Genomic DNA, 72,089 nt, shown 5'->3' on the forward strand with positions numbered 1-72,089 from the left:
TGGCGCTCGCGCGAAGGCAGAATCACTGGGTCGTGCGGAGATGAGGGCGCGGGCGCGTGTGGGCGTGCTGGCGAGTTGGCGCATGGGCATGCTGGCGAGGGGGCGCGCAGGTGAGGGTGTGCGTGAATGCACAGGTGAGCGCGAGTGCCTGGGTGATCGCTGGCGATCAGGAGAATGATGGCGCATAGGCGAACGATGGAGCCTAGGCGAGAGTAAGCGCGTTGACGAGCGATGGCGCGTTGGCGAGTGATGGCGCATTGGCGAGTGATGGCGCATTGGCGAGCAATTGTGCGTTGGCAAGCGATGGTGCGTTGGTGATCGATGACACGTGGGACGCGTAGGCGACCGACTGCGCAGAGGTGAGTTGGCGCGTGGGCGAGTCGGAGACCTGTGGCGATCAGACGCGTGGGCGAGTCGGAGACCTATGGCGATCAGACGCGTGGGCGCGTTGGTGAGCGTTCGCGTGCAAGCGAGGGATCGCGTAGGCGCGTAGGAGAAAGCTGGCACTTAAAAGATCGCTGGCGCGTAGGAAGGCGCACCGTGGCGCAGGGCCAGGGGGACGCTGATGTGCTCGAAGGTGAAGTCTCGTGAGCGGGCTCAGGAGTTGACTTATGGGCGCGCATGCACTTTGGAAGTGTGCACAAGAGAATAGTGCGCAGGCGGCGGTCGACGCGCAGGGGAACGCTGGCGAGGCAACGGAACGATGTCCTTGCCTGCGCCCAGACCCGAAGATCGTGGGCGCGCTGGGCGCGCATCAGGAACTGGGCACCCAGTAGTGCACTGACGAGCAGGAGGTTGACGGCGCTCAGGAGACTGTTGACGCGCAGGGCGCGCTGCAGGGGCTGAAGGGCACGTGCCCACAGGCGAGCGCTGGAATTCAGGAGAGCGCTGGAGATCAGGAGAGCGCTGACGAGCAGGAGAGCGCTGGCGAACAGGGGAGCGTTGGCGATCTGGAGAGCGCTGGCGAGGAGAGTCTGATGACTCAACTGCCGTAGAGCGCTTGCGCCCAGGAGGGCGCTGGCGATCAGGAGAGCGCTGGCGATCAGGAGAGCGCTGGCGAGTAGAGTTAGGAGACTCTACAGCAGGAGAGCGCTGGCGAGCAGGAGAGCGCTGACGAGCAGGCGGGTGCTGGCGATCAGGAGAGCGGTGGCGCTTGCGCGCTACTGAAGGGCTCACAGGTGAAACCTGGCACAGAAGGGACTTACCCACATTGTGGGATAAGTCCTTCCTCCCCGAAGGGACCGGTGCTTGCGTAGGCAAGGAAGATCTGGCAGGTGCACGAGATCGCGAACAATCTGCGGAGAGGTCCAGTGGAGTTACTGCTACGGTCTGCTCCCGACGAGAAGAGTTCTTTGCAGGGGACGATGAGGATGACGACCCGAAGAGAAGGCGCCTCTTAACTCCCTTGTAAGGAGAAGGAAGGCCTCGGCGACGAAGAGGAGGGCAAGCCTTACGGTGAAGACGAGCTCGAGGCAGGGTATCACCGTCGTCGGTCCTCTGAAGACGAGTCTCTGTTAGTGCACTCCTCCGAGGGGGAGCAACACCCGCAGGAGAGACTGGTGGACCCAGCTTCCCCCCCGAAGGATGTTCGGAGGGGGAACCTGGGCCTTCAGCAACATCCGCAACAGTACCAGCTGGGGTTTGACCCGACCCTGTCGGACGCCTCTGCCACAACAACGTCGACAATAGCCAGAGGGTCTACCTCTGGTATTACCGGCGACTGTTGGACAGCTGCCCCCAACTGGATCAGATCAAATAGGGCTTCCTTGGAGGGCGAGCCCTTAAGCCCCAAGGAAGCCCAAAGCTGGAAAAGATCATGGTTAGAAGCAGTCTGGTCGTTATCAACAAAATCAATATCCTCCTCCCCCGGAGTAGGAGGGGGAGCTGCCTCGCTATGGGAGGCAACGCCCTCTCCCGCACCCCGAGTTTGGGAAACAAAAGAAGGGCCTACGCTACCACTCGGCGGCCTCTCACGAGAGACCGAACGAGTGGGAGCTTCGGAGGAGGTTCGGGCAATGGAAGAAGAGTCCTTGGAGCTTTCCTTCCCCAGGGCAGTCCCTGAGGGAGAACGGTCTCGCTTAGAACTCTTCTTACGTTGCCGGGCAAACCTCTCCCACTGGGAGGTAGGCCACTCCTGACATTCCATACAAACATTATCGGTTTCACACCGTTGACCTCGACTCTGCGGGCAAAGGGTGTGAGGGTCTGTCTCGACCGCCGACATGAATGTTCCACAGGGGCGATCGGGAAGTCCAGGGCATTTCCGCATGATGGGAAGAAAAGGTAGAGGCCAACTTAAAACACAAACACACACTGAAAGAAAAAGAAAAAAAGATTAAGGCTGTCAAATATGCGAGGACGGGACAGAAACTTCTGTACATCATCCGAGCCAAAAGTGAAGTGAGGCAGCTCACCGGTGTGTGGGGGGGAGGGATAGCTAGCTACCCCTCCCCTACCCCCATGCTAACTAGCGCGGGGGTAGTTTAACCCTCGTTAAAATCTAATGGCTCGTCATTTCAGCTACGCCGAAAGTAAACCCTATGTAAATAGCGTGGTTTGTATTTCAGTTACGGAACAAACTCTTCTTGAAGTATCCGACTACAAATTCCCAGAGAGAACAACTTTCTAGACAGACCTTTATATATAATCAATTATTAATCACAAAATAAACTTGATAGCTTAGATTAGCCAATTAACAGAAGATAACAATTATGATTTAACCAAATATGGATGGTATATCATGTGCAATTCTCCTGATTTTTCAGCATCATGAGCACTAAATTACTGCTGCTGAAACTTGGTTATTCACAAAAAGCAGCATCTAAACAGAGAACTAAAAAAAACATATCAAACAACACAGGTTTTATGTTATCAAGCAAGAGAACTCCATTCCAGGACAATGGAAGACCATGGAAAAGATGCTATATCAGTATCAAAGACCAGAGAACAATGGTTTGGTTTTTTAGTGCTCTTCTCTTATGAGAACTGCTTACCATAGCTAGAGTTTCTTCTACCCTTACCAGGTGGAAAGAGCCCACTGAACAATTACAGTACAATAGTCAACCCCTCGAGTTAAAAGGAATTTTTTCGGTTATCTTCAGTGTTGTCTGATGTATGAAGAAATAGAAAAACGTGTAAATAATAGGCCAAACTATTCAATGCATGTGAATACAAAGGAAAAATTAACCGAACCAGAGAGGGATCCAACATAGTACTATCTGGCCTGTCAACAGACCCATTGACTCTTTAGCGGTAATATCTCAAATGGTGACCGGTGATTTGACCAACCTACTACCTACCATATGATGTGTTCTAATTAAAGGCAAAGCTTAATGACCAACCAATATTTACAGACTAGGAAGGCCTAATGGAAAGTAAGGATGGAAACAAAACCTTATGATACAGTAAGCTAGAACACAGGGTAAAATACCTGAAATTGTTAAGTAGTTTTTCCTTCTATCAACGTTAGCCCAATATACATAGGTGCCAGCATAAGATCGGTACCATGAAAATACAATGAATAATAAAGATCACTGTCTAAAAAAATCTTCACCAGGTAGGACCTCACTTGATTGAGAAACTGATCATCAGTTGAACTTTAAGTCATAAAAATATATTAAGTAGTTAATATCAAATATCTAGACTTGTGGTATTATATCGTTTTAAAAACATACATTATACCATATAATTGGATTGAAGATTTTATGCGTCATTTTCGTAAAAAGAAAAATCAACCTAAAGATAACGCAGTGCTTGTTTGTAAAAAAAACTATCCATTTAATATTAGTAACAAAATTTACCTAAATACATTTCCCGATTTATAATAGCGCTAAGATCAAGGGTTTGTGTCACTTCTAATGGGACACAGAAATTATAGCTATCAAATATTTGGAAGCAAAAAAACCCTATCCGAAATGTGATTAGCATTAGTGAGGAGATTTAATATTGATGCTTATACTAAATTTAGAACGACACAAGATAGCAAACGACTGAAATGGTAATCGAAGATTTTGAAGTAACGATTCAGTGATAGTTCAAGTTGCAAATAAAATATAACTCATTTTACGCTTAGTTGTTTGTTGAGATTTTCAAATAAATAAATAACTGACATTACCATTTACGATATAGTTAAGACTTTAAAGGGTATAATGTAAAAAGAATTTACAGAAAATATTAGTTCAGCAACTGAATTCTAACAGTTAACCTTAACAGATTAATTAGACAATAACTAAGATACTCTGAGCCTCACTGTAAACAGAGCTACACAATAAGTTTATAACCATTCATTCTCTCCACATCCAAAACTATGGGATGCATTTGTTTCACCAAGTCATGGATCTTAAATTCCACTTGCAGAGAAGAACAGAAGTTTTCTTGGGATTAATGGAAATATCACCATCATATCTGGCGTCAGTCATTTGTTAGTTTCAAGCAAGCGACCAACTGCATCCTGAAAAATATTTAATGAATTACTCCTCTTACAATTTTGATCAAACTTTGATGCTTTGGACGAACTGACACACATAAAGTATCATATAAAAATTCATATAAGATGAGATTATAGGAAAAAAAAAATTCTTAGCTATTCTCTCAGAAAAACCAATAGGAACAAGCACATATGCATTCAATGGATTCAGTTTATAAAAATGTTTAAATATGTGATCTAAATGAATAATTTAGACTTTATGTAAACAAAACAGATTTGAATCTAGAGTTTGCTAAAAATACCATTCATAGATAGCTTTAACAAATGAAAATTAGGGTATCTCATTATTGATATACACAAAATACTCAAGAAATTATGAGGAATGTTTTTAAAAATTAAAGGAGTAACATTTAGAATATTAAAAAAACTCAAGACTTCTAAATATGGAAGTACAATACAGTAATTGACTTATAAATATCAACAGTAATTGATTTATTGATATCAATTACTTAACTATTATATTCTCATTCTTTTTCTTGAACTAACATGATTTAGTAAAATGTACAATTTACAAAAGATCTAAGTTACATACAGTAAATGTTAAATTACGATATTCTATTGATTTGTTAATGTAACCTTTATGTACATAATAAAAACTTTCAATCTTCAGAATTCCTTCATCACTTGCAAAATTTTCTTCAAGGTAGACCTCTTTGTAAGATAAGACACTGAATAAATTTGTGCATTACATAGAGCGTTTGTTCACTTCTACTACAAGAAAAAAAAAAAAAAAAAAACCTCATCTACAATTCCTATAGATTTGCCTTATTTTGTAGATACAACCAATAGCTAAATTACTGAAACTTGAAATATGGTAACTGTATCATATAATCTTTTCTAAGATTTTTTTCAACTATTACACACACACACACACATCTAAAGGATTTTGACGAAGGAAAAATCTAATTTTGGGTGAGATAGCCATGCAGTCCTGATGGAAGTTCCCTTCAACTGCTTCCTACTGTATAATATTTCTGCGAGTGAGATATATATATATATATATATATATATATATATATATATATATATATATATATATATATATATATATATATATATATATATATATATATATATATATATATATATATATATATAAAATGTGTGTGTATAATGTGTTTTCTAGTTTCTATAAAAATTTCCTCTTTAGACTAATATCAATTTACAAATATTCCTGAACATAATTTGTTATAGATCACTAGATGAGATATTTTCAGAGAATACCCAATATCCTATTGGTGATATTCTAATCATGCTTATGAACAGATCTTCAAAACATTCATCAAGGAAACCCGAAACATGCCTATAGAACACAGATTTGATAAAAATATATTATTTTTTACCATTAAGAATTATTGTATTCTGAGAAACCCCTATTTGTTGAGGATGTTTTGATTTACCTAACTTAGAATTACAAGCTTAGTACAGTCTTGTAATGAATTAGAATTCATACTTACAAATAGGTACCATGATTACTGTCTGTAGATGAACCCTGCAAAATTATTTTCCCACCTTAATTTAAAAAAAAAAAAAAAAAAAAAACATCTAATGCCATTATGTTATTGAACAGGATGAGCCAGTGTAAAATTTAATTTATAGTGTGTTATAACATTAACCTTACACAATTCCATATAACAAACATGTAATATGATATTTTAATTATAAAATAAATTTTTGAATATACTTACCCGGTGAATATATAATAGCTGACGTCTCCGGCGGCTCGACAGAAAAAACACAAAAACTCGCGAGCGATCGCTATGAAGGTTGCGGGTGTGCCCACCAGCGCCAACTATCGGCCAGATACCGCATATACATGTAAACAGCTCCAATTCTTCTCATCCCGCTGGGTCTCTATCGGGGAGGAAGGGGGGGGCCTTTAATTTATATATTCACCGGGTAAGTATATTCAAAAATTTATTTTATAATTAAAATATCATTTTTAAATATTTAACTTAGCCGGTGAATATATAATAGCTGATTCACACCCATGGTGGTGGGTAGAGACCAGAATTAATAAAGTTTACATGCTTAGAGTTTTTGACAGTTATATCATAACAAAACCCAAATATATATAGGTACCTGGTAAGGAAGTTGACTTAGACGATTACTCTGCCTTGTTAGTCTGTCTTCCTCACGAAGCCCAGCGATCCTCTTAGGATGCTGAAAGACTCCCAGGAGCTGAAGTATCAAGGGCTGCAACCCATACAACAGGACCTCATCAAACCCCTAATCTGGGCGCTCTCAAGAAATGACATTTGACCACCCGCCAAATCAAAAAGGATGCGAAAGGCTTCTTAGCCTTCCGTACAACCCAAAAACAAGATTAAAAACATTTCAAGAGACAGATTAAAAGGATATTGGAATTAAGGGAATGTAGTGGTAGAACCCTTACCCACTACTGCACTCGCTGTAACGAATGGACCCAGTGTGTAGCAGTCCTCATAAAGAGTCTGGACATCTTTTAAGTAAAATGACGCGAATACCGACTTGCTTCTCCAAAAGGTCGCGTCCATAATACTTCGCAGAGATCTGTTTTGCTTAAAGGCCACAGAAGTTTCTATAGCTCTTACTTCGTGTGTCTTAACCTCAAGCAAGCAACGCTTTTTTTTTTTTTTTTTTTTTTTACTCAAGTGAGAATGAGCCTCTCGGATTAAAAATCTAATAAAATATGACAAAGCATTCTTTGACATAGGCAATGAAGGCTTTTTAACTGAGCACCACAAAGCCTTAGATCCACCTCGTAAGGATTTAGTCCGACCTAAATAAAACTTCAGAGCTCTAACTGGACACAGCACTCTTTCAAGCTCGTTGCCTACGATCTCTGACAGGCAAGGTATATCAAATGACTTAGGCCAAGGACGAGAAGGCAGTTAATTTTTGGCCAAGAAAATCAAGCTGAAGTGAACATGTGGCTTTATCTGTAGAAAAGCCGATGTTCCTACTGAAGGCATGGATCTCACTGACCCTTTTAGCCGAAGCCAAGCACACTAAGAAAAGCGTCTTGAGGGTGAGATCCTTCAGGGAGGCTGAATGTAATGGCTCAAACCTGTCGGACATTAGGAACCTTAGGACCACGTTTAAGTTCCATCCAGGAGTTGCCATACGACGCTCCTTAGAGGTCTCGAAGGACTTAAGGAGATCTTGGAGATCTTGATTATTGGACAGATCTAAGCCTCTATGTCTGAACGCAGACGCCAACATGCTCCTGTAGCCCTTAATAGTGGGCGCTGAGAGGGAGCGAACATTTCTCAGATGAAGGAGAAAGTCTGCAATTTGGGCTACAGAGGTAATTGGAAGAGGAAATGGATGATGACTTGCACCAGTCTCTAAAGACTTCCCACTTCGACTGATAGACCTTGATGGTAGATGCTCTCCTAGCTCTCGCAATCGTTCTGGCTGCCTCCTTCGAAAATCCTCTAGCTCTTGAGAGTCTTTCGATAGTCTGAAGGCAGTCAGACAAAGCGCGGGGAGGCTTTGCTGAAGACTCCTTACGTGGCTGCCGTAAGAGATCCATCCTTAAAGGTAGACTCCTTGGAACGTCTACCAGCCATTGAAGTACCTCTGTTACTTACTCTCTCGCGGGCCAGAGTGGAGCAACCAACGTCAACCTGGTCCCTTCGTAAGAGGTGAACTTCTGCAGCACCTTGTCTAGGACCTTGAAAGGTGGCAAGGCATAAACGTCCAGGTGAGACCAGTCCAGCAGGAAAGCGTCTATGTGAGCTGCCTCTGGATCTGGAACTGGAAAGCAGTAAGTCGAGAGCCTCTTTGTCAGAGAGAGTAGCAAAAAGATCTATGGTGGGTAGACCCCATGTCATCCATAGCTTCTCGCATACAGTCTTATGCAACGTCCACTCCATGGAGAAGACTTGTCCTCTTCTGCTGAGGCCGTCAGCCAAGATATTCATTTCTGCACAAATCTCGCCAAATTAGAGATGTTACTGCCTTAAAAAGAGTTCCTTTTGATCCGTGGATCAAAGAAACGAGCCTTCCAGACTGTCCAGTGGAGCTCCCTAACACAAATCCGCTGCATCTAAAAACAACACATGGTTTGGGTTCTTGATCGCAAGAGAAAGAACTTCTCGAAGTCTGATGTTGCTGTCCCACCAAGTCAGACATGTCTAGACTGAGTTGGAGATTGGGAAAGAGATACTCACTAAGCCCTTCTCCTTGTTCCAATGTTTAGGTGAAATAGGAAAGGGCATAGGTTGAGTCTCCCCAGAGAGTGAACTACTCCAGCGATGAAAGAGTTCCCATGAGGCTAGTTCAAACTCTTACAGAGCAACTGTTTTTCTCTTGCAAGTGAAGGACTTTTAACAGAGCTTGTTCCATTCATGCGGGAGACGAAAAGGGTCGAAAAATCATACACAGTATCTCCATTCCCAAAAAAAGAATAGTCTGGGATGGGATACTGTAAGTTACGACTTTTCTACGTTCACTATGAGACCTAGCTCCTTGGTTAGGTCTAATGTCCATTAGAGGCTCTCCCGACAGCGATATAATGACGAACGCCCTGATTAGCCAGTCGTCAAAATAAAGGGAGGCTCTGAATCCTCAAAAAATGTAGAAAGCTTGCTACATTTTGCAAGGGCCTTGTAAAAACAAGAGGAGCAGGAATGAGGTCGGAGTACAGTGCTCGACAGTGGTACATTACTTTTCCGTCCACAAACCTCAGATGTAGTTGAAAGTTTGGATGAATCGAGATGTGGAAGTATGCATCCTGAAGGTCGAGAGAAACCATCCAGTCGCCTTCCATTAATCCTGTCAAGACAGCTTGGTAGACTTCATCGTGAAGTTTGTCTTTCACATTAGGCATGAATAAAAACTGATTTCTACCTGAAGCACGCAATTCTCCCCTACATCAAAAGGTTATAATTGCGAAATAAGTCGTATAATGTGAGCACATTAATACAAGCAAAAAAACAGTAAACATATATATCGAATAAAACGGAAATATATAAAGTTAAAAGGATCATTGACTGGGGAGGAGACTAAACACTAGTTCATTAAAAACTACGTTTTCAATCTCTCACCGTACAGTGCCTTGGGACGAGAATAAAAACTAAAAACGTTTTATCCTTTCTCCCCGTACAGAGACTTGGGACGAGAGTAAAAAACTGACTCGAGAACAACGTTACTCGCTTGGGACGAGAATAAAGATCGGAACGTTCTCTCTTCTTCTCTCCCTCTCCGTCTCTCTCTCTCTCTCTTGATTTCACACAGAAGAGAAAAGCCCACTTACCCTTCGTCAATAAACAGGTTATTTGACCAAAGGAAAAAACTGAAAGGACTAAGAAATTGAAAATTAACAAGTTCCTTTAAATTAGTATTTAAAACATTTCAGTTTGAAAGAAGAATGAACAAAACGTCAGAATCGATTTACTCTTTCTGCAAAGTGAAACCGTGATTCTCTTTTTCTATATCGTAACGATAGAGCGCAAACTGCGTAGCATAAATAAACCAAACGTTAGTTCATCTTTGAAACAGCACGAAGACTATTCAAAGAAAATCTTTCATAAAATATCTACTAAAAAATATTCATTTAATAACTCTTACAGAGCAAATGATTTAAACTTAACGAAAATAAAAGTTGAAAGGGCTCAACGTTGTTTAACTTCGGTTTCCAAGTTAGGACCGCCTACTCTCGGATTAGGGGAGGAATAGGTAAGGCCGCATATAAACAAATCATTAAAAATTATCTTGATGTTTATTATAAATGGAAAGCTAATCGAAGAGGCCTAATAAAGGCGGGTGAGATATAAAATATATAGAGGAAAATCTATAATTAACAACAATTTATAACGTGATAAGATAATTGCTAAAAGCCTAAAACACACTTCCGTATTAAGGGAAGGGTCGGCCATTTTGAAAAGTCAAAGAAAGTCCAAAAAAACAATCCAAAGTAATCAACAATTAAATCTATCCAAAAAAGAGTTCAATAGTTTAAGTTGAAGATAAAACACCTGCACTGCGAAAGCTCAAACCAAAAGGAAGTACTTCACCAAGACTGTTGAAAAACTCCAGGTTAACAGCGAGTAATGGTACGTCTTGTCGATCAGACCGACAGAGAAGAATTGGAGCTGTTTACATGTATATGCGGTATCTGGCCGATAGTTGGCGCTGGTGGGCACACCCGCAACCTTCATAGCGATCGCTCGCGAGTTTTTGTGTTTTTTCTGTCGAGCCGCCGGAGACGTCAGCTATTATATATTCACCGGCTAAGTTAAATATTTAAAAATACAGGGTTGTGGTGGCTGATGCGGTAACGTTCTTTACTGGTGAATGTCAGCCTGGGGTTCGAGTTCCGCTCAAACTCGTTAGTTCCTTTGGTCGCTGCAAGCTCAACATCCTTGTGAACTAAGGATGGGGGTTTGAGGGAGCCTATAGGTCTATCTGCTGAGTCATCAGCAGCCACTGCTTGGCCTTCCTTGGTCTAGTTTTGGTGGAGAGGCTTGGGTGCTGATCATATGTATATATGGTCAGTCTCTGGGGTATTGTCATGCTTGATAGGGCCATGCCACTGCCACTTGCCTCTGCTATTCATGAGCAAACTTTACACTATTAAACTACCTACTCAAAACAAAGAATAACAAAGCTCTAGTAATAAGACTTTATCTAAATATCTTCCCATCAATATAAGATATAGGGATCATTCAAATTGAGTATTTTTTTCTAAATACCTGCCATTGAGACTATTCTAGGAAAATATAGCAACCTAACTTAATTACTATCTTTGACATATCCTTCTCTTATGAAGACAATACATAAGTATAAAGATGACTGACTCCAGAATAAAATTCTTATACCCGACTGTAAGAAAAAATACTTTGCTGAAAGAAAGGCCTCGTGATGATTAAAAATTAGTTGTAACTACTAATCAGAAAAAGACATTACATATTTCTCAGCTAAAAGAAATACATCCTTCTTTTATGAAGACAATACATAAGTATGAAGATGACCGACTCCAGATTAAAATTCTTTCACCCAACTGTAAGAAAAATGAATTTGCTAAAAGAAACGTACCATGATAGTTAAAAATTAGTTATAACTTCTTATCAGAAAAGGAAGCAGTACACATTTCTCATTCAAGTTATCCTACAACCATATTTATTCAGCAAAATTAAATTCATGTATGATGGAGGCATAAAACACGGTTAATTTCCTTTACAATTAATGTGTTAAAAGATTAAATAAATTTGTACATTTAGAACCTTAACTAGACACTAAATTATTTCTCCCTAGCTGTTCTAAAATGATAACGTTTATATTAGAAATTATTTAAAAACAATTTGTAAAATTAATTGGTTTATGTTATTTTCCATGGTACCTGGAAGTCTAGATCTACAGTACTGACAAAAGTGAGTATACTTTAGTACTGGAAGGAAAATTGTAATATCAGTCAATTAAAACATGTTATAGTAATCAAGCAGCTGCACTCACCTCAATCGTCAAACAAGCGGTCCCAGGTCAAATAAGTTTATGAATAATTTTTGGGCATATGGGAGGAGAATTACTAGACTTTCAAATAATTAATATTATTTTCTTTTTTTTGTTAAAACGTTATAAATTTATAGGTGCATTATAATTACTGTATTAATTATTCAACAGATACCATACTACAGGACTAAAATTTTTTATGATATTCTATGGTTCTAAGGCAATCTTTAAAATCTATGACCCATGAAAGTGTACTGTACTATCTAATCTTTCATTAGCTACTGCATCAATGATAAGACTTCTTCAGAATTTACCTTTTGAGAAATATTTGTATACCTAGAATGACTCGATAGTATACAAAAATAAAATCAATAATGCATAGTAATGACAAAATCTATGACCATATCACCAAAAAATAATTCGAGAACAATACTGGACATTTTTTTTAGCATGAGCTAAACACTATATTGTACACTGTATATCAGCTACCTTCCATAGAAATTCATTATCTACTTAGTGATCTATGTAAAGTGTAAACTTCTTGAAAAAAAAAAAAAAACTTAAATTAAAATTTTAACTTATCCTTCAACTGATGTCAATTAAATATTACAGCCTTCATCCCTGTTATCAGCTTTGATTTAGATATGAACAATTTGGTCTTGAGTCATCAGCGTTCCTTAAGCATCCATCTTCTTTCATATTATTAGGGGAATCGGGTTGTCCACAAAGTTTTTTGTTTACTGGTTCGGCTTTTGGATTTGAAATGTGCCGGTAAATAAATGATTCTGAAAGAAAAATAAAATATCTTTACTCCAAATGTTTTTCCCCTACAAGGTAGATTCTGACTCTTGATAATTAACTCAATACATAAGTCACCTTTTAGGATTATCCATTGGAATAACTGTCATATTAAGCTTCATCTTTAGAGATAAAGATAACAGACACTTATGAACCTTAAATTTGATCATGCTGTGATGTTGACAAAACCCTCTGAAGGAAAAACAGCGCTAATAACAAAATTTTGTAAAATAAAACAAGAATAAGACAAAGTTCAGCTTTGATAACTATCCGAAACTATAGTAGCAGCCATATATAACATGAGATTGGGCCTGCATATCAACCTATTCTTGAATTAATGGTTTTATGAGTAATTTCCTTATTAAGGTTACCAGTATCGTCAGTGCATTGGTAATATTGCATTTGAAGATAAAGAAGTTGATAAGGTAAAACTCTCACAATTACATAGATGAATAAATAATTAGGTATAATTTTATTTATCTTGTATAAAATATGGAGGTCATTACAATCTTTTCAAATACTTCAACTGAAAAGAAATCAATGAACTTGCTGTATTGATACTGGAATTTAAAGCCAGCGACTTTTAATTTTGTGAAGGATAGTAGTGAGATAATTATGGATCAATTGGCCCTCTCAGCTACCCTCAGACCTTACCTAGTCCTTCCTATTGATGTGTTGTTAACTAAAGGTTTCCTAGCATAGTCCAAAATTTAAGTTGGTAGACAGGGGGTATAAATCTTTTGATGTCAACTTGGACAGAGTTTTTTTTATAAATATCTTCCAACAGGTACATAAAGTGAGCACAGTGTCAGTATGATTTATTGATTGTGGTCATATGGCACGTTGCTAGGGTAAAGGAGGGTATTCCGCCTGCAAACAAAATAGGAAAATCCCCTTAGATACACTAAGAAGTAAAAGTTAGTAGATAATAAACAGAAGGTTGTAAGAGATATTTGGAAGGAAGATAAGGTAGAAGGATAAAAAAAAGACGTAGGTAAGGGCCACAGGGACTGTGAAAACCCTTTATTCATACTTTTACTGCACCGCATGAGGTGTGCTGATGGCAGTGTCCTTCGAAGGACAGAGCCTGAATAATAGACGCAGCACAGCAGTGATGCAAAAAACTGTCGCAAAATCCATTCATTTTATGAATGAAGAGGAAGAGATTGAAATAAAGTGGAGGTAATTCAATCTTGCAAATATCCCTGCAGCATGATACTGCTTCCTGTTTTCCTCCAGGTACCAGAATGGCAAAGACTAAACATTTTTTCTATAGAGACAAGTATAGCATTCAAGGGGTAAAACTAGGCAGTTATAATACTACATCATATAGGAGTTTGCTATAGGCTACTGAGACCAAGTTCTTTGAAATACATAGCTTTGAAACAGTTTGTAATTTGAATTTAAGCATTAATAATGAACAGCTTTTTAAATACCACGCATCAATGGTTTGTTGGATAATTATTGTGATGATTGAATAAATCAAAATAAAACTTTTCTTTTAGACGCCTCTTGAAAGCATAAATGATATTTAAGCATGAATACACCAAAAAGTATATAAAAAATGTTCATTCCACAATGCATTCTGAGGCAAACATCTCATATACATAGTACTATGTTTCCTTGCCTACAAAAACTTGACTGTTCAATTATTATTGCATAGAAGTAACCATTGAGAAAATGCTGAATTCATATTTTAATGAACCTATCTTTACAGTAACAGAACTACGTCACAGAACTGCATATCAAATTATCTTATTTCCTACCGTTAATCCGTCGATGCAGACATAGTCATTAACAATTTCATTTTCCAGTTATCAAACCTAAATTTTCAATGTTCTCTTGATTCTTTGCAAAGAAAAAAGGAAGAAAATTAGGACAGCAATATCAAGATCCTTTTACAAAATTAAAAAAAGGAGTTAAGAAAATATACAAGATAAGTAACCTAATGAAAATCGTTCAAATATATTAATAACGCTTGGAAAGATGATTCATTATGGAGTTTAAAATTAATAGTTAACAGAATCTAAAAAGGCGCTTTGAGATGAGGAGATGATCAGGCAAAAATTACATCCAATTGATGAGTACGACGATTTGATGTCACCTTGGCACCCGTACTTCACAATAGGGAGCACATTATTACCTTTACTATACATATTTAGAAACTTTGCCATGACGTTGGAAATGGGGAACCAGAGTGGGAGATCACAATAATAGTGCTAAGTTAGGCTGGAAGGCTATTGTAGTTTATTTCTTTGGTGGATAACAGTTAAGAGTAATATAAAAAAGTTATGTATATATGTTATTTTTTAGAATTATGTTATTTTCATTAGTAAAATAAATTTTTGAATATACTTACCCGATAATCATGTAGCTGTCAACTCCGTTGCCCGACAGAATTCTACGGAAGGGATACGCCAGCGATCGCTATACAAGAGGGGGGTGTACTCACAAGCGCCACCTGTGGCCAGGTACTGCAGTACTTCTTGTTGACACCACTTCAATTTTTCCTCGGTCCACTGGTTCTATGGGGAGCAAGGGTGGGTCAATTAAATCATGATTATCGGGTAAGTATATTCAAAAATTTATTTTACTAATGAAAATAACATTTTTCAATATTAAACTTACCCGATAATCATGTAGCTGATTCACACCCAGGGAGGTGGGTGAAAACCAGTGTACATGTATATCAAGAAGCTAAGTATCCCGTATTTCATATTATCAGTTATTCAAAATAACAATGAAATTACAAGTACCTGGTAAGGAAGTCGACTTGAGCCATTACTCTGCCTTAAATAAGTTCGTCTTCCTTACTGAGCGCAGCGTTCCTCTTAGGAGGCTGAACAACTCTAAGGTGCTGAAGTATCAAGGGCTGCAACCCATACTAAAGGACCTCATCACAACCTTTAACCTCGGCGCTTCTCAAGAAAGAATTGACCACCCGCCAAATCAACAAGGATGTGGAAGGCTTCTTAGCCGACCGTACAACCCATAAAAAGTATTCAAGAGAAAGGTTAAAAGGTTATGGGATTATGGGATTGATTGATTGATTCAAAGTTTTCAGGCATCCTGACATCTGAGGTCATTGACGCCGGTAACATTTAATTTATGTATACAAAAATAAAAGATAAAATAAAATAAAAAATAAAAGTGTATTCAATTAAAATCATAAAAGTTGAATGTAATAAGTTAAATATTTTTCAGAAGACCTGCTTCTGAAATAAATCTAAAAATGCCGCTTGCATGGTAGGACACATCATTTCCAAGAATCTTGGCAAGGATGAACCTGCCACCCTCACCTCGAGCCTCAAACAAATATCTATTCCGCAAGTTGTTATAATTGGGGCATTCGGTCAACAAATGCCTTACTGTTAGAGGTACTACACAGTCGTCACAATATGGTTGGTGTTGGCCCTTCAGCAAAAACTCGTGTGTAAACCGAGTGTGACCAATACGGAGACGACAAAGAGACGTCTCCCATTTTCGGGGCATCATATTATACCTCCAAGGAGATATGTCATTTGTTATCTCTCGCATTTTATTGCCATCTTGACTATCCCATTGCTGTTGCCATTTATTGCAAACCAATTTCTTGATGTCAGGTAAGAAATCATCACAGGGAATGGGATACCTTCTTGGCAGCAACTCTGATGCAGCCTCCTTAGCCAGTGAATCTGCCTTCTCATTCCCAGACACACCTACATGTGCTGGAACCCAACAAAATTGAACTGTTATACCTCTCCGTCCAATTATGAAAAGCCATTCTAAAATCTTTAAAACTAAAGGGTTATTAGAATTAAAAACTTCCATAGCTTGAAGGACACTCCTTGCATCACTAAAAATTGTAAAATTACCCTCCTTCTCCAACGCTATTTTCTCAATAGCGGTTAATATGCCATACAGTTCGGCAGTAAATATGGAAGCGGTCAGAGGAAGTGCACCTCTACAATTAAAACCATTACTATGTACTCCAAATCCAACGCCAGCATCAGATTTGGAGCCATCAGTATAGATAAAAGTTGATCCTCTATGTTCTCTAACATGTTCATTAAAAAGAGACCTGGCTTCTAGGTCTGACATATTCTTCTTATCTCCAATAAAATATTTACAAAAAGATATCTCTGGTAACTTCCATGGAGGCGTTGGTGATACCTTGAATGGAAGTACCTTATTTCTAATTAAATCCAGACTATTTAATAATCGTTTCACCCGAAAGCCATAAGGTTGAGGAGATTTTGGGTGCAACTCAAAGTATGATGCGTGTCTTACAAGGCTTGCAGTCTGAAAGGCGAGAGAGTTAGGGAGTCTTTGCAATCTAAACCAATACCGAAGAATGGAAGACATTCGGTATAGGTCTAGAGGTAACTCTCCAGCATCAACAAGGAGACTTGGGATAGGCGAGGTTTTAAAAGCTCCAGTAGACAATCTAATACCTGCATGATGTATCGAGTCTAATATTTTTAACCGGCTTGGGGTGGCTGAAGAATATACCTCACAACCATAACTAATTTTGGAAAAAATCAAGGCCTTGTATAATTTTAAAATAGTATTGCGGTCTGCCCCCACGATGTATGGGACAATACTTTTAAGATATTCAGAGCTTCAACACATTTAGCTTTTAATGCTTTTAAGTGAGAAACCCATGTCAGCCTACAATCAAATATCAAACCTAAAAATTTAGCTTCTCTTGCACATGGTATCCGTTGACCTTTAATGTATATATCCGGGTCTGGATGTACTCCCCGGATACGACAAAAATGGACAACGGTAGTTTTACTTGTCGAGAACTTAAATCCATTCATGTCAGCCCACTGGATAATTTTATCAATAGAGTGTTGGATTTTTCTCTCAACCATTGCCATTCTAGTGCCAGCAAATGATATTGAGAGATCATCCACAAATAATGTTGAGAGAACATCCTGGGGAATGGCTTTGGATATCCCATTAATTGCTAGTGCAAAAAGGGTTACACTCAGCACACTACCCTGAGGAACTCCTTCTTCCTGGCACTTACTCTCAGATAGTGTTTCCCCAACTCTCACTTGAAAAACTCTACGTGAAAGAAATGCCTGAATAAATAGTGGCAGCTCTCCTCTCAATCCCAATTCATGAATGGTTTTAAGTATACCATATCTCCATGTGGTATCATATGCCTTTTCAAGGTCAAAAAATACTGTAACATGGTGCTGTTTGGAAGCAAAGGCTTCACAAATAGAAGACTCTAGTCGTATCAACACATCAGTCGTTGAGTGCATTTTTCGGAATCCACATTGAATCGGTGATAAAATACCTTTCTTTTCAAGGTACCATATCAGCCTTGCATTGACCATCTTCTCCATGATTTTACATAAACAAGATGTCAATGCAATAGGACGATAGTTTGCTGCTAAAAACTTGTCTTTACCGGGTTTTAAAAAGGCTAAAATAATGGCTAGTTCCCAAACACTTGGGTAACTATGATCATGCCATATTCTATTAATAATACTTAAAATAAATAGCTTTGTATTAAAATGTACATGTTTAATCATTGCATATGGAATTCCATCGGGTCCAGGGGCTGTATCGTTGCAATGAGCAAGTGCGGAATCAAATTCTCTTTCAGTGAAAGGAGAATTATACGACTCTTCCCTTCTTGTTGCAAAATTTAAAATTTTCTTTTCTTCAGCGCTCCTATACTGGTGACCAGGGGCTCCTTCACACTTGCTGGATACATTTGAAAAATGATTAGCCAGGGCATTGCTAACTTCCTTTGCTTCAGTTACATACTGGCCATTCACCTCCAACACTGGTGGTGGGTTGGGGGTGAATTTGCCAGCTATCTTTTTTACTTTCCTCCACACAGAAGATGGTGGTGTTCTACTGTTAATGGAGGAAACAAAAGACATCCATGACTGGCGCCTTGCTTCTTTCATGGCACGACGGAACTGTGCTCTACATTTCTTGTACATAATTAAATTCTCATCAGTTCTGCGTCTACGCAATCGTGTTAAAGATCTTCTTGTGGCTCTGTGCAGGGCAGTTAGTTCTGAAGACCACCACGGGACTGGTCGTCGTTTGAATAACCCTGTTGTTTTGGGAATTGAATTGACTCCTGCTGTATGGAGAGTTCCATTCAGTAAGTCTATGGCATCATCGATATTTTCAACTTGTCCTGCATCCCCCTCAATTTCGCTTAGCTCACGAAATTTACCCCAGTCCGCCTTGTCAAGATTCCATCGTGGCGATCCCTGTAAAGGTGGACCATTGTTGGTGTTTATAATGATTGGTGCGTGATCACTAGTATGCCAATCATCTAATGTTCTCCAATCGAAGTCTATTAGGCAATTAGAGCTTACGATTGCTAGGTCAATACATGACAAGGTACCTGTCTGGACATGAAAGTGTGTGGGCTCTCCTGTATTAAGGAGTCCCACATCTTCATTTTCCACAATTGATGATATGATATTTCCCCTCGTGTTTGCTAAAACATCACCCCACAAAGGATGTCTACCATTCAAATCTCCAAGTAAAAGAAAAGGTTGAGGGAGTTGTTGAATCACCTCCACTAAGTTGTCATACAAAATGTTATCATTTGGAGGCAAGTACAGAGAACAAATTGTATATTTTCGCCCTATGTCGATCTGTACAACCACTGCCTGCAGAGGTGTACGAATAGACAGAGAAACTTGGGGAACATCTCGACGAACGTATATGAGACTTCCGCCATGGCTCCCCACTTGGTGATCATATGGTGTCCTATAACTAATGTATTCGCGAGGACATGGGGTATTATGATCAAGTTTGCTCTCCTGTAGACAAATAATTATGGGGGAATGCTCATGAATAAGGAGCTTAAGTTCTTCATATTTGGCCCTTAAACCCTGACAATTCCATTGCAAAATGGAGGAAAAAACTATGGTTTATAATTTGGTAGACCCCTTGGATGGAGTCTTCCCATTAGCAGTTTTTGATCTAACACTATTTTTAGGTGGTTTTATTAAAGAAGGTCTTGATAGATTGGGTTTAGAATTTATGATTTTCTTTTTGTCTTTTTGATCTGATTGTTGAGGAGGTTGGTGGACCTCCACTTGAATTTCCGATTTATTTAAATTGACTTCCAGATCAGAAATATCAACAGACAAATCATCATATTTATTTGACGTCGTAATTTTGATATTTCTTATGGAAGGGGGTGAGAGAGATGGAGGTCTCTCTCTTTTCCGATTAGTAGGTTTTGAGCTACCAGGTTTTTGCACCTTCCCCAATACAGGTGCACCTGGTAACTTAGTGTCAGGTGGCATCTCCATCAAATCAGGCAAGGACATGGCCTGGGAGAGGTTAGTACTAATGTTAGTAATGGGGGACGAAGGCTGTACAGAAATGGGCAATGACCCATTTTTAATACGCTGTGGCAAAGCCTCAGAAGGCAATACGATTACTTTGTCATGCAGTACTTTATCATTAGAGGTTGTATTTCTTTTCTTAGAATTACTGGCAGTGCTAGGTGGGGTTGCTGTCTCCTGTGGTAAATTTACCTTTGATTTTAAGGCCTTTGCATAGCTGGTTGATTTATTCAACATTCTTTTTGCATGTCCCACACTTATGTGTTCTAAACTTGATTTGTTTAGGGCAGCTTCCTCCAACTTATACAGTTCGCATATCCTATCAGTTGATTTATGATTCAAATTGCAATTTGAACACCTGGCCTCAAGTGTACATTCTCCATGATAAGTTTTGGAGCAAATACCACACATTTTTCCATTTTTGCAAACTTTGGATGGGTGTCCAAATTTAAAACAATTAAAACATTGCAGGGGCTTTTGTTTGAAAGGTCGAACTTTAATCCTTTCATTTTCAATAAAAATATGGAAAGGTACATCAGCATCCTGGAAAGTAAGTATAATCATTGAAGTTCCAGGAACCTTATGCACTTTCCATACATTTAATGGACACATAGAAAGTATCTCCTCCTCTGTAAATTCGTATAGGTCCTTATTAAAGACCACTCCCCTTCCATAACTAAAATTTAGATGAGGTTTCATTTCCAATGTAATTTCATCACTGCCTGTCTGTAAGTTAGACAGTATTGCAGACTGAGTCGAAGATTTGGCATGGATGAGATAACTGTTCTTCCCAAAACGAGATATATCTCCAGGTGCTATGGTTCCTACTTTTTTTTGGATAAACTTACATATCTTAAAATAATTCCCTATTATCCCTTTAGGTTCAGCTAAGAGCCACATAGGTGGTTTGGGTTTTCTCTGTGAAGGCATGGGTACATTTCTATCTTTTTCAAACCAATCAGCAGGTTTGTACACATCCAATTCCTTTGGGACCTTATCACAAAGAGCTCCCATGATGTTCAATTCGTTAATTTTGATACTACTAATATTACTTATGGCATTAAACGCTTCATCATGACTTTCAAAATATATCCAAGAGTCCCATTTTTCATCTCCAAGTCGCATCCGTATTTCCTTTATCAATCCATAGCACTCAAATGCTCTATATATATCATCATAATTTGTCTCTAATGGGATTTGGGAAACATGAAGGAATCGTAGTTTCCCTGTGTTACCCAAATTGCTAGATTTTTTAACATCAGTAGAGTGATCCTTTTTAGTTCGAAGGTCGTCAACAGAGTTTTCCTTAATTTCAGTAGCAGAAGTCGTCAACAGTGCCGGGGGGGAGTCAGCAAATCCAGGGGATGGGGAGTCAGTATTTGAAGGGTCCATATTTAAGGGAGGGATTTTCAGGTTTTTTTGTTGTTTTGTTGGGGTACCTGCTTGAGAATTATAAGAAAGTATCATACGTTGGAAAGGAAATTTGCATTCGCCACTATCGGCACAATGAGAGTATATTTCCCCGATGGTCCACTCCATACCCTACCCGAAGGATAGCATCAAAACAGATATAGAGGCACAGGTGTAAGCTAAACCCGCCTGTTAGGACTGAGACCAAAGTAATATGGAATCATCCTCCCCATATCTGTAATGATGGGCTTCCGGCCAAAAGCCAAGAGTCCCACCTCAAGGATTGGATCCCCCTGGATTCCGATGACCCAACCCTTGAGAGTAGTTCCGCCAAAAAGGTCCAAACCATCTTTGGGATGGCTGAGATCATCCAATACTCTCATATATAGCTTTGAATGCGAATACCTCCCAACCGTGATCCCTTCTCCCATTCATCTAAGCAGGCAGTAATAACGAATGTGGAAATATCCACGCCATTTAAATAAAATAGAAAAAAAATAGATAAAAAAATAAATGAACAAATAAAATAAATAAATATATATATATGCATACATCTACATATATATATATAACTAAGAAAAATAATAATCATAGAGATAGGACAGCAAGATGAAAGAAAGGAAATTTGATAAAATTAGGAGAAGGTCGAAGTAATATTAAGCAGAAGAAAAAGATGAAAGAGAGAAATTTAGATTCGAACTGGGGGAGCAATTTCCCGAAGTTCGAGAGCCCTCTTGCCCGTCACCAAGATTCAGCACGGGAATGAAATGCCGTGCTGAAGCTCAATGACTTCATCAAGGCATTCTCTCATTAAGAGGGTGGGATTATGGGAATGTAGTGGCTGAGCCCTCGCCTACTACTGCATTCGTTGCTACGAATGGTCCCAGGGTGTAGCAGTACTCGTAAAGAGACTGGACATCTTTGAGATAGAATGATGCGAACACTGACTTGCTTCTCCAATAGGTTGCATCCATAACACTCTGCAGAGAATGGCTCTGTTTGAAGGCCACTGAAGTAGCCACAGCTCTCACTTCATGTGTCCTTACCTTCAGCAAAGCAAGGTCTTCTTCCTTCAGATGAGAATGTGCTTCTCTAATCAGAAGCCTGAATAGTAAGAAACTGAGTTCTTAGAACTTGGAAAAGAAGGTTTCTTGATAGCACACCATAAGGCTTCTGATTGTCCTCGTAAAGGTTAAGACCTTTTTAGATAGTACCTAAGAGCTCTAACTGGGCAAAGTACTCTCTCCAGTTCATTCCCCACCAAGTTGGACAGGCTTGGGATCTCGAACGACTTAGGCCAAGGACGTGAAGGAAGCTCGTTTAGCAAAAACCGAGCTGCAAGGAACATGTAGCCGTTTCAGATGTGAAAACAATGATCCTGCTGAAGGTGTGGATCTCACTTACTCTTTTAGCTGTTGTCAAGCACACGAGGAAAAGAGTTTTTAACGTGAGGTCCTAAAAAGAGGCTGATTGGAGAGGTTCAAATCTTGATGACATAAGGAACCTTAGGACCACGTCTAGATTCCAGCCTGGAGTGGACAACCGACGTTCCTTTGAGGTCTCAAAAGACCTAGGGAGGTCCTGTAGATCTTTGTTGGTGGAAAGATCCAAGCCTCTGTGGCGGAAAACCGCTGCCAACATACTTCTGTAACCCTTGATCGTAGGAGCTGAAAGGGATCTTACTTTCCTTAGATATAACAGGAAGTCAGCAATCTGGGTTACAGTGGTACTGGTTGAGGAAACTGCATTGGTCTTGTACCAGCTACGGAAGACTTCCCCTTGAGACTGATAGATTCTGAGAGTGGATGTTCTCCTTGCTTTGGCAATCGCTCTGGCTGCCTCCTTCGAAAAGCCCCTAGCTCTTGAGAGTCTTTCGAAAGTCTGAAGGCAGTCAGACGAAGAGCGTGGAGGTTTGGGTGTACCTTCTTTACGTGAGGTAGACGTAGAAGGTTCACTCCTAGAGGAAGAGTCCTGGGAATGTCGACCAGCCATTGCAGTACCTCTAAGAACCATTCTCTCGCGGGCCAGAGCGGAGCCAACCAACGTCAGCCGTGTCCCTTTGCGAGAGGAGAACTTCTGAGGTACCCTGTTGACAATCTTGAACGGCGGGAATGCATACAGGTCGAGATGGAACCAATCCAGCAGAAAAGCATCCACGTGAACTGCTGCTGGGTCTGGAATCGGAGAACAATACAACAGGAGTCTCTAGGTTATCGAGGTAGCGAACAGATCTATGGTTGGCTGACCCCACAGGGCCCAAAGTCTGCTGCAAACATTCTTGTGAAGGGTCCACTCTGTGGGGATGACCTGACCCTTCCGGCTGAGGTGATCTGCCATGACATTCATACCGCCCTGAATGAACCTCGTTACCAGCGTGAGCTTTCGATCTTTAGACCAGATGAGGAGGTCCCTTGCGATCTAGAACAACTTCACGAAAGAGTCCCTCCCTGCTTGAAGATGTAAGCCAGGGCTGTGGTGTTGTCAGAGTCCACCTCCACCACTTTGTTAAGCTGGAGGGACTTGAAGTTTATCAAGGCCAGAAGAACCGCCAACAACTCCTTGCAATTGATGTGAAGTGTCCTTTGTTCCTAATTCCATGTTCCCGAGCATTCCTGTCCGTCCAAAGTCGCACCCCAGCCCGTGTCTGATGCGTCCGAGAGGAGAAGGCGGTCGGGTTTCTGAACAGCCAAAGATAGACTTCCTTGAGAAGAAAGCTGTTCTTACACCACGCGAGAGAAGACCTCCTCTCTTCGGAAACAGGAACTGAGACCGTCTCTAGCGTCATGTCCTTTATCCAGTGAGCAGCTAGATGATACTGAAGGGGGGAGGTGGAGTCTCCCTAACACGATGAACAGGGCCAGCGATGAAAGTGTCCCTGTTAGACTCATCCACTACCTGACTGAGCATCGGTTCCTTCTCAGCATGCTCTGGATGCATTCTAGGGCTTGGAAGATCCTTGGGGCCGACGGAAAAGCCCGAAAAGCTCGACTCTGAAGATTCATACCCAGGGAGACAATGGTCTGGGATGGGACGAGCTGAGACTCCTCAAAATTGACCAGGAGGCCCAGTTCCTTGGTCAGATCCATAGTCCATCAGAGAATCTCCAGACAGCGACGACTTGTGGGAACTCTTAAAAGCCAGTCGTCTGACGGAGCCGGACACAAGATCATGGTACTGCTGCACAGTCTGTGAACTGTCAACCATGGGGAAGCGAGGAAGTACAGTGACAACCCGAAGCTGTCTAGACTGTCTGGGTCGTACAGACAACTCCTTATCGGGTTGCTGAGGTTGCCGCACTGCGTCACAACAAGTCACTTCTGCTGGTTGTTGAACGTCTTCCCAGTGACACACTGACTCCGTAAACAAAAAAATCCTCTAACAAGGACTAAGCTTGGACTGCATGTCTTGCAACACAGCTCAAGGTCTATGGGAGCAGGTGTGGTAACAGACGGGGTTAGCGACTGAAGTGGAACCATTACCTTCCCTGGGAGCATGTTATGCTTAAATAAAAGTCCATAGGAGGCTACGCAGCTAAAGGCTCCTCTCCAAATGACAGAGTCCTCAAGGGAATATCAGAAGGAGGGAGAAAAGCACTTTCTCATCTACAGGGACCATATCCGAGAAAAGCTAAGTTCTCTCAGTGAGGGTTTCACTGGTGCAAAAGCAGCAGACTAGAAGGCAACGTTATGAAACTGCTTGACAGTCTAGTGAGTTGGCAACAACCAAAGATGTGTGACTGAGAAGCATGCAGTAAGGTATGCAGAGCATGTTGTATGCAGAGCATGCTGTATGCAGAGCATGCTGTATGCAGAGCATGCTGTATGTAGAGCATGCTGTAAGGTAAGCAGAGCATGTTGCATGGCGTGTAACATTTCTCAGAAATTCCATGACCAGTGTTAGAGTGAGTAATATCGCGTTACCGTCCATTGAAAGTGCACGTGCCGAGGGATTTGATTAGACTGTTTTGTTGATGAATTTGATAGCCGGCATGATAATCGTAGAATTAAGCTACACTAAATGTACTATAATCTACTTCACCTCAGGAAAGGGAAACTCGCCCTGTTGGCAACACTGCATTACTTCATGCATGCTTGCATGGGGTTTAATATCAACATAATATTACCTTACATTCATAACTCATGATTCATTTTTGTTTAGAAGATATTTTTGCCATATTTTGCGATTTGTTAAAAATATATTGCAAGGAATACATTTATATTTTTATATAAGTAATACAAATAACCTCCATTATCATAATGTTTGTGTAGGCATACATGAATATGATTACAAATGCAAGTTATGAAAGTAATGAGGTGTTATTATTGTCATTTGTTATTCCCAAGTTGAATGGGAAGAAGCTCAAGTTGAGGAAAAATTGGCAGATGCATGCGTTGAGGTGGCTGACTCATAGCATGAGGTTGCTGCCTCAAGAGTTGCGCTTGCTGTAAGGGTTGCGGATGCGCAGTAGCAGGTTCCTGAGGAACGAGTTAAGGTTCCTGAGGTGTGAGCTGCGAGAGTTGAGGTAGCGGCTGCGCAGAACGCAGTTCTTGTCTCGCGAGTTGAGGTTCCTGAGGTGCTAGCCTAAGGAGTTGAGACTCTTGCCTTGAGGAGGGTTGAGGTCGCTGCAGCGAGTGCTGAGGTGGCTGCCTCATTGATGGAAGAGGTTGTCGTACCTCAAGAGATTGTTGCCTCGCTGGTGGAACCGCAAGCGGAAGCGGAGGAAGTAAGGCATAAGACTCCTGCTCCCATTGCTGAGGTTGCCTTAAGGAAGGTTAAGGTTGCTGCACAACGCTGGTAACTGGCAACTCAGAACGCGGTAAGGTAGCCTGAGGAACCTCAACTTCGTACGCCTGGCAGACTGGACTGCGGTGAGGCGGAGCTCTCGCAGGAGGAGGCGGAGGTTGCTGCACACCGCTGGTAACTGGCAACTCAGAACGCGGTAAGGTAGCCTGAGGAACCTCAACTTCGTACGCCTGGCAGACTGGACTGCGGAGAGGCGGAGCGTTCGCAGGAGGAGGTGTAACCTTCTCAGCCTGAAACTCACGCATTAAGACCGCAAGCTGCGACTGCATGGACTGCAGCAAAGTCGTCTTGGGATCAACAGACGATAAGGTCTGTTGAGGCAAAGCCTTAATAGAAGATGAGGTCTGTTGAGGCATCGCCTTACCTCTCTTAGGAGGTGTGCAGTCACCTGATGACTGAGGAGAGTCAGAGCTAACCCAATGACTGCATCCGGGTTGTTGAACTCTAACTTCGTACGTCTGGCATAGGTCTGGACTTTACGTTTAAGAGGTCTTGAGACCTGAGACCAGCGTTTTCTCCCCGAAATTTCTTCTGCAGACGAGCAAAATAAGGGCTCAATCGTCTGCGGGTGGGAGTGACGGTCTCTGTAAGACACGCCCGCAACCACCGAGGATACTTCTGTGCGCCGATCAAGGCCTGCCGAACCCTTTTGCCCTTCGACATTGCTTCTCCCCTGGGCTTGGGAGCTTGCAAGAGGTCCCGGACTGGGAGGACGACTGGCACGCACAGAAGTACCCTCACGCACAACACTGATACACTTTGCGCTAATCACTTATCACTTTTGATTTTCTGTTTGCACTTATTTCACTGAACTCGAAACTTTAAGTGGTTTGTACCTGAAACACGCAATTCTATCCTTTCTCAAAAGTTAGTAATTGCGAAAACAAAATTACAATGTAACAGAAAAATCTAATGAAAGATAAATAATTCAGTGGCTGGAAAGAGACTAAACACTAGATCAAATAAACTACGTTTAAAATCTCTCACCGCATAAAGCTTGAGAACAAGAAAAAACTCTAAAAACGTTTACCTTCTTCCCCTAAAGAGACTAGGGAGAAGAGCAAAAACGATAACAACGTTACTCGCTTGAACGAAACGTTTATCCTCCTCTTTCTCCCTCCGTCTCTATCTCTCTCTCTCTCTCTCTCTCTCTTGACCTAGAACCTGAGAGAAGAGCCCAATCATATATATCGTTAAAACATATTATTGTTAAAGGAAAAAACTGAAATATTTCCCAAAATGAAAAGTTCCTTTATTAGAATTAAAACCATTAAGTTAAGAAAGAATGAACAAAACGCTAGACACGGTTACTCTTACTGCAACGTGACACCGTGAAAATTCTCTCTCTATCGTAACGATAGAGCGCAAGTTGAACGTTCTGAACGTCAACAACTGCAGAGACAAAACAAAACGTTAGTTCAACTTTGAAAACAGTACGAGACTATCAAAGAAATTCTTTCAAAAACATTAAAATAGCATAATATGTTAACAGGTAAAACCGAAATGACGGGCTCAATGTTAATTAACTTCGGTACCAAGAAAAGACCGCCTACTATTAGGAAAGGTCGAATATAAACAAATATAAAAATTAATTTTAATAAGTTTATAATAAAAGGAAGTTAATCGAAGAGGCCTATAAAAGGCGGAGAGATATAAAATAAATCTATAACTTTTGTTAAGCAAAATTAAGAAAGAGAGTCTATACTCTCTTAGACACCAACACTTCCGTCTAAGGGAAGGGTCGGCCATTAAAAGGTGAAAGAGAGTTCATACTCTCTTCGTCACCATAATTAATCAAATTAATTCCAAAAGTTAGCTAAGCTAATAATAAAACTTCCTGAATAGCGAAAGCTGAAATCTTAGAGCAATACTTCACCAAAAACCGTGAACAAGACTTCAAAATTATAAGCGTATCCATGAACGTCTTGCCGGAAGCACGACAGAGGAAAAATTGAAGTGGTGTCAACAAGAAGTACTGCAGTACCTGGCCACAGGTGGCGCTTGTGAGTACACCCCCCTCTTGTATAGCGATCGCTGGCGTATCCCTTCCGTAGAATTCTGTCGGGCAACGGAGTTGACAGCTACATGATTATCGGGTAAGTTTAATATTGAAAATATTATTTTTAGATGTCAGTGGAGTAAAAAGAAAAGTCAGCATTACCTGGATTTCCATTTACAATCTAAACTTAATTTCTTTATAGTGTATATCATATTTTAGCACAGCTTTTGATCAATCACACTTGATCCCCTTAAAAACTGAATGTCTCAAAAGATGTTCTACTATATCAATTGTAACCTTATTAAACAAAATAAAATGTAATAGGAAACATACTAAGAGCATTAAGCAAAATAAAATGTAATAAGAAACATACTAAGTACTCATCAACTTGAAAAATAGGTTATGTCACTAAAACTTTGACCATATTTCCTATAAAAGCATTGGGTAACCTACCCTATTAAATAGGTTGTCACTCAAATTGAACCAAATTCCCTAAAAAAAGCATTGGATGACCTCCTGTACCTAATTAAATACCATAACTAATGTTTTAAGAGGATTAGACACACCAGTATCTCTATAAATTCTTTGGAGCATTAAAACTGTATCCCAAAATTCAAGAGTAATTTGTACTTTTCCTAACTATGCAAACCCGAGTCCTTCAACTTTAATTCTAGGACTTACAGGGCGGTTGACGCGGGAAGTGTAACTTAAGAACCGAGATCTCATTTTCTGGGGATATGTCAAAGCACTTCAATCTTCTACAGAACCAAGTTGTCTCATGTCAAACTCCTAACAACATGGGCATAAAGATGAGGCAGGTGGTTTGCCTTGGTCACTACCAGGAACTGGTAAATGGTCAAGGAAGAAAATGTATTTATTTGGAGGATATATTGTCCGAATGAGTGTTCATTTATGAGAAAATGGTTTCCTTACGATTGGGTAAAGAACTCTCTTGCTTTGTCTGGAAGGATGGGGAAGGTACTAATATATAAAACCTATTTGTTAAGATGATTAGTTCGATTATGTGGCTTCCTCTATTTAGTGTCCGATTCAGGAAATAAAGGAGTGACTGCTTCACCACAAGGAATGGGAAGCAAAACTAGGTAGAATGATAGTTGATGTTACCTCTCATTTAGACTTACATTATAACAGCTATCTCTTAAGATGAGATCTTTCCTGTCCTTGAAAAGAGCTCTGTATGTTACATGGTCTTTTGTGCAACAACTGACTGACAAAATATACAGGTAGAGTATCTAGATAAAGTGCACAGAAGCTTGTCTATTGTTACCTGACCATTTTGTATGAGAACTGCTCCTAGGACATATTCTTCCTGAGAGCTGGGATAGATCAGATATGAATTACTTCATACGCTTGAGTTCGGTGGGAACATTTCTTTTTCTTGCCCGCAAGAGAAGCCCATCTGAATGTCCCAAGAAGCCTGAATAATAACTTGTGTTCAAGAATCTTTTTTTCTATTTCTTCTGTTACTGTAGGAGTTGCAGTGTTCCCCTAGGTCAGAAAGGCAAGTCATCCTGACCCGCTGGTCACTTCTTGTAGGTAAGAGATGCAAAAAGATTTGAAGTTGTGAGCAGCAAGATTTTAGGTCCAGACCATGAACTCTTGGACCGAGGAGGGCTGAGTGGTATCCTTCACCACACAGATTGGGGAGCTTTCCCGGTGAATGATGATAGAAAACATTTGATGCGGATACCATTCAGTATGCGGCTGCTAAGCAGCTATCAGCATCATGCTGAGCCTCAATGTCTTCAACCGACTGTTGAGTTATTGGTAAAATGGTTAAATGGCTGGAAAGGAGAAGGTATATAGAATATCTAGGGATATTGGAAGATGTCCTTGAAGGCTGCCAACGGACTGAGACTGGGGAACAAATTACTTGAAGTTTCTTATTATACTGAATAGTGTGCTGCTCGAGTGAGAGTGAGAATCTGACATAAGAACTCTTTCTGCCATGCGATAATGTATGGATCACAATTGGCTCTTACACCAAGACCCTGCATACTGAGTGTATATGCTCGAAAAGTCCTTCCTGAATGAAACTTGCAAACAGTTCTACCATTATGTCGACTTCCCAAAAGTGCACCTGCTTGTTAAGGGTCTATGAAATGACCCCCTTTGTTGACTGAAACAAACGCAAACATTCACCAAACCTCTGAATATCTTGCAAAGTAAAAAAAGTAGCCACTCTATATGCATTACTGTTAGGATGAAAAGCAGTTTTTTTTTTGAGGATCATACCAAGAGGTGGATATGCTACACATATGCGTCTGTGGAAAGCAGATTCCTTGAAAGAGGGAAGCTCCTGTGATGAGGATTGTCATGAAGATACCAAAGTTGATTGTCCCATATTCCTGCTCCAGGAAGAACAGAAGGTGAGGGGAACACTCGTTGCCGACTATCAATACTTAAGGAACTACCCAAGCAATCATAGAGGAGCTGCCCATGATGAAATTGCCTCTCTCAATGAAAAAAAATATCATTAACAATTCACAAATATAGGCAATGACCTTAATAATTGTGGATTAAGTTTTGAAGATCTCTGCCTTCGTAGATAACAGATTAAAGTTGATGATTCCTTTGACATTCTCAGAAGAATGCTTTCTCCCCTTTAGATACTTACCAGCTGGTCCATGACTGGAATGGGACAATTCCATGTAGAGGAAGAAGGGATTAACGAGAGTTAGCTGGTCTTTTTCGATGACTGATCGTCTTGCTCTCATGCTCAAAGAGGTTAAGAGGCGCTAAGTGCCTTAGCTTTTGGAGAACAAACAGGAGAGCTTGGCACCATACGTCACGTAACAGTCAAACGAGAGCCTGTCCTTAGTTGGCGAAGATCCTTGCCAACAATCGTGCAAGCATGATGTGGCATTTTGGTGCTTGAGCAAGTACTGAGATCAGAACACACAATTGTTTTATTCTAATCCCTATTGTGGAAATGATTTAGAAGTTTTTTTCTGGTAAAATTTCAGAGCATGGAAAGATATCATATCCTGGATTGGTCTCTGAGCATGTGAAGATCTACGGTAGGTCATAAAATGATATTTTCATTATAAAATCAATTTTTGAGCATACTTACCCAGTAGTTATAGGCTATATATAGCTTACGTCCCTGACATCATGGCAGAAATTTCAAAACTAGCGCCAATCGCCGATTGGGTAGCCAGGTGTACCACCTGTGCGCCCTCTAGCGAGGTACCTGGAACCATTCCATTATTCCTCAGATCTTCCATGCCCATAGTCACTAAGGGGAGGAGGGTGGGAATTAAACTATATATAACTACCAGGTAATTATGTTCAAAAATTTATTTTATAATGAAAATATCATTTTTAAATATCTGACTTACCCAGTAGTTATAAATAAGGGATTTTGACGAAGGAAAAATCTATTTCTGGGCGAGAGACCTGTGCCGCCCAGTGAAATGCTCCTTTAGCATCATTTCTAAGGTATATAACTGCTATATATTACCAGAGAAAAAGTTGCATAGGAATGCCAGGGATGAACCCAGCTCGCTCACCTATATTAGGTGTCGTTATATAGTAACTGGGACGTGAAAACCACAATCAGAGGTCTCGAGCCATTTAGATATCTCCTCTTCAAATATCCCCGATACTACGAGGTGCCGTTCTACATCCACTACTGATTGCTACTACCACTACCTTCACCCATGCCAACATCTTCACTCCTGTCATAGCATCTCTGCTGTTTACCCGCACGTTATTTTGCTCTGTGATTTCGGTCTTTTGAGTGCTTTTCTGCGCAAGATGTCGGTTCAAGATTCTGCATCCAAGAGTGGCGAAATGATATCGACCATAGTCCCTGGACTTTCTTGTACTGGGAGTACCCTCCCCAGCCGGTTAGAGAGGCGTCTGTGTGAATGACCAAATTTGGAGGTGGAAACTTTAAAGGAATGGAATTTGCTACATTTTTGACTTTTGCCCATGGCTGAAGTCTTTTCCTCAGAATTGGTGGGATTCGAGCTATTTTGTCTCGATATTTCTTGTTTGCTTTGGAACGCCATACTCTATTTATATCTTTCAGTCTGGCCTTCAGTAATACATCTGTTACTGAGGCAAACTAGAGGGCACCCAGGATCCTCTCTTGATTTCTCCTGGACGTCAATTTGTCCTTGAGAAAACTTTTTGTATTCCTCGCTATTTCTTTCCACTTGCTTACTGGGATACACAAAGTGTGTGTGTTCAGATCCCATTGTAACCCTAGCCACTGAAACTTCGTCTCCGGGACTAGACGGGATTTTTCATACGGAGCGGCACAGGTTGAGCCCAGAAATAGCTGATTGACACCTTTGGTGGAGGGTCAGAGACAGCCAACATTGTTGGAATTTTACTTAAGAGTTAATAAAACAAGCTTAACGGTTCATACCTGGTAAGGAAGCTGACTTCAATGATTCTCTGCCTCATTATGTCCGCTTTCTTTATGAGATCCAACGATCCTCCCAGGGAGCTGAAGACCTCTAGGAGCTGTCACACCGGTGTAAATACCTCTATGTGATAGGACCTCCTCCAATACCCTTGTTCTGGGCACTCTCAAGGAACAAATTGACCACCTGACTAAAATCAATGGTTGCGGAAGACTGTTGCAATCTCCACAAGCAACCATAAAAATATAAAAGTTCTAGAGAAGACAAGGGTATTAAGATTATGGGAATGTAGTGGTGGATCCTTCCCCCACTACTGCACTCGCTGCTATGAATGGTCCCAGAGTGTAGCAGTCCTCATAAAGACTCTGAACACGTTTCAAATAGTGTGAAGCGAACACAGATTTACTCCTCCAAAAGGTTGTGTCCATAATGCTCTGCAACAATCTATTCTGCTTGAAGGCCACCGAAGTTGCTACAGCTCTAACTTCATGCGTCTTTGACCTTTAAAAGCTTGAGGTCTGCCTCACTGCAATGTGCATGAGCCTCTCTTATTAAGCGTCTGATGAAGAATGAAAGAGCATTCTTTGACATCTGTAACAAGGGCTTCTTGACCGAGCACCAAAGAGCTTCCGACTTGCCTCGCAACTCTTTCGTTCTGTCCAGGTAGAACTTCAGGGCTCTTACTGGGCACAGGACTATCTCCAACTCCTCGCCATCCACATCCAAAAGATTCAGAATCTCAAAAGCCTTGGGCCAAGGTTGAGAAGGGCGTTCATTCTTGGCGAGAAAGCCTAACTGCAAGGAGCAGATAGCTTTGTTATCTCAAAAGCCAACGCTTTTACTAAACGCATGAATTTCACTGACTTTTAGCTATCGCTAAACTAACCAAAAATAGAGTCTTCATCGTGAGGTCCTTAAATGAAGTTGAATGCAAGGGCTCAAACCTGTCACTCATAAGGAACTTCAGGACTATATCTAGATTCCAAGCTGGTGAATCCTGGTGCCATTGCTTTGATGTTTCAAACGATTTGAGAAGTTTCTGTAGGTCTTTATCATTCGAAAGGTCCAAGTTTCTGTGCCTGAATACAGTCGCTAACATACTCCTGTATCCCTTGATGGTAGAGGATAAAAAATTGCGCTCCCTTCGAAAGTATAACAGGAAGTCAGCAATCTGAGCTATAGAGGTACTGGATGAGGAAGCAGTTGACTCTGCACCATTCTCTAAAAACCTCCCACTTGGATTGATAAACCTTGATGGTAGAAGTCCTTCTTGCTCTTGCAATAGCCCTAGCTGCCTCCTTCGAAAAACCTCTAGCTCTAGTGAGTTTTTCGATAGTCTGAAGGCAGTTAGATGAAGAGCTTGGAGATCGAATGGTACCTTTCCAAGTGAGGTTGTCTGAGTAAATCTACTCTTGATGGAAGGCTTCTTGGAGTGCCCACCATCCATTCCAGTACCTCTGTGAACCATTCTCTTGAGGGCCAAAAGGGGGCCACTAGAGTCAATCTGGTCCCTTCGTGTAACACAAACTTTTGCATCACTTTGTAAAGAATTTTGAACGGTGGAAATGCGTACACGTCCAGATTGGACCAGTCTAACAGGAAAGCGTCTATGTGGACTGCTTCGAGATCTGGCACTGGGGAGCAGTAAGTTTCTAGTCTCTTTGTCTTCGAGGTCGCGAATAGGTCTATACAAGGACGACCCTAAAGTCACCACAGGTTCTTGCAGACTTCTTGATGAAGTGTCCATTCTGTGGACAGAACTTGACCTCTCCTGCTGAGGCTGTCTGCCATCACATTCTTCTCCCCTTGAATGAACCTTGTTAAAAGGATTACATTCTTCTCCTTTGCCCAGATGAAAAGACTCCTCCCAGTCTCGTAAAGGGACCTCGAGTGGGTTTCGCCTTGCTTGGCAATGTAAGCCAATGCTGTGATGTTATCGGCATTGACCTGCACCACTTTGTTCAAAACTGATCCTTCAAAGCTTTTGAGGGCCAACAAGACTCCTAACAGTTCCTTTTGGTTGATGTGGAAGCTCTTCTGATCCTCTGTCCACAGTCCTGAAACTTCCAACTTGCCCAGTGTTGCTCCCCACCCCAAGTCCGAGGCATTGGAACACAACACAAGGTCTGGGTTCCTCTGTTCTAAGGGGTGACCTTCTTGAAGCTTGTCTGGATCGTTCCACCACTGAAGGCAACTTCTTATGGATTACGTAATGGGGATGCATATCGTCTCTAGATCTTTCTCCTTGTCCCAATAATGATTGAGGTGGAATTGGAGAGGATGAAGATTCACCCTTCCCAGGGAAACAAACTGTTCCAACGAGGAGAGGGTTCCCAACAGACTCATCCACTTCCACGCAGAACACTTCTGTTTCTTTAGAAAAGATTGCAGTTTCAAGATGGCTTGCTCAGTCCTTAAGGGAGATGGAAAAGCTCAAAAAACTTGACTCTGAATCACCATCCCCATATAAAGTATCTTTTGTGATGGTGTCAGTAGAGACTTGTCTCCGTTGACAAAAAGACCCAATTCTTCTGTTAGTCTCAAAGTTATCTGAAGATTCTTCAGGCATTGATCGTAGGAATGAGCTCTGAGAAGCCAATCATCCAGATAAAGGGAGGCTCTGATGCCTCTTGAGTGTAGTATTCTTGCTACATTTAGCATTAGTTTCGTGAATATTTGAGGGGCGGTGCTGAGACCAAAACACAGAGCCCGAAACTGAAACACTTCCTCCTTGTAAACGAACCTCAGATAATGTTTGAGGCTCGGATGAATGGGGATGTGAAAGTAAGCGTCCTGGAGGTCTAATGAGACCATCCAGTCGCCCTTTCTTACTGCTGCAAGGACTGACTTTGATGTCTCCATGGAGAACTTCGTCTTCTGAACAAACGCGTTGAGAGCACTTACGTCCAGGACTGGACGCTATCCCCAGAGTTCTTGGGAACCAGGAACAAGCAGTTCTAGAAACCTGGTGACCGCAAGTCTCAAACCCTCTCTATGGCCCCCCTCTCCAACAAGAGACACATTTGGAGTTGCACAGCCTGCCTCTTTGACTCCTCTCTGTATCTGGGAGAGATATCTATTGGAGCTAAAACTAAAGGAGGTTTCCCTATAAAAGGGATTTTGTAACCCTCCTTCAGAAGTTGTACTGACCAAAGGTCTGCTCCCCTCTTCTCCTAAGCTTGCCAGAAGTAGTGTAGTCTGGCTCCTACTGCCTGAAGGTGAAAGCAGTCAGACTCTGCTTTGCCCTGTTCTGAATTCTCTTCTCTTAGCCCTCCTTCCCTCGGGTCTGGAGCTACCCCTGCTGGAAGTCTTCCCTCAAAAGGGTTGAGAAAACTTAGGGAATGGAGTTTCTTCCTTTGGTTTGCGGCTAGCGAAGGAAGTTGGTAAAACTTTTCTTGCCGTCTTTGAAACCAAATCTTGGGTGACCTTTTGGGTTAACGCAGATGAAATCTCTCTAACCAACTCTTGTGGAAAAAGAGAGGAAGACAGAGGTGCATATAGCAATTCTGATTTCTGAAAGGGAGTAACCCCAAGAGACAGAAAAAACACATCTGAGCTCTTATCTTAAGGATCCCCGCTGGAAAAAGCGCTGCAAACTCATTAGATCCATCTCGTAAAGCTTTATCCATATAGGACATGAAGTGGATGAGACTAGCAGTGTCACCATCTTTAAGGGCAGAAACCTTTTTCCCCAAGACTCCCAGAGTCCAGTCGAGGAAATTGAATACCTCAAAGGCTCTGAAGATGCCTTTGAGAAGATGATCTAATTCCGAAGTTGACCAGAGAATCTTGGCCTTCCTTATGGCAGACTGACAAGGAGCATCTACTAGACTTGAAAAATCTCCTGGGGCAGAGGCAGGAACTCCGAAGCCGAGAACTTCTCCCGTCTTGTACCAGATACTAGATCTAGAGCCCAGTCTATTCGGAGGAAAAGCGAAAGCTGCCTTTCCTTGGTCCTTCTTAGACTCCATCCAATCTACCATCATTCTTAAAGCTCTCTTTGATTACTGGAACAGAACCATCTTGGTAAAAAGACTTCTTCGACGCCTTCCCAGGCGTAAATTCTGAGGGTGGCGAACGTGGAGCAACAGGCACAAAATAATCTGGAAACTCATCATTAAAAACTCTCATGAGTTTTTTAAGATCAACTGAAAGACGAAAGGACTTAGGATCTTCTCCTTCTGATAATTCCTTAAATAATTCAACAGGGGAAAGGTGATCGTCAATGTCTTCCTCTGACAAAGGTCTAACGGAAGTAGCGACGTTGTGTTTATCAGGATACATCCCATTAAGGTCCTGACTTCTGGCGTCAAGAGACCCCAGATCATCACGTCTGTCGCCCCGTTGTTCTAACGCTTGACACTCGGTAAAACACTCGCGATCAAAGCGATCAGAACTAGGGCGTCCTTGATCTCAACATTCGATTCGACTAGTGTCATCACGAAGTCCAAGGCTCTCATACTCAATGTCATGCCTCACTTCTTGACTCCCGGCACCACGTAAAGTTGTTCGACGCACAGTGTCACGTTCTGTTTGACGCTCAATGTCCTGCTTGACGCTGCGTACCACTTGATGCTATGTACCGCTTGACGCTCGACATCACGTCTGGCTACTTGCCGCTCGACATCACGTGTGGCTGCTTGCCGCTCGACGTCACGTCTGGCTACTAGCCGCTAGACCTTGCTGGACGCTTGACGTCACGTCTTGCTGGACGCTTGACGTCACGTCTTGCTGGACGCTTGACGTCACGTCTTGCTGGACGCTCGACGTCACATCTTGCTGGACGCTCGACATCACGTCTTGCTGGACGCTCGAGGTCACGTCCTACAGGACGTTCAACGTCACGTTTAGTTGGACGCTCGCCGCTTGACGCTCAGTGTCACGTCTGGCTACTTGACGCCTGTCGTCATGTTTGGTTGCTTGACGTTCGGAGTCAAGAGGAACAGTCTCACGACATTAAACGGGAGAGATGTAAAGCCGTTCGTCATCAAGAACCTCTCGACAAATAGCCTTACGCCGCTTAGCGGCCAGAAAAGAAGCTTCCTGAAGTTCAGGATCCAGGCATGCTACTCTTTTGTTGTCCGTAGGTTGATAACTTTGCATGAACAAAGCGAGTTTCTGTTGCATCTCTTGCAGCATATTAAATTTCGGGTCAACTCGTTGTGATACAGGAGACGTCACGTCTATCACGAGTTCGATATCCACGCCGCTTACAGAACGCGCAGAGCGTCCAGTGGACGATAACCAGTCTGACGGCGGAGGAGGAGCTTGAACCGAGGTCATGCCCGGTTAAGACAACTGACCAGCAAATGGGAGAGCTGAACGTTTCTTGACAGTGTCCAACGTCCTTAAAGGACGTTTGGCAGGAGCGCTCTCTTCGATAGAAGGAAAACGCCCCGGACTGCTCCAGTGACTGCAACCAGGAGCTTGCGGTGTCGTGATAGGATGCTGATCGACCTTGTCCATCTTCCTCTTCAGAGGTCTGGAAGCTTGACGCCAACCCCGTTTGGGTGCTGCATCATCCAAAGATGACAAAACCACTTTTACCTCACCTTTCCTATGGTGAGGGCGAACGTCCTGGGAAACGTCAACAGGAACACTCGAGGGGACGTCTGCTCGGGAGCTAAAGCCTCTCGTTTCCTTTCGTCGTTCGACATTCCCTCTCCCAGAGGTTAGGTAGCTTGGAAGAGGTCTAATACTGGGAGAACGACAGGCCCAAGCAGGCGCACCATCCACTGCACTAAATAAATTCCCTGTACTTTTAGCACTGTCACATTTTAATTGCTTTACATCGGACATCAATCAAGTTCTGTCCGCAGCAAGCGATTCAACCCTCATGCCCAGAGCTTGAATAGCCACCATCATATCCTTTAGCGTATGTTCATTAGCAGTAATAGTAGTGGGACCTGAAACAACCACTACAGGGGAAGGATTAGGTTCGGTGACACGGGAAGAGGAAAAGTCTCTGGAAGAATGAGAAGAACTTCGTCTAAGCCTATCTCTCTCAAGTTTATGAGTGTAGCAGTCAAACTTTAGCCACTCACTCTCAGATAAAAGAATACATTCGTCACAACGATCCCCCAACTCACATACTTTACCTCTGCATTTTACGTAGATAGAGTGGGAATCAATAGAGGCTTTAGCAAGCCGGGTCTTACAACCACTCACACATTCTATAAGTTGAATGGGGGTCGGCCATTATGAATATTCATAAGAGAGATCAAACAAGCAAGGGTCAAATTCAAGAGAATCCAAAAGAAAATCCAAACAACGAGAGTCAAAACCAAATTATTGTACATCACCAATGTAAACAGCAATAAATAAGGTTAATAGTGAGTAGAAATATCCAACGATGTCGCCGGTTGTGGCGGCAGGGAAGATCTGAGGAATCAAGGAATGGTTCCAGGTACCTCGCTAGAGGGCGCACAGGTGGTACTCCTGGCTACCCAATCAGCAATTGGCGCAAGCTTTGAAATTTCTGCCATGACGTCAGGGACGTAAGCTATATATATATAACTACCGGGTAAGTCAGATGTTTAAAAACAGTTTTTGCTAGTCAGAAGACCTTTAGCATTGAAAGATTCCAGTGAGTTGGAAGACCTCTAGGCTGGAAGTGCTGGGATGGAACTGATAATAATTGATAGGTGTAATAATTTCTTAAGAAATCAGAGGAAACGATAACCTGAAAAATGAGTGTAAGTTCCAGCAGTGTGGTTCCAGATCACATGGTTTCTGTTTGTATTGTTTTCAATCTCAGCTCGCAACCAATCCTGTTGAAAATGACAATTGTAGAGAACAAGTGCAAGGAATCTTGCCTTGAGGGGAGGGAACATAATCAGAATGTTCTAGTGAGGACGAAGCATGAAGAGAAGACCACGAAACCTGGTGCTCATGAAGGGAAGATCTTGTAGCAATGAGAATAATCACAAGTTCCTCTTTCACCCTTCAGCTAACTACCGCCACCTTGTTAACTTTTAACAACCTTACTCGGCTTTGCTGAAAGCATTTTCCTACTAAAGGATGAAGGCCTGCATTCGTATAGGCATAAATATTCTTTATAAAATTCTTGTTGAGATTACTATAATTAAAACTTTGAGTACAAAACATTAATGTCAGTTTTTAAAAATTTGTAATTTTCCTAACTACGCTATACAAACCTAAGTCCTTTCAAAGGAGTATGACTCAAGAGTAACTGGAACTCAGATGTTAAAATGTATAATGAGGTGTCAGTAGTTACTTGTGAGAGGCAGAAAAGCACAGCCCTTTCACCAGCACACTGAGTAGCCACTTTGACCTTCCCCGAGGACATACAGAGTGGTTAAGCTGGGAAGTTTAACTTAAAGGATCGGTTTGTACAACTGAAAAAATAAAATTCAATTTAGAATTTTGTGAGTTTCCTAAATGAATGCAAACTCTAGTCTTTTAACAGGAGACTCAACCTTTGGAGGGAGGAAGGTCCCACAGTCATACTGGCTGGTTTAAAATCCCATGATGTCAGAACACTGACCTATAGTAGTGTGAGTGTTGACTCCTATCCAACTCTCATCAAGCTGAGAAAGTTTCTCAGGTGATAGGCTAGGTTTTTGTCGACAGACAGAAGGCCATGGGAAAAAGTTTATCTTGATGAGAATTCAATGTCTGAAATGTAAGGTACTTCTATCTTTACCTGTATCAATATCCAATCCAGCGAATACAGTAATGGCATGCTCGCTGCACCACAATGGAGAGGGGGAAAAGGAAAAAAGAACAAATATTTTTACTGCTCATCTTAGACATAAAGTGTAACCACTATTTTACACTTTGTGTTTTTGTCCTGTGAAGGAGTTAGGTTTGCTACACATACCGCTGAGCAATTACCATTAGTCACAACAAGAATGACCCTAGAGACTTGTGGGTATACTCCTTGAGATAATGAGCCGTAAAGGCTGTCTGGCATTTCCAGACTCCGGCCTTCATAACTTACACCACTGACGGGTTTTTCATTTAGGCTAGAATTGACCCCCCCCCCCCAACCCGACTTCCTGAGTGGGAGACTGAGGGACTTCCTTTAGATCCTCAACCTATGGAAGATACTCTCTACTGATAGTTTCTCAAAGCAAAAAGGATATGGTGTGCCCAATTTTCTTGGGTTTACCTACTCTCAGGAAAAGATTTTCATGCCATTGTGTGAAGGGCTGAGTTCACTTCAGGTAGTGTCGTGGCACCTTCAAAGGACAAATAAGAAAATCATCCGGATGACTGAAAACATCTTTAAGGGAGGAGAGAGGAGATGGAGAAAAACTTGAACCCGGTTTCACGAACGGTGGTGATGTGACTCTTTGCAACACACTCATGAAGAAAGGAGAATGAAACTTTCTTCCCCTCCTCAGTATGATTGATGATATGAGAAATTCTATAATATTCACCAACTCATTTTACCATGCCTGAACAAGGAACAAGACCATCTTGAGCGTCAGATTTTTATCTGATCCCTGCCTTAAATGATCAAACGGGGCCCTCTTGAAAGACCTGACAACTCGGGAGACATTCTCTCCAGGGGGCTTGAATTCTCTAGGAGTAAAAGATTGCTTGAGATTCCTCATGATTATAAAAAGCTACCACTTAGAGGAAAGATATAACCTCTTCAGTTTAAATACCTGGCTCCAGGCTGAGTGATATCCTTTCACTCCCAACCGAGAGGAGCTTTTCCAGGCAAAAGTAGAGGAGAAAATCCTCCATCACATACAGAGGTTCTGACCGAGAAAGAGCCCCTCTGCAACACCAATCACAGAAGAAAGCCCCCTTTACTTGTTAGATGTCTGCAGAGGATCACAGATATCCAGACTTCTCCTGCAGTGCTTGGCAAAATATCTTTCACTCCGAGGATATGCTAGATAATCTTCACTCATTTAGTGACAGGGATGAAACCAAGTTATGCTACCTCTGGAGGTTGGACTGGCCAAATAAGTTGGGTAGTTTTCTTTGTATCTAGACTAAGAGTGTTTGCAGGTATGGTTACTGTTGGTGTGTGGCCATTTGAGATCCACCTGAGTTATTCTAATTATCATTCATAGTCAACACTGTTGATTACTCTGTAAATCAAGCAGAACGGTGAAAAAGCATAGACTTTGGTTTTGTCCCACGGTTGTTGAAATGTGTCTGACACTGGAGAGCAGACAACTGGGAGCTTCTTGTTGAACTAGGTGGTGAGCATGCTGATCAATGGGGAGACCAACAATCAAAATTTTATTTGCCACTAGTGGATGAAGGGACCATTCTGCTCCTATGACTTGCCTCTGGCGAAACAACCTGTGGGTGTTTGCATTTCTCTTGCTGGAATGGATCTTGCACACAGCATTGTTGAGCACCCATGTGTAAGACTGCTTTGTCAACTCATAGAGGTGCTGTGAAACACTACCACTTTGACTGTTGATGCATAGTCATGTATTGCTCATCAATGTGACCGAGTGTCCTATCCAGCAGTGTTGGAATGCTTGCAGTGCCAGGAGTGGTGCCTTCACCTCAACAAGTTGATATGCAGGACCTTCATATGTGCGTCCCATCCTTTCTTTGGAGTGTCTAAGAATGTGTGCCCCATCCTTTCTTCAATGTGAGTATGAACAGCAACATTTCTGGAGGACACTCAAGAAGTCCCACATTGACTAGGTTATTGTCTTCTAATCTCCATGGTAGACAATCCCATACCTCCTTCTTTACATACAATCAACACCTCTCATTGTTATGGGTATGCGCACCATCATCCAGTTTGACAATGTTTTCATGCAAATCCCTCTCCCTTCATAACCAGATACCTTACAATAACAAATTTAAAGTATTCTGTATTTTTCCTAATAATACAAACCTTTTGCTCTTTATCAGGGAATATATTTAGGCAAAGCTGAAAGACTAGCTATAAGACTTTCAGTGAGGTATAATTAACTCTCCGCTAGTTATCACGGGGTAGGAGGTAGCACAGGCTACTTCACTCACACACACACCTGTGTTGTCTCGTCACTTTTGATTGCAGGCAGGAATTGCAGGAAGATAGGTAACGGCAAGAAAAATTTCTATGAAGACCTCAATGTTTGTATCGTTAGGAAAAAGACTAATTTAAATTCTTTATTTGTTCCAACACTAATACAAAGTCTTTCACTCTTTATTAGAGAAGACTCACCCTAAAGTGGGTGGAAGTCCTAACCAACCAACTGGATTTTGACCCAGGGTTCTCCTCCATGCTATGCACGCATAAAAAGTCATAACCCCGACACCTCGCTAAAACCTCGTGCAGTAGCATGGTTTAGCGGACTAAGCAATCTGTGTGATTGTGTGATACTAGCAATGTGACTTGTCAAGGTAAGAATTCTCCGAAGTCGTAGGATTCTTTGAACCAATCATAGACATTAACCAATTCCCCCTCGCAAAGGGGATACTGGGACATAGCAATTATAAATTTCTATACTGTACCAGGTTACACAAGGGAAATGGTTGTTACCTGCAGACAGTGGAGGCTAGCTTGCATAGTACCGTAGGTGCTGTTCCCAACAAGAGAGAAGATGAAAGAAAGAGGGGGCCAGTCTTTATCATTCATCCCAGACTTAATCCCAGGTAACCTCTGTCCTCCATCACTTGCTAGTTGTCCATCAACGAGCTTGAAGTGTATGAACCATTTGTTGTGATGCCACCACAGGTTCAACAGAGAAGGTCTCCATGGTCCTGTGGATTACATCATTAACGGTACTGGGCGGTGAAGGTCGTCTAACACTTCCACATACCCACAAGAAGATCCTGCGCCACAGCGTAGTTTTTCTGGACTGCTAGGGACCTACTAAGGCCACTAGTGTCTTGAAATGACAAATTCGTAGATAATTTGTATTTTTCCCAACTATACAAACCTTAGTTATTTAATAGGGGTTATTACTTTCGGCGTAGCTGAAATGACGAGCCATTAGAATTTTAACGAGGGTTTACTACCCCACCGCTAATTAGCGGGGGGTAGGGAAGGTAGCCTGCTAACCGCCCCCACCCCCACTCCCCCTCAAACACACACCTGTGCTTGAGCTCACTTTGCTTGGAGGTAGGACTTCAAGGGGGATAGCGCTGGCGGGCAAGCTTGATGCTAAGGTTTGTATAGTTAGGAAAAATACAAATTATCTACGAATTTGTCATTTGTTCCGTAACTGACATACAAACCACGCTATTTAATAGGGGTGACTCACCCATTAGGAAGGGTGAAAGTCCCTGCCAGTACTGGCTTTTGGCTTTGCCCGGACACTCAATATTTAAGTGTGTTTGCACTCAGTAATAAGGAGTCCCTGCATTCCCTAGAACCTTGCTACGCAAGGACTGCAGCCTACGCAAGCTGTGTGTAAAGGTATAATAAAGTGTGACTCGTCCTAGGAAGTTGACCTGTAGTCCTTTAATGGAAATTTTAGGCTAGGTCTCTCCCAATACCACCTCGTCAGGGTATGGGGAACACAAGGAAACATGGTTTACCTGCAGTGGTTTGAGGTCCGCTGTGCAGAGAACCCAGGATGCTGTTTTCCACGAGAGGGGAGATGAAGAAAAGAATAAGGGCCGGACAAACCTTTTCATTCATGCAGACTAAGACCGGGTAACAATACCCTCAACCTTCTGCTACTTGTCCACTAAGGAGCCTGAGGTTTTAAACCAGCTGTGGTGCAGCCACCACAGGGCCGATAGAAAACGTATCGAGCCTCCTGTGGGTCACGTCTTGCAGGTAGTGGGCTGTGAAGGTTGTCTGACGCTTCCACACCCCAGCTTGAAGAACCTGCGTCACTGAGAAATTTTTCTTGAAGGCCAGGGACGTAACTACAACCCCCGACATCATGTGCTCTAGGGTGACGTGACGGAGGAGGGTCTCGATTCAGGGACAGGTGGATCACCCTTCGAATCCATGCTGAGATGGTGTTCTTGGTGACCCTCCTCTTAGTCCTCCCAGTGCTAACAAACAATGCTTGCACCTGGGAACAGACTGCAGCCATTCTTTTGAGATATAGCCTCAGACTCCTTACTGAGCATAGTAGGAGATAGTCTGGGTCATCTGTTACAGAACGAAGACTCAAAATCTGTAAGGAGTCGAACCGAGGGTCCCACACCCCCGGATTTTGAGTCTTAACAATAAACTCAGGGACGAATTTGAACATTACCTCCCCCCATCCCCTTGAATGGGCGATGTCATATGAGAGACCATGAAGTTCACTGACTCGCTTGGCCGAAGCTAATGCTAGCAGGAACACCATCTGCCAAGTTAGGTGGCGATCTGAAGCCTGGCGTAATGGTTCATAGGGAGGTCTCTTAAAAGACCTGAGAACTCGAATCACGTTCCATGGAGGTGGTCTCATTTCCGACAGAGGGCAGGTAAGTTCATAACTTCGTATGAGTAAGGAAAGTTCCAGCGAGGAAGAAATGTCCATTCCTTTGAGCCTGAAGGCTAGACTTAAGGCTGAGCAATAGCCTTTCACCGCCGAGACTGAAAGGCGCATTTCTTCCCGAAAATGTACGAGGAACTCCGCTATTGCTGGAATAGTGGCATCGAGTGGAGAGATACCCCTTCCACGACACCAACCTTAGAAGACTTTCCACTTTTCCTGGTCGACAGATGCGGATGATTTTCGCAGATGTCCAGACATCCTACTCGCAACTTGTTGCGAAAATCCTCTCTTAGCGAGGAGATGATGGATAGTCTCCAGGCGTGAAGTCGTAGCGAAGCTACGGCTTTGTGGCAGATGTTGGCATGTGGTTGTCTGAGTAGATCGTGTCGCGGAGGGATTTCTCTCGGAAGTTCCGTTAGGAGCTGCAGAAGGTCCGGAAACCATTCAGCGTGATGCCATAGCGGAGCTATGAGGGTAATTGGAATATTGACCGATATTCTGGTCTTGTTGAGTACCCTCAGACAGAACGGGGGAAAGGCATACACGTCGATGTTGTCCCACCGTTGTTGGAAGGCATCTTGCCAGAGAGCCTTGGGATTCGGGACCGGGAAGCAGTACAGCGGAAGCTTGAAGTTCAGCGCTGTAACGAACAGATCCACAGTCGGGGAACCCCACAAAGTGAGGACTTTGTTGGCTACTAGATGATCCAAAGACCACTCGGTACTCACTATCTGAGACGCTCTACTCAGATTGTCGGCGAGTACATTCCTCTTGCCTGGAATGAAACGTGCCGATAGTGGAATCGAGTGGATTTCGGTCCATCTCAGTATCTCTACTGGAAGATGGGATAACTGCTTCGAAAAGGTACCTCCTTGCTTGTTGATGTAAGCCACTACTGTGGTGTTGTCACTCATCACCACCACAGAGTGACCTGCCAGGTATTGTTGGAACTGCTGAAGGGCCAAGAAAAAGGCCTTCATCTCTAGAAGATTTATATGGAGGCATTTTTCAGATTCTAACCACAGGCCTGAGGTCCTGTGGTGCAGAACGTGCCCCCCCCCTTTCTTTGAGGCGTCCGAAAACAGTATCAAATCCGGGGGAAGGACGAGAAGATCCACTCCTCTTCGTAGGTTCTCGTCTATCACCCACCACTGGAGGTCCGTCGGTTCCGCAGGTCCCATAGGGATCATGACGTCCGGGGAATCACAACCTTGATTCCACCAGGACTTGAGTCGCCACTGGAGGGATCTCATCCTGAGGCAACCGTTGGGAACTAGACGAGACAAGGATGAGAGGTTCCCGAGGAGACGTAACCACGATTGGGCTGGAAGCTCTTCTCGTCTGAGGAAAGGGTTTGCGACCCTCCTCAGCCTTGGTATCCTGTCGTCTGATGGGAAGGCTTTGTGGAGATTGGTGTCTATAATCATGCCTAGGTAAACCAGTCCTTGAGTGGGAAGCAGAGAGGACTTCTCGAAATCTACCATGATTCCCAGATCCTGGCAAAGTCCCAGAAGTTTGTCTCGGTGTCGAAGAAGGGATGACTCCGAGTCTGCTAGGATCAGCCAGTGGTCCAGATAACGGAGGAGACGGATGCCGATCCTGTATGCCCACGACGATATTAGGGTGAACACTCTGGTGAAAGCCTGTGGTGCTGTGGAGAGACCGAAACACAACACCTTGTTGTCTAGGCTGAATCTTAAGTACTTCCTTGAAGACAGATGGACTGGGATCTGGAAGTATGCGTCCTTCAGATCCAGTGTACACATGAAGTCTTGCGGTCTCACTGCAAGTCTGACAGTGTCTGTGGTCTCCATGCTGAACGGAGTTTGCTTGACAAACTTGTTCAGAGCCGAGAGGTCGATGACTGGTCTCCAGCCTCCAGATGCCTTCTTTACAAGAAAGAGTCGACTGAAGAAGCCTGGAGACCCATCGAGGACCTCCTGAAGAGCGCCCTTCTTCAACATGGTCTGGACTTCTGCCCGAAGGGCCTGCCCCCTTGCTGATCCCATGGCAAGGGAGCTCAATGACACTGGATTCGTTGTAAGGGGAGGTAGAGATGTTGTGAACGGGACGCGATATCCCTGATTGATTACGGAAATCATCCAGGAATCGGCCCCGAGTTGCTGCTACCTGTCTGTGCAACTTTGTAGGCATCCCCCACTGGTGGACATGCAGGGGGACTGCCAATCCTAGTGTTTGCGGCCTCGGCTGCTCCCTCTAGGATTCTTCCCTCCCCTGGAGGACTTCTTGCCTTTCCTGTCCTTGGCAGGAAAGGGCTTCGACACCACTGTCTTCGCTGCCGTTGTCGGTTTCGTGGTCTTGGTAGGACGTGGCTGTTGGGGTGCTGGAGGCTCATAGGGCTTGGATGTCAAAGCCCTATGTAGGAGGGAGTCTTGGTGGGACTTCCTCCACCTCTCAGCAGCATGCTCTACGTCCTTAGGCTCAAACAGGTTCATTCCCATAACGGAAGAATGTCTGAGCCTGCTGATCTCGGTGCTAGGGACCTTCTGGTGGAACCTCTCAGACACAGCATCCCGACGTTTCAGGATGGTGTTAGCCCACAAGTTCGAGACTTGCTGGGCCAGAAACTCGATCATGCGAGTGTCTGAGAGTAAAGAGGTCTCCATAGCTTTCCTGGTACGTTCTTTGGATAAATCCTCCGAACGTAACAGGATCCCTAAGGTCCCTAGCCAGATATCCAGCCACGAAGTGGCCTGCATGGCACACTTCGCAACCTTCTCCTGACTAAGGATCTCAGTCGCCGAGAATGCGACCTGCCGGTTGGAGAGTCTTTCATGAGGGACTCCCCTGGTAAGCTCTTCCAATGAATGGTGAAGGGGAAGAGCTAAACAAGGCTCCTCTACGATCTCAAAGTACCTCCTCTGCTCTACACGAGGAGGTGGGAGAAGCTTGTTGCCGGCACTGGATCGGCTGGAGGAGGCAAGCTCGAAAATCTAGACTGCGATCTTGTCCCTAGCACTCTTAACCCCTTGAGACCAGGGCAAAGCTGCACTGGCCTTAGAGGGTTTTTGAGTCACAAAAACTCGGTCCAAGACCGTGTCTTTGCCCTCCCGAGGAGGAATCTCTGGGTCCACAAACCCATTGAGAGTTCTCATAAGAGTCAGAACCTGCCAGAATGCATGTTCTGACTCCTGCAACTCTCCTCCGGAAGGACTAGCAGCGAAGTCTCCTATCCCCAAAGGCTCTTCCTGGGGAGACTAGTGGATGTTCTCCGAGTGACTGGCTGGCTCTGGTCTAAGTCTTGCTGAGGACTTCGGTACAGTCTTGGAGTCTTTCGACTCCCTCCTGGGAGGGATGCAGGACTCCAACAACGACGGAGGTAGACTCTTCTCCACCCCTACCCGAGAAGACTTTTAAGCGCGAGGTGGGGTTTACCTCAATGGTGCAATGGGGAACGTCTCACCTCACGTGACTCCCCTGAGGACGGGAAGTCCTCGTCTGAAGGGGAGGGAGAAAAGTCTGGGGGGGGGGGGGGCTGCCTCGATGACTTACGAGGAGACAGGTTCGTCCTCGGAGGAGTGAACGTGTCCAAAACTCCTCTCTTCCTCTTCAGGGGAGTAGATGCAGCCAAGGATTTGTGGCCCAACTCAGAGAACAGGCTTCAAAGCCTGTGCTACCCCTCTGATTAGAGCCCCAAACCAGGGTTGCCGGCTGAAGGCTGCACTGTCAGACACTCCCTCTGGAGGGACGGGGATCGACGGATCCCTGGAAGGAGTTACCATAGGGGGGTTTGCCTGAAAAGAAAAAGAGGATAAAGAAGAAATATCCCTGGACCTTTCTGAAACCTTCCCCCCTACCGGCGAGCGCGCTGCTCTGTACTTGCCGGGGTGGGGGGGGGACGCGGCGATAGTGACCTTACCGCGCATGGGGGGGTATTGGCGATCGCGCGATGGGGAATACCCAGGGTCGCGCGCGAGGGCGATTGCGAGGGCGTGCGAGTGATGGCGCGTAGGGGCGCACGCAAGAGACTTCATAGATTGCGCACGAATCAGACTGCACGCGAGCGGGCGTGCAGCTGGAACCTGCCTGCATTGGCGCGCCTCTTGTGGGCGCACATCAGGAGGAGATGAGCGTGGGCAGGCAGGGCGCGTGCGCAACCTCGTGGGCGCTTGTAGGTGACTTGCTCACTGGCGAGGGATGGCGCGCAGGTGAAGGTAGACGGCGCGTCGGTGAGCGCTGGCGCATTGGAGAGTGTTGGCAAGTAGGGGAAGTTCTAGACTTCCCTACTGCGCCCAGATCCGAAGATCGTGGGCGCGCAAGAGATTGTTGGCGCAGAGAGCGCTGGCACGTTGGTGAATTCTGGCGCGCAGGAGAACGATGGCGCGCAGAAGGTTGAGGGCGCACAGTGGCGCGTTGGCGAGAAGGTGAGCGCTGGCGCGCTTTATCAGGAACCTCGGCAGCAGGTGCGCGCTGGCGTGCAGGTGAGCGCTGGCGCGCTATATCGGCAACAGTAGGAGAGTGCCTGTGCGCTATCTCCAAAACCTCAGAGAGGTCAGCTGAACGTTGGCGCGCATATTTTGCATGGCGCGTAAGGAATGTATGCGCTAATTTGCGCGTACGCCCTTGTTGCCCCAAAGGGACCGATGCCTGTTTTATAAAAACAGGTTTCGTTGGCGCCCACAACGCATCAGCAGCCAGGAACGGCGACGGCAGGTCAGCAGGTCTGACGGGTGGAAGGTCGGCGTGTCCTTTGTAAGGACGACCTTCCATCGAAGGGGATCGCGAACGATCTGCAGAGAGGTCCAGGGTTGTAGCAGGAACAGTCGGAGATCGTTGACGAGGCTCCTATGCGGCGGACTGTGGAGGTGGCGATGAACCGAAGAGGCGTCTCCTCACACCCTTGTGAGGTGAAGGAAGACCTCTCCGGCGAAGAGGAAGGCAAGCCTTCCGGCGTATGCGCCCTCTGGGGGCCGTTGGGTCAGCAAGGTGACCATCAGCAGTCCTCCGAAGATAAGTTTCTGTGAGTGAACTCCCCCGAGGGGGAGAATCACCAGCAGGAGAGACTGTTGGACTCAAGTTCCTCCCTCGAAGGTTGAGCAGAGGGAGAAACTAAGCCTTCAGCTCCAGCAGGTTGAGCAGTTGCAGAGGCATTAGGAGATACCGCATCAGATACCTCTGCCACCACAACGTCGACGATAGACAGAGGATCAACCTCTGCCAACGTCGGCGATTGCTTGACAGAGGCACCCAACCGGATGATGTCAAACAAGGCTTCCTTGGAGGGCGAACCTTCCAGCCCCAAGGAAGACCAAAGCTGAAATAAATCAGTTACAATTACATTTACATTTAATTTCTTCTCCGGGGGAAGAGGTGGAGCTACCTCGCTAGGGGAGGCAACACCATCTCTCGAACCTCGAGGTCGGGAAACAGAACCATGGTCTATGCTAAAACTCGACAGTTTCTCGGAAGAAACCGATCGAGTGGGAGCTTCGGAGGAGGTTTGGGCAATGGAAGAAGAGTCCTTGGGTTTTTCTCCTTTCTAAGAAATCTTCGAAGGAGAAATAACCCGCCTGGACTACTTCCGTCGCCGAGAAAACCTATCCCACTGGGAGATAGACCAATCACTACACTCACCACACTTATTAGTTCTATCACACCGTTGGCCCCTACAGTAAGGACAAAGGGTGTGAGGTTCCGTCTTGACCGCCGACATAAATGTACCACAAGGGCAGTCGGGTAATCCCGGACATTTGCGCATGATCGCAGAGGCCAACTTCACAAGCAAACCTGTAGGAGAGAAAGCAAAGAGACATTAATGGCTGTCAGAGAGACGAGGGTGAGAGCGGACACATCCGACTACCACCCGAGCCGAGAGCAAAAGTGAGTTCAAGCACAGGTGTGTGCGGTGGGGTAGTAAACCCTTGTTAAAATTCTGATGGCTCGTCATTTCAGCTACGCCGAAAGTAATAACCCCTATTAAATAGCGTGGTTTGTATGTCAGTTACGGAACAACTATAGATTTATCTGTCTGAAAAGGAGAATCAGGATTCAAGGCCAGATCCAAGACCATGCAAATCCATGCCGCAATCAAAATCTTTGCCATTCTCCTTTTAACATTCCTTATGATGCCAGGCAATCCATTCCCTAGGAGACGAGCTTCTAAAGTTTGTTTGAGGTGAGACCTCAGAGCCCTACCTGGGCATAGTAGCTCCTGTTGTGGGTCATTGGTTAGGTTATGGTGATTTTCAATCTGGAGGGGTCCGAACTAGAGTCCATTACTGCCTGATTTTGAGTCTTGCAGTATGCTCAGGGACAAAGCCGGGGATTACCCGTCTCCATCCCCTTGGACACGAAAACGTTGTAGGAAAGATCATGAAGTTTGTTTACTCCCTTGACTGAAGCCAAAGCGAGTAGAAAAAAACGTTTAGGGTTGGGTGAAGATTTGAAGAGAGCGCACTCCAATGATGTTGAAAGATCAACTCCTTTCAATCTAAATGCGAGGCTCAAGGCTGAGCAATAGCCTTTCACTGCCAAGACTAAAAGGAGTTTCTTCCTGCCAAAGGTATGCAAGAAGAACCACTATTGCTGGAATAGTGGTATCGATGGGAGAGATACACTTTCCACGATCCCTACCATGGATGACTGTCCCTTAGCCTGGTACACTGCAGCTGAAGATTATTGGACGTATGTGGACATCTTTTTCGCAACGTATTGCGAACAACCTCTTTTCACGAGGCCATGCTAGAAACCTTCCGGCATAAAGAAGTAATGTTATAGTGGGGCTATGAGGGTCATTGCCTAGCTTGTGGAAGCACCTGCCTTGTCGGGTACAGTACTCTTTTCATCAGGCAAAACGAGGCACACACGTAGACTTCCATGTTGTCTCACCGTTGTTGAAATGCATCTTGTTGGCGTGCCTGGGGATCCGTTGCCAGAGAGTGGTACAATGGAAGTTTAGTTGTCACTCATAAACACCATGGAGGGAATTGCCGGAGGTGATGAAACTGTTGCAGGGCCAAAACGGCTACCCTCACCCAGGAGGATTATGTACCAGGATCCTCCAGTCTTGGACCAGAGCACGGAGGCTGAGTGATGCCGTAGAAGGGCTCACTCAGTCTTGGACCAGAGCTCGGAGGCTGAGTGATGTCGTAGAAGGGCTCGCCCGGCCGCCCCGGCCCACCCCCAACTTTTAATACATCCTGAAGATCATCAATTCCATGGGGGGAGAGAAAGGCTACCCTCTGAGAAGGATGATATCCGATGTCCACCGCTCCTGATCTCTCTTTGCTTAAGTCCTTAAGTCCGGTGGGTCTTTGCTGGGTCCAAATGGACTTCAGCAGCCACTGGAGAGGCAGTATGTGTTGTTTTCTGTTGGTCATCAGGAGCTCCCAGGCAGACAGATGGCCTATTAGATGGAGTCACCGATATGCTGGAAGAGAGAGTAGAAGTAAGAAAGGACCTAAAATCTTCTTCAGTCCCTCTGTTGCTCTTGGATGGAAAGACTTCCTAGTCTGATGTCTTGTAGCATTCCTAGGTACACCAGTTTTGTATTGGCTGTAGGGATGAACTCTCAAGATTCTGCCACTACACTTAGATTGCAGCTAAACTCGAGATGCCTGACTCCGCATTGAAGAAGAAAAATTCCTAAGTCTGGTAGAAATAGCCAGTTGGCCCAATGTCATAACAGATGAAAGCTTTTCCGTGAGTCCTGGTTAACAGTACGGAGAAAACTCCATGACAAAATGGAAGTGGTGCAACCATGTTGAAATACAGGCCCTTGAAATGGTATTGTCAATCATCTTGGATGATTCTTAAAACTTCCTGGAAGATGGGTCTAACTGTTTGTCTGACCTGTGTCTGCCTTTTCGAGGCCGAACGAAGTGTGTGAAACAAACTTGTTCAGGGAGGAGAGGTCACCAACTGGTATCCAGCCTACCGGCACCTTTCTACAAACAAGTATCGACTGCAGGAGCCTGGAGACCTCATTGTCAGACATGTTCCCCTCCCTGGGAGACAAGAGGTTGAGAGGTGGTATTCCCTCTCTCATGACCTTGTTATGTAATAATAAACTCATGCAATGATGCCGAAGCATTGAGTTCGGATGTCCGTGCGAATGTTTGGGTCCGTGTAGAATGTCAGGAAAATTTTCCCCGCCTCTCAACATGACAGATTCGGCGATAATTTGTATTTTTCCTAACCATACAAACCTTAGCTATTTACATAGGGTTTACTTTCGGCGTAGCTGAAATGACAAGCCATTAGAATTTTAACAAGGGTGTATTACTCCCGCGGTAGTTAGCAAGGGGGTAGGGGAGTGGTAGCTAGCTACCCCTCCCCCCCTCACACACCGGTGAACTGCTTCACTTCACTTAGAAGTAGGACTTGCCTTGTGTAAATAGCTAAGGTTTGTATGGTTAGGAAAAATACAAATTATCGCCGAATTTGTCATTTGTTCCGTAACCAAAATACAAACCACGCTATTTACATAGGGTGACTTACCCTTAGGTAGGGTGGAAAGTCCCCAGCCTTACTGGCTTTGGCTTACCCGGGGACTCAGAATCCAAGTGAGCAGCACTCGAGAAAAAGTCCCTGCACCTCGCAAGTTTCTTGCCACGCAAGAAACGTGCGGCCTACATAAGCTTGTGTGTGTGGAGGGAAGAAGTGTGACTTGTCCTAGGAAGTCGACCTGAAGTCCTTTAGCTGGAATTCTAGGCTAGGACGTTCCCAATACCACCTCGTCAGGGTATGGGGGACGCGACAGTTTTAGCTTAATACTAGGAACACAAGGAAGCATGGTTTACCTGCAGAGGTTTGAGGTCAACTATGCAGAGAACCCAGGATGCTGCTTTCCCCAATTGAGGGGAGGATGAAGAAAGAAGTAAGGGCCAGACATACTTCTTTCATTCATGCAGTCTAAAACCGGATAACAATGCCCTCAACCTTCTGCTACCTGTCCATTAAGGAGCCTGAGGTTAGACCAGCTGTTGTGTAGCCACCACAGGGCCGATAGAAAACGTATCGAGGCTCCTTTGGGTCACGTTCTGCAGGTAGTGGGCTGTGAAGGTCGTTAGACGCTTCCAGACTCCAGCTTGTAGCACCTACGTCACAGAGTAGTTCCTTTTGAAGGCCAACGACGTTGCGATGCCTCTGACATCGTGTGCTCTAAGGGGACGTGACGGAGGAGGATCCGGATTCAGGGTGTGATGGATGACCCTTTGAGTCCAGGCTGAAAAGGCATTCTTGATGACCCTCCTCTTCGTCCTCCCTGTGCTCCCAAACAGGGCTTTCACGTGAGGACGAACTGCAGCTGTTCTTTAAGATAACCCCTCCGACTCATTACTGGGTAGTAGGAGAAGGTCTGGGTCATCTGTTATAGAACGGAGACTCGAAATCCTGAAGGAGTCGAACCGAAGGTCCGGGACTCCAAGATTTTGAGTCTAGTAACCAACTCAGGGACGAACCTGAACGTTACCTCCACCTATCCTCTTCAATGGGCGACGTCGTACGAGAGACCATGAAGTTCGCTGACACGCTTGGCCGAGGCCAGAGCGAGCAGGAGCACCGTCTTCCAAGACAGGTGACGATCAGAAGCCTGGCGTAATGGTTCGCAAGGAGATCTCTTAAGAGCCCTAAGAGCCTGAACCATGTTCCATGGAGGAGGTCTCACTTCCGACTGGGGGCAGGTAAGTTCGTAGTTTCGTATCAGCGAAGAAAGATCCAACGAGGAGGAAATGTCTATTCCTTTCAGCCTGAAGGCCAAGTTTAAGGCTGAGAAATAGGCTTCCACCGCCGAGAGCGAAAGGCGCATTTCCTCCCGCCGATATACAATAACTCCGCTATTGCTGGAATAGTGGCATCAAGGGGAGAGGTACCTCTCCCACGACACCAACCACAGAAGACTCTTCACTTCGCCTGGTAGACCCCTGCGGATGACTTCCGCAGGTGTCGAGAGACATCCGCTCCGCAACTTGTTGCAGAACGCCTTTCTCTGTGAGGAGATGCTGGATGGTCTCCAGGCGTGAAGCCGAAGTGATGCTACGGCTTGTGGTGGATGTTTCAGTGTGGTTGTTTGAGTAGCTCGTGTCGTGGGGGAAGCTCTCTCAGGAGTTCCGTCAGGAGATGCAGAAGATCTGGGAACCACTCTGCATGATGCCGCAGCGGAGCTATCAGAGTTATCAACAGGTTGACCGATAGTCTGGTCTTGTTGAGCCCCCTTCTCAACAGACAGAACGGTGGGAAGACGTAGACGTCGATGTTGTCCCACCATGTAAGAGGGCATCTTGCCAGAGTGCCTTGGGGTCTGGGACTGGGAGTAGTACAGCGGCAGCTTGAAATTCAAGGCTGTTGCAAACAGGTCCACAAGGTCAGGACTTGTTGGCCACCAGGGGGGGCCGAAGACCACTCGGTACTCTCTATCTGTGAGGCCCTGCTCAGACTGTCGGAGAGCACATTCCTTTGTCCGGAATGAGGCGAGCCGATAGGGTATTGAGTGGACTTCAGTTCATCTCAGTATCTCTACTGCAAGATGAGAAAGTTGTCGTTCATGGAGTGACTCGCAAGGGGCTGTTGGAAGTGTTGAAGGGCCAGAATACGGCCTTCATTCCTAGCAGATTGATGTGGAGGTACCCTTCTGTTTCTGACCATAGGCTTGATTCAGAACGTGCGCCCCCCACCTTTGTTTTGACGAGTCCGAGAACAGCATCAAATGCGGGGAAAGGACGAGAAGATCCATTCCCTTGTAAAGGTTTCCGTAGGTCAACTACCACTGCAGGTCCATTCGTTCCGCAGGTTCCAAAGGGACCCGAATGTCCGGGGAATCGCTGTCTTGATTCCACCGGGACTTGGGCCACCGATGCAGGGATCTCATCCTGAGGCGGCCGTTGGAACTAGCCTGGCCAAGGAGGAAAAGTGACCAAGGAGGAGTAACCTAGATTGGGCTGGAAGCTCTCCTCGTCTGAGGAAAGGTTCTGCGACTCTCCTCAGCCTTGCTATCCTCTCATCTGATGGGAAGGCTTGGAGATTGGAGTCTAATATCATGCCTTGATATCCCAGTTGTTGAGATGGAAGCAGAGACGACTTCTCGAGAATTACCATGATCCCTAGATCTTGGCAAAGTCCCAGAAGCTTATCTCAGTGTCGAAGAAGGGTCGATTCCGAGACTGCCTGGGTTAGCCAGTCATCCAGAAAGCGAAGGAGACGGATACTGCTCCTGTGGGGCCATGAAGATAACAGGGTGAACATTCTGCTGGACACCTGCGGTGCTGTGGAGAGATCGAAACACAGCACCTTGAACTGGTATAACTTGTTGTCTAGGCTGAATTTCAAGTACTTCCTGGAAGACGGATGGATTGGGATCTGGAAGTACTCGTCCTTCAGATCCAATGTGCACATGAAGTCTTGTGGTCTCACTACAAGCTTATTGACTCTGCTGTTCCAAGCTGAACGAAGTTTGTTCGAGAAACTTGTTCAGGGCAGAGAGGTCGAGACAGGTATACTAGAGTTCTATCTACGTCTTATGATTGTCGTTCAACAGTTGAATGGTCAAACGACCAGTTGTTTACATATAATAATTACCACTGTTATGTTGTTTACATCTGTCTACTGTAATGGTTTTCGCCTCCCGCCTTTTCTTATATGGGGAGTCGTTATTTGTCAGCCGTGAAGGTAACACTTCGTATCATAAATAAATCCATTCAGGAATAAATAGTTGATTCGTTATCATCGATATTTATTTGGCTCCTGAATTAAGTTAACACATGGCGCAGTGAGTATAAAGGAAGATATCTACAAGAAGATAGAATAACTCTACCACTACAATGCCTATAGTTGCAAAACTTCGTGAGGAAGCCCTTGCCCTCACTAAAGAAAATATTGGTGATTTAGATCATGATGAAATCAAGAATTACCTGGAGGCTCTTGGAGTTCCCTATGACAACAAGGATAATACATCAAGATTATCAAGACTACTTCAAATAACCATCGAAAGATCCAATTTGATAGGTGACACTGAGGAGGGAATAAAGACTCATATTGAAAAGCACAAGGAAACTACTTTTATTGCGGCAAGTGATCCCATGTTTACTATGTTGCAAATGCTACAACAGCAGATGCAATCACAGGAAGAACGCTTTACACGTGAACAGGAGCGCCGCGAACGAGAATTAGCTGCTATACTTGAACGAGTCACACCTCGGGCTGATCTCAATGATAACGCAACCACAGGAGTTGAGAGAAGTCGCCGAAGTGAGACAACAAAAATTTCTGTTAGACCCCCAGAGTTACTAGATGATGGTACTGCTTTGAAGATTTTCAAGAGATGGGAGGCTACATGGAAAAATTACGCACAGGTGGCGAAGCTAGGGGAGAAAACTCGAGAGGACCAGATCGCAACTTTTTGGACGTTTTGCAAACCAGAGTTCCTTCAAAAAAATTCGCCATGCAATGGAAATCCCAATGGATACACAATTAAGTTTGAGTGAAATCTTAGAGAGGATTAGGGGGTCACCTTAAATCACAACGGAATATCGCAGTAGACCGTTACAAGCTTGTTTGGAGGAAGCAAGAATCCGGAGAGTCATTTGACGATTTTCTGGTGGATCTTCGGGAGCAAGCAGAGGATGTCAACCTGTCAGACATGAGTGCTGATGAATGGATTGCCACTCTTATATTGTCCGGAGTTCGCGATGAGAGTGTTAAGACAGGAACTGTTGGGGAAGAAACCTGCACTTAACCTTCGTGAGACGATCACTTTATGCCGCAACCGTGAGTTGGCAGGGAAAGAAGATCAGAGATTGAGTAGAGGTTATAGTGTTGATATGAATAGTTTGCAGACCCGGAAAAGAAGCAAAAGTCAACAGCGAACAAAAAGTCATGCCAACAAATCCTCTATAGATGAATCTGAAAAGTGTCGCAGATGTGGTTTTTCAGCTCACCAACAAGGAAAAAAATGTCCAGCAATGGGAAAGGAGTGTTTTAATTGTGGTCGCTTTGGCCATTATAGTAAGGCCTGTGAAAGTCCAAGGAAGGAAAACGCTACAAAATCGTCTCCTAAAGCCGATAAATGCAAGCATGTCGCCGACATTTCTAGGTGTACTGAGAAATGTCCGATGTTGTCAGTTGACATCCATCACCCACTGAAGAGTCATGTCATCAGAAAATGCGTCATCGCCGATACAGGAGCAGAGAGGACTGTCGCTGGTGTGGGAATGACGGAGGATTTGATGCTTGGTGAACAGGACCTCCATTTCTGTGAAGAGTACTTAGAAAGTGTTAACGGCAAAAGACTAAATGTTATTGGAGAGACTGATTTAGTGTTACATGGTAATGGTAACAAATGTGTGGAAAATGTTATTTTTTGTAGTGACGTTAAAAGTGAGGAGATGTATATATCTCTTGATGCCTGCAAGAAGTTGCACATCGTGCATGAAAATTTCCCATTTCCTATGAAAAAAACAGTTCGTATTATCACAGATCTTCGGTGTACTGAAAAAAATAGCCCAGTGGAGGAATTCCCAATGGAGGAATTCAGCATAAACACGAGGAACCAGATCATAGAAGACTACTCAGAAGTGTTCAGCATTGAAGGACGGTTAAAAACTATGAAAACTGCACCAATGAGAATAGAGCTTCAGGAAAATGCAAAACCTTTTGCAATTTATGCCTCCCAACCAGTGAGCTACCCATTGCGGGATGCAGTGAAGAAGGAGCTGGAGAACATAATTAATCAGGATGTCATAGAACGAGTTGGAGATAGACCAACGGAATGGTGCCATCCAATCGTTGTAATCCCGAAACCAGATGGTGGGATCAGAATGACGGTCGATCTCACAAAGCTCAATTCGCAAGTAAATAGGACGGTACACAATGCCAAAACGCCACAGGATGCTATATATGAAGTGATTCATGGTGCTAAATACTTCACAGTATGTGATGCTGTCAAGGGTTACTGGCAATTAGAGTTGCATGAAGATTCAAGAGATCTTACTACTTTCCTAACACCATGGGGAAGATTTTGGTACAAGAGAGTGCCTATGGGATTCATCAGCACTGGTGACAGTTACAATTTCAGAGGAGACTTGGCAATTGATGGTTTGGAAAGAACCCATAAAGTGGTGGATGACGTGCTGATTGCAAGTAGGACGTATAAGGAACACATACAAGATGTACGGGCATTCCTAAACAGGTGCATCGAACATGGCATTTCATTAAATGAGAAAAAATTCAAATTTGCTCAACCACAAGTGCAGTTTGCGGGGTATATTTTGTCCAAAAACGGGACAGAAGCAGATCCAAAGAAAGTGAATGCTATTGCAGATTTTGCAACGCCGACAAACATCACCGAACTACGAAGTTTTATTGGATTGGTAAATCAGTTAGGATCCCTTAGCCCGCTCATTAGTGCAGCGAGCACACCGCTGAGGGAACTTTTGAAAACCAGGAATCAGTTTCAATGGTTGCCAGCACATACTGAAGCCTTTAGTGAAGTGAAACAACTTCTCGTAAAAACACCAGTTCTTGCACAATTTGATCCACTTCGGGAAACTTGTGTGGAAACTGATGCAAGTAGACTAAATGGATTTGGCTTCATTGTGCTTCAACGACATGAAGATGGATGGAAACTCATCAGTTGTGGAAGCAGGTTCCAGACATATGTTGAAACCAGGTACTCCATGATAGAACTAGAGGCTCTATCTATCAGATATGCATTGAAGAAAAGTAGGTTATATTTGTCTGGACTACCACAGTTTACGGTGATTACTGACCATCGTCCTCTCTTGTCAATATTCAACAAATACTCTTTGAGCCAGGTTGAAAATGTTAAATTGCAGAATTTGAAGGCAGAACTCCAAAGTCAATATCAATTCACTGTCGAATGGAGAAAAGGTAAGGAGCATGCTATTGTAGATTGCCTTAGCCGAGCACCCGTGGAGGATCCAGATGAAGGTGAAGACTATCTCCAGGGACGTACATTGATGGCTATTCGGATCGCATCAATAGGAAGTGAGAATTCAATGGATGGGAAAGGATGCACTGACCTTATCATTGAAAAGTTACGTGAAGCAGCAAGAGGAGACCCAGAATACATGGAATTAGTAACTGCTGTCAGGAATGACAATGTAGGACATGAAGATGTACCTGCATGCGTGAAACAGTATAAAGCCATACGGCACCAATTAGCTATTGACGAAGACCTTGTGATATATGGGAAGCGCATTGTAATTCCAAAAGGACAGAGACGAGAAGTTCTTAATCTACTGCATACTGCTCATCAAGGAATTACAAGAACGAAGCAGCGTGCCCGTATGTGTGTATACTGGCCTGGTATCACAAATGACATAAATTAGCTAGTAGAGATATGTGAGACATGCCAATGCCATCTACCCAGCTTGGGAAAGGAACCACTACAATAAGACCCATTACCATCTCGACCGTTCGAATGTGTATCTGCAGACCTATTTTACTGTAATGGCAGACATTTCTTGATTTATGCTGATCGCCTGAGTGGATATCCGATGGTCCATGAATGGAAAGATGATCCATCAGCAGGATCTATTGTGGGGGCAATGATAAAAATGATGGCAATAATGGGAAACCCCCCAACGGATCCGAACACATGGTGGACCGCAATTCCGAGCCGCAGAATTTCAGAAGTTTCTGGAGAGGAAGGGCATCGAGAGGGGCCCAAGCTCACCCCATTTCCCAAGCAGTAATGGGCATGCCAAAGCCTTTGTTAAGAAAGTCAAGACCTTATTAAAAAAGATAAATAAAAGAACGGTGGATGAAACATTTCAAGAAGCAATGTTGGAACTAAGAAATAATGGAACCGAGACGAAGTGGAAGATTAAGACAAAAAACTGTCAGATTTGCAATGTATTGTAACATTTGATAGAGATAAGTCTTAAGTTGTAATGTACATTTATTTTCATTATTTATGATGGAACTCTAAAGGTAAATATTTTCTGATCCAAAAACAAAAAGAAAAAAGAAAAAAAAAAAAAAGGAAATTGAAGTATACTAGAGTTCTATCTACATCTTGTTATGATTGTCGTTCAACAGTTGTATGGTCAAACGACCAGTTGTTTACATATAATAATTACCAGTTATGTTGTTTACATCTGTCTACTGTAATGGTTTTCGCCTCCCGCCTTTTCTTATATGGGGAGTCGTTATATGTCAGCCGTGAAGGTAACACTTCGTATTATAAATAAATCCATTCAGGAATAAATAGTTCAATCGTTATCATCGATATTTATTTGGCTCCTGAATTAAGTTAACACAGGTCTCCAGCCTTCAGACGCTTTCTTATAAGAAAGTGTCGACTGAAGAAGCTGGGGGGGGGGAGCCGTCGATGACCTTTTGGAGAGCATACTTTTAGAGCATGGTCTTGATTCCTGCCCGAAGGGCTAGCCCCTTTGCCGAACCCATGGCATAAGAGCTCAGCGACGCTGGATTTGCTGTCAGTGGAGGTAGAGATGCAAAGAACAGGACGTGATATCCTTGGCTGATTACGGAGATCGTGCAGGAATCGGCCTCGAGTTGTTGCCACCTGAGCACGCAACCTTAGGCATCCCCACACTGGGGACAATGCAGGGGGATTGCCAATCCTAGCGTTTGCGGCCTCGGCTGCTCCCTCAGGATTATTGCCTCCCCAGGAGGACTTCCCGCCCTTCTTGTCTCTGACAGGAGGGGGCTGCTGTTTACACACCTTGTCTTAGCTGCCGGGGCCGGTTCCGATGTCCTAGGCTGACGAGGCTGCTGTTGTTGAGGCGCTGGAGGCTTGTAGGGTCTGGATGTAAGCGCTTTTGGAGGAGTGAATCGTGATTCGACTTTCTCCATCTCTCAGCTGTCCGTTCCCCGTCCTTGGGCTCAAAACAAGGTCTTTCCAAGGGTGGAAGAGTGTCTGAGCTTGCCGACATCCATGGTTGGGACCTCCGAGAGGAACCTCTCGGTCACTGCATCTTAATGCTTCAACATCGAGTTTGCCCACAAGTTCGAAACTTGGTGAGACGGGAAACAATGGTGCTCGTGCCCGAGAGGAGGAAAGTTTCCATGACCTTCCTGGAGCTCTCCTTGGACAAATACTCGGATCGCAACAGGATGCGCAGAGATCCAACCAAGACGACCAGCCACGAAGTGGCCCGCATGGCACACTTTGCGGCTTTCTCCTGGCTTAAGATCTCCGAAGACGAGAATGTCACCTGCCGGGCAAAGAATTTCTCGAGAGAAAAACTCCCTGGTAAGCCCCTTCCACAGAATGGTGGAGAGGAAGGGCTAAACCAGGTTTCCCCAAGATCTCAAAGTACCTCCTCTGCTGACGGCTGACAGACGCAGTGTCAGCGACTCCCGCTGGGGGGAAGGGAATCGAACGATCCTGAGGAGTAGAGATGATGGGGCCTGTCTGAAAAGGAGAAGAATGTTGCCCAAACCTCTCTGAAGATTCTTCCTGTTCTTGCACGTGCCATGTTCTGCGTTTACGGGGTGAAGATCGTGATCTGGAAGTACGCTTTCCAGAAGACTTGCCAGGTTGCCCGTGTTGCGAAAACCCGACGGGAATCGCGGTCGAAATCGCCCTGGTGCTCGCGCGATGGTAAATCGTTGGTTCACGTGCGGGCGAACGTGGGTGCGCAGGTGAGGGCGAACGTGGGTGCGCAGGTGAGGGCGAACGTGGGTGCGCAGGTGAGGGCGAACGTGGGTGTGCAGGTGAGGGCGAGTGCGGTTGTAAGGGCGAGCGCTGGCGGTCGGGAGACCGATGGCGCGTAAGCGAGCGATGGCGTGTTGGTGAGCGATGGCTCACTGGTGGGAATCGCGCTGGTGCTCGCGCGATGGAAAACCGTTGGTTCGCGCACGGGCGAACCTGGGTGTGCATGCGCACGGGCGAACCTGGGTGTGCATGCGCACGGGCATGCGGTCATAAGAGCGAGTGCAGGCGGCCAGGAGACCGATGGCGCGTAAGCGAGCGATGGCGCGCTGACGAGCGATCGCGCGTCTTGGCGAGCGATGGCTCGTAGGCGGGCGAAGGCGTGTTGGCAAGCGATGGCGCGTAGCGACCGATCGCATACAGGAGCGTTAACGCGTGGGCGCGTAGGAAACCTACGACGATTGAAGCGTTAGCACGTTGAAAACGCTTGCGCGCAAGCGAAGAATTGCGCGGGCGCGTAAGGAGAGCCCAGGGGTGCTTGTGATCGCCCGTGCGCTAGCTTAGGTGTCTCCTAGGCAGCGCGGTGAAGTGGAAGCGTGCTGGCGCGGTGAAGTGGAAGCGTGCTGGCGCGGTGAAGTGGAAGCGTGCTGGAGCGGTGAAGTGGAAGCGTGCTGGCGCGGTGAAGTGGAAGAGTGCTGGCACGGTGAAGTGGAAGCGTGCTGGCGCAGTGAAGTGGAAGCGTGCTGGCGCGGTGAAGTGGAAGCGTGCTGGCGCGTTGGCTCGCTTGGCGTGAAACTTCAGAAGGGCACTGCGAGTCCAGAAGAACCTGTGCGCTAGCGTAGGAACTTCTTGAACTGCACGCGACGAGGCAGGAACCAGGAGATCATAGGAGCGTAGTTGCGTGGCCCGAAGACATGCACGGCCAGATGATATCAGCGAGGGTGCAGAACCAGAGCGATCGTCAGCGAGGAGGCAAAGGAATAAACTCCCTGCCTGCGCCCAGATCTGAAGATCGTGGGCGAACGTTGGCACTTATTGCGCACATCAGGAAAGGGGGCGCAGATGCGCGCTGGCGAACAGGTGAACGTGGAGTTCAGTGAAGGAATAATCTCTCTGCTTGCGCCCAGATCCGGAGATCGTGGGCGTGAGGGCAAACGTCTGCTGGTCGTTCAGGAGACCGTAGTGCAGAAGGCGCGTAGCTGCACAGAAGGTCCCAAAAGTGTTGGCGATCAGGAGATCTACGGCGATACTCGGCTACAGGAGACCGCTGGAGTGTTGATTCAGCAGAAGACTGGTCCACAGCAGCAGAGTATTTGTGAACTACTCGCGCAGGAGAACGAGGTTGCACAGGTAAAAAAAAAAAAAACCTGGCACTAAGGGACTTACTCACATTGTGAGATAAGCCCTTAGCCCCAAAAGGAACTGGTGCCCGTCGGCAAACGGCGTGGAGTGGCGCCCACTGCACATCTGCGTCCAGGAACGGAGATGGAAGACAAGAAGGTCTGGCAGGTGTCGGAGACTGCGAACGATCTGCCGAAAGGTCTAGCGAAGCAGCTGTAACAGTCTGTTCTCGTCAAGGAGGATCCTCTGCGGCTGAAGATGAAGACGACCATGAACAGGAGCACCATCATCAGTCCTCCGAAGAGGAGTCTCTGTTAGTGAACTCCCCCGAGGGGGAGAGACACTCGAAGGAGAGACTGTTGGACTCAGCTGCTCCCTCGAAGGATGTTCGGAGGGGGGAACTGAGCCTTTAACAACAACAGCAGGGGAGTCCTTCAAAGAGAAGTCTCTATGAGTGTCCTTCTTGTGAACGAGAGAGGAGAACACATCGTAGAAGAGACCAGAAGAACTGATGAAGACGCCCCTAAATAAAGTCCAGCGATGACGATTCCCCACGGCGCCCGCCGAAGGGAAACTGAAGGACCAAGGGAGAGATCGTGACCCATGAAATGTCACCGTGGGGGCCTGGGACCACACAGAGATGTTGTCGTACAATTGAGTGGACTTCCTACACACACACACACACACACAGCACAAACACTGAAAAGGAAACTTACTGTATTTCTATACTCAAATATATACATAAACATAAGAATGTTTACATATATATTAAGTATAAGAAAAGTAAGTAATTAAGTAAAGACAAAACATTAATGGCTGCCATGCGAGGATGGGACAGATACGTCTGTTCATCGTCCGAGCCAAAAGTGAACTGAAACAGTTCACCGGTGTGTGAGGGTTGTGAGGGGTAGCTAGCTACCACTCCCCTACCCCCTTGCTAACTAGCGCGGTGGTAATAAACCCTCGTTAAAATTCTAATGGCTCGTCATTTCATCTACGCCGAAAGTAAACCCTCTGTAAATAGCGTGGTTTGTATTTTGGTTACGGGACAAATATCTGATAACAATAGATATACGCTACCGTAAGTAGCAGTGAACAAGCTGTCTCTTCACAAGCAGTCAGCTGAGCCTAGATAAACAGAAAATGTAAAAGAAAACGAAGATATTTAGAGGCAAACATTTATAAGTGCATGATTTTCATTGTCAGGATGATTTATTCTATTGCAAAAAGAAAAAAAATTGAGGATATATTTTAATTTTTGTTGGTTTTAATGGCTTAATTGCAAAAATCATAATTTGTAGTAAAAAATTTCAAAGCTTATATCCTTTACCCGCTAATTATTATTATTTCAATCTCGTGACGCGGCAAATCAAGGCTATTTTTGGCGCCCCAGGACATTTGCCACCCCATGTGAGGGCACTGCTCCCAACAAAGACACTCTGCTTTCCGTCAACAAGTTGAGCTCAAGTTGATGGTAGTCATCAAGTACTACTGACGGAGTATGGTTAAGAGCGCTAGGAAGGTTCCTGTCTACCAATTAAAAGCAAATATATACTTGTAAGGTAATAAAAAACAAAACAAGTGACCTAAATGGTTAAAGACAGGGAGACAAGGAGGCGACTGATTGCCGACCTACAGGATAAGTCAATCCACAAGAACCGGAAACTGTAGTAGCCACAGAAGAGGTTAGAAACGAATGTTCGTGTGAGCAGACAAGGGAACGTGCGTCAATGAAGAGAGTTGCACATCTGAATGCGCAGGCTATACATGTTCCCTGTGTTGAGTTTATGGTTGAACACTTTCTTCACACTCTCAAAGCAGCCCTGATGTCCCACTGCAATGACTCTGGCTAGTTTACTCAGCTTCCTTGTATTAATGACCAGTCCTAAGGAGGCCCTGGATGTCTCAGCATCTGTAATGGTGTACTGTATAGCAACCCACTGGTCGTCCCTACTGAATTTTTCTGTGTGGAACATCCTCCAACAACCTCCAGTCAATATGTCGGTGGTAGTAGTTACAGCCAAATCTTCATGTTGGCACGGGCCTTTCCCTTGGTCAGCCCGTAGGCAGTCCCTATGTCACGTCGTGCACACTGACACTTGCAAGCTACTGCCGACATCCTCTTACACAGGCACTTTCCTTGTTACCTCTTCCAAACCGAAGGCTTTCTTAATTTACATCTACAAGATGACCTGCCTACAGTTGACCTCTCTAGGGAAGGGTGCCCTATTTCACTTATCTGTCTTTTTTATTTGGGGGGGGGGGGGGGGCACGAAATGCACATATATTTCATACAAGCTCATACACCTCTCTGCCTCAGTGGGAGACTTCGTATTGCGTTTGGGTGGGGCAAAAGAAACTTGCAGTGGGTATAAATGAACCATACGTGATAAATTATGTGTTCATGGGAGCCATGATCTCCTGAATGGGGAAAATATAGAAACGAGAAGAAACAGGAACTTAGCTAGCATAACCACACTCCTATCCTAGGATTCCAGGTCTTTCTCTTTACTTACTAGTGGGTTTCAATTGCATGGAATAGCCTGTCTGATCCCAAAACTGTTTCACATACAAAACTATCATTATTACATTGGCACATGAAAAATTTAAACTGTTTCTTACCAAAGTATAGGAGGTCAAAGAACAGGGTCTTTTTGTATCTTTGTAGACTATTAATTGGAGTCCACTTTCTATTGTTAGGTGAAGGTATAATGTAGTTGCTTCCAGCATGAAATTTTGGAGCAGTTCATGCCTCTTGTTCTCTTGAATTAAATATATTTATATAACTAAAACAGTATGAAAATGAATATTGGCATAAAAATTGAAACTAAAGATACTTTTACTAGGAAAGGTTTCCCCGTCCGTAACTACAATAATACAGGTAAAGTGAGGTTAGGTAAGGTAAGGCTAGGTAAAGGAAGGTTAAGTACGCTACAGGTATGCAAAATGATGGTAGGCAAGATAAGGTAAAATAAGCTATATGGGTAGGCTAGGTAAGATATGGGTAGGTTAGGTAACAGTAAATATGGGTAGATGAGGTAAGAGTAATTAAGACAAGGGTAGATAAAGTGTAGTTATGTAAATATAATATTAACTGGATAGTTTATTTTGTAAATTTTGCTTTCATCATTTGGTTTTAATCTCTGTTTTATTGCCTTCTTAAATTATAGTTTTTAAAATTCCAAGATATGGCCTATGCGAAACCTGTACTTCTAAACCTACTCTGAGGGCGGGCCTCATGTTGCTAGCTCTCGAGAAAAAAAAACGATAAAGAAAACCACTTAAACTTTCAACTCATTTGAATATTAATGAAGTTATTACGCATTACCTTCACAGTGATGGAAAAAATAGAATTACACAGTTCAATATACAGTATATAAATAACACTTTTCCTTAGACCAAAGTTATCAGAAGTTTCGGGAGTTGTTGTCAATTGGGTTAGTGTAAAAATCCCTAAAACTCATGATAAAAAAATCCCCAAAGCAACCCAAAAAACTCCATTTTCACAAATATATTTTCTTCTGGTCACGTAGGGTTAGTAATATAGAAATTACTCTTTATAATGCATATAAGTGCAAGCAAATTAATTGTAACAATATAAAGGTTTACTCATCTTTGTTTCTTCTTCATAGAAATCGGTGCAGAATATCCCCACCAGACATCCAAAATTCCCAAATCTAGGGATAAATTCTCATATCTGGCAACACTGGAACTTTGTTTATACCCGAAAAATACGTTCCAACAATGTCCAGCCAAAGTTATCGTCTTTTCCACTTACTTCTTCCCCAATCTCAATCATTTTAACTATCCTATTTCATTTAAATCTATACCAAATTGCTGGTATATACTTGAACTAGAACTAGCAGTAGTGGGGTAATAGTAGCAGAATAGATTATTGTTATTGAAAGATATATAGAAAGACTTCGAAAGACGCGAGAAAAAGAGATTGTTATATATATATATATATATATATATATATATATATATATATATATATATATATATATATATATATATATATATATATATATATATATATATATATATATATATATATATATATATATATATATAGAACGTGCAGTTATCTATTCTTTTTAAGTAGGCTACACAACTAAACCTCTACAAAATTGATGAAATTAATATTATATTTTTTTTTCAAATTATATAACGATACAAACCTTACTAGGATTTAAATTACTAATATATATTTCATCCCAATTTCTATAGGGTGACTAAATAGGAAATAACATAACTCCCATTACTGAGCGCTATATGAGAAAAAAAGTCTAATTCTCTCTCTTCTTTCAATTCTTTCTACATATCTTTCAATAATGATAAGATATTCTATAACTATCAACATTAATATCTACTGCTAGTTCTAGTTTGAACCGAGAGAGAGAGAGAGAGAGAGAGAGAGAGAGGAGAGAGAGAGAGAGAGAGAGAGAGAGAGAGAGAGAGAGAATATTTGTAGTCTTCTTAGACTAAAAAGTCCTTATCCTTAACCTTGGGTACATACTCTAAGTGTTATGGGAAGTCTATCTTGTGGACGTTAGAGAGTGAGCCGTTACAACTGAGAGGCGAGGTGAATGCAACTAACTTTATTGCAACAGATAGTGAGTTTATATACAACAGGTTTGGGACAAGGTCACAAAAATTCAAACAAAATAATTCATGAAAAGACTGTCTTAAACAGATTCTGTTAATCGTGAGGTTTAAAGCAAGATATACAATAAAGAAAATGCCGATACAGTGTATGAGCGTATGTGAAACACACACAAATTTTAGACAATCAATGGAGACCCAGTGTTCTTTGCCACGAATATTGATTAAGAAAGCCTTTGGATTGTGACAGATCGTGAGAAAAGGGTCCATGTAAGGGGGCGTTAGTGGTGGCTTAATAAAGTCGTTGCTCAGAAATAGTGCATTGCAGAATGCAAATCTGTCGGTATGTGCTGCTTAGCAGGGGGCTTGTAAGTCTGGTGGCATGGAGTAAATTTTCCCACAATGTGACGTAAGCACTGGTGATTGTCGGAGGAGGTTGCAGACGGGAAAAATTCAGAAGGTACAACCAACAGGTCACCATAAATGATTTCTTAAGAGTGGTTTTTAGACTCAGGAAAAACCCAGGGAAGCTGGGTAACCAAGTTGGAGTCATTGCAGTGGGACATCAAAGCTACTTTGAATGTGCGATGAAAACTTTTAACCATTCTGTTGGCAACAGGATTGTAGGTGGTTGTCTGCTGTGGGGTGATTCACAGGAGATTTGCTAATGATGTCCACAATTGAGAGGTGAAAGTGGTACCCCTATCAGAAGTAATATGCTTAGAGATACCAAATCTTGCCATCCACCCAGAGAGTAAGGAAGATGTACATAAGTCAGACGTTGCAATTTCCATGGGAACGGCTTCAGGATAACAAATGGAGCGGTTGAGGAAAGTAAACAGGTAACGATGTCCTTGTGATGTGGGTCGGGGACCTACTACATCAACATGAATGTGGGAAAAATAACACTGAGGTTGAGGAAAGGTGGCCACTCTTGAATCCGTGTGTCGATTTACTTTTGAAGTTTCGCATGAAGTACAGGTGTGGACCCAATCCTTAGTATCCTTAGTAATACCATGCCAAATGGACTTCATCTTCAGTGCAGTAGATTGGTGTAATGGATGTAAAAGGTCATGAATGAAGTCAAACAGCTGCTGTTGCATGGGAGCGGGTATCTATGGTCGTCTACTGATACCGATGTCATAGAGGAGGGTGGTGTTGGAGTCGTCGATGGCGATGTCTTCCCAGCTGAAGGATATGCAGGATCTCCTACGTGCTTGGTACTCTGGATCTTTTAATGGGCTTTTGACAAGGCGTTGTAATCCAATCCCAGGTGAATGGTGGCCAAAATGTTGCTTGACAAGACATCGATAATAGGATTAATTTTCCCAGGGACGTGTTGAAGTGTGCAATTGTATTCAGTCACTGTAGAGAGATGTTGGTCTTGACGGGCAGACCAGGCGTCAGACTGTTGAGTGAAGGCGTGCACCAGAGGCATGTGGTCCATGCAAATAATGAAGGGTGTACCTTCTAGAAATGGCGAAAGTGATGGACAGATAAATGCACCGCCAGAAATTCATGGTCGAAGGTAGAGTAGTCGTATTCCGCTGTAGACAGTTTTCTACAGAAGAAGGTCAATGGGTGGAGCAAGCCGTTTACCACCTGCCCGAGTACAGCACCGATAGCAACATTACTGGCATCGATGCAGAGAACGAGAGATGCATGTGGCGCGGGAAAAGTGAGAGCAGCAATGGTTGATAGGACATTATTTGCGCTGCAGAAGGCCTCTTCTTGAAAGGGACCCCACTTCAAGTCTTTTGGCTTGCCGTTGAGGAGTTGTAGAGGTGGTCAAGAGTGGCAACAATGGCTGGAAGGAAATGGTGATAATAGTTGATCATGCACAAGAATTCTTGCAGTGCTTTGACGGTCGATGGCGTGGGGAAGTTCTGAACAGCTGTTATCTTCTCAGGAAGGGGGTGGACTCCTTCAGGAGTGATGCGGTGCCCTAAGAACGATAATTTGTTGGCATCGAGTGCACACTTGTCGACCAGACTACAAGGCTGTTCTGTTGAAGGCGGTCAAACACGATGTATATATGACGCAAGTGTTCATCTTTGGAAGAAGAGAACACAAGTATGTCGTCCATGTAACATACACAGAAGGGGAGGTCCCCTGAGACGTTGAAAAGTGATCTCAGCATTACGAAGACCAAAACAGGCATAATTGAAGGTGTATGTATGGTAGGGGGTGGTGATGGTGGTCATGGGAATGTCTTCTGGGTTCATTTGCACCTGATACTACCTCTTCAAGAGATCAAGCCAAGAGAAAACCTTCACTTTTTGCAAGTAGGAGGTGTCACGTCAGTGATGTTTGGGAGCTGGTAGTGATCCAGTGAGCCATCTTTCTTCAGGAAGATATGTAAGGAAGACGACCATGGGCTTGAGGCCTTTTGGCAAAGGGCAATTTCTTCCATTTCGGCGAATGTTCATTCAGCAGCTGCCAAATGATCCGCTGCCAGACTCCTGAATCTGGCGAACACTGGAGGCCCCGTTGTCTTGATATGGTGATAGATACCGTGTTTGGCAGGAATCGCGGGCATTTGGCTAAGTTCTGGATGGAAAACGTCCGGGTACAACGTGATGGGGTGGGCGTAGGCATCTGTGGGTCTGCTGATGTGGAAAGCAAGGTCAGAAGGGGCAGGTTGAAGAGGTGTTGATGAGTGAGAGTCTGCGTTGACTAACCGTCGGTGAGCGACATCAACCAGGAGGTGCCAAGGATTAGCAATATGACGTCAACAACGAGAAACTTGCAATAATATTTTCTGGGGCCCAGAGGATGTTATTGCCTATTTTTGTATGGAAGATCCTATGAGTAATAACCCTTGAACAATCCACGACGTATGAAATGGAACATTGCTCTGTAATGTTTCTAATTGCTCCAATTTATTGAGTGCACCTAACCACTACCCTCTTCTAAAAGATATCATCCGATATAAACATATAGTTGAGTAGAGAACCATTTAAAGAAAGTTTGATAGGTTTTTCAATGGCTCCTAACATTCTGCCCAGGAGTTTAATCAACTGTACATTGGCACTTGCATATTCTGGAGTCAAAATAAAGGATGTAGGGCTTGCAACCTTATCTCTGGGTCCTTGTGAGAAAATCTAATGCCTTATAAGTTCTTATGACTCCATTTTACACGTTGTACATACATACATACACACATACATACATACATAGCCTACATATATATATATATATATATATATATATATATATATATATATATATATATATATATATATATATATATATATATATATATATATATATATATATATATATATATATATATGATGAATTTTGCACATTTAGACGTGTTTTTCATATTCAAATAAGCCATATATATTTTTGATACATTAATGTCTGGATTCTCTTAACGACCTCGGGATCAGAGCCCCTGAGGAAATCACACAAAGACAAGAGCTTGTGACCGGCCGGGAATCGAACCCTGGTCAGCAAGCTTGTATAGACAGTGACTAAACCACTTCACACAAAGACAAGAGCTTGTGACCGGCCGG

General features: G+C 43.9%; 1 protein-coding gene across 1 annotated transcript; it reads right to left on the reverse strand.

Annotated features, from left to right (window-relative positions):
* Positions 1-609: 609 nt before the first annotated feature.
* Positions 610-30,993, reverse strand: LOC137649195 (serine/arginine repetitive matrix protein 5-like). Its single transcript, XM_068382184.1, has 2 exons — positions 30,894-30,993; positions 610-1,634 (listed from the first exon to the last, which is right to left on the reverse strand). Exons 1-2 carry the CDS (start codon positions 30,991-30,993, stop codon positions 610-612), a joined length of 1,125 nt encoding a protein of 374 aa, XP_068238285.1.
* Between the last annotated feature and the right edge of the window lie 41,096 nt (positions 30,994-72,089).

The sequence above is a fragment of the Palaemon carinicauda genome, chromosome 11 (genome assembly GCF_036898095.1).
Source record: "Palaemon carinicauda isolate YSFRI2023 chromosome 11, ASM3689809v2, whole genome shotgun sequence".
NCBI classification, from domain to species: Eukaryota; Metazoa; Arthropoda; class Malacostraca; order Decapoda; family Palaemonidae; genus Palaemon; species Palaemon carinicauda.

Bases quoted from the DNA above. Each gene is read 5' to 3' on its own strand.
- LOC137649195 (XM_068382184.1), bottom strand. From the start codon at position 30,993: ATGAGAGCAAGACGATCAGTCATCGAAAAAGACCAGCTAACTCTCGTT. The intron at 1,635-30,893 runs GTAAGTATCTAA...GTCAAACCCCAG, and splicing joins TTCCAGTCATGGACCAGCTG to CTGGTACTGTTGCGGATGTT.